At 40.4% G+C, this 60,948-nt stretch overlaps 1 protein-coding gene and 3 long non-coding RNA genes across 4 annotated transcripts; all 4 read left to right on the top strand.

The window, feature by feature from the left end:
* Positions 1 to 215: 215 nt before the first annotated feature.
* LOC109204051 (sialic acid-binding Ig-like lectin 14) lies at positions 216 to 23,025 on the top strand. The gene is made up of 5 exons (XM_025911132.1): positions 216 to 289; positions 566 to 668; positions 1,083 to 1,496; positions 22,333 to 22,653; positions 22,745 to 23,025. Exons 2-5 carry the CDS (start codon positions 608 to 610, stop codon positions 23,023 to 23,025), a joined length of 1,077 nt encoding a protein of 358 aa, XP_025766917.1. The 5' UTR covers positions 216 to 289; positions 566 to 607.
* Positions 20,579 to 21,820, top strand: LOC109204049 (uncharacterized). Its single transcript, XR_002063634.2, has 3 exons — positions 20,579 to 20,654; positions 21,117 to 21,219; positions 21,637 to 21,820. It is a non-coding gene; the product is annotated as an uncharacterized LOC109204049 (long non-coding RNA).
* Positions 23,026 to 30,598: 7,573 nt separating the features above from the next.
* Positions 30,599 to 33,323, top strand: LOC102079905 (uncharacterized). The gene is made up of 4 exons (XR_001223022.1): positions 30,599 to 30,670; positions 30,784 to 30,889; positions 30,980 to 31,059; positions 33,264 to 33,323. It is a non-coding gene; the product is annotated as an uncharacterized LOC102079905 (long non-coding RNA).
* A 9,097-nt stretch (positions 33,324 to 42,420) lies between these two features.
* LOC112848136 (uncharacterized) lies at positions 42,421 to 43,579 on the top strand. Its single transcript, XR_003222081.1, has 3 exons — positions 42,421 to 42,488; positions 42,951 to 43,053; positions 43,413 to 43,579. It is a non-coding gene; the product is annotated as an uncharacterized LOC112848136 (long non-coding RNA).
* Positions 43,580 to 60,948: the final 17,369 nt, after the last annotated feature.

The raw sequence follows: 60,948 nt of genomic DNA, 5'->3' as shown, positions 1-60,948 counted from the left end.
ATAGAATTTGTTGGAACATCATTACTGCAATCTTAAAATCTCAAGATAGCATTATGTTTTAAAAAGGTAAATTATTTAATAAACAATAAACAATTTTACAATTATATATAGCATACAGAGGAACTTGAATGTCAGTCTGTAAAGTAGAGTGGTTTACTGAGAAACTTCCTGAAATCATTTTGTTGCAAGGAGGAAGAAAAAGAAAAGAGAGATGTGGATGAAAAACTTCAGTTTAGAGAGTCAGCAGTCATCAGTGAGAAGAGAAGTTTCGAAGAACAAAGCAAAACAGGTAAAAATAAATTTTAATCAGTTTCAAAAAGTCTTTTTAAAAGAATAAATGTAAAGACTTTTTCACATCCGTAGCAGTGATGGTGAATAAGACCATTATTTATTAATAAAATATTATGAGTGACCTAATGCTGTCCTCTTATTTGTCAGTTAATATACATTTAAATTCTATTATATATATTATACATCTTTTATTGAGCTGTGTGATGTGAACTGTTGACTTTTTCTTTATTTTATTTTTGGTTTTGATTTCTTTTTGCTTCATCTGCTGGATAAGTTATTCTGTGGAGGGAGAGACTGAACATCTCGAGCATCGAACATGTTTGTTCTCATCTGGTCGGCTCTGTTTGTCTCTGTAAAAGGCAGCATTGCTGACACAGGTTTGTATCTTCCTTTACTGTAATTCTGCTATATTTGTATTTGATTTTTTTTTTTATATTTGTATGTAACACTCTTTTTCTGAAATTTGTCCAGATAATAAGAATTTATTATTGCCCGCAGTTCATCATAAATTTGTGCCTTTGCTATCATCTGTTGGCTTGTGTGCCATTTTAATTTAATCTTTTGTTAAACATGTCCTGAGATATTGTTAATCAACATCAAGGAATATATTATTGCCTGGATATAATAGACTATGAAATGTGAAAACCATAGTAGCTGTGTAGGCTACAGCACAAACAAGAAGATTGTGAAAACATAAAAGTTACTGTAGTATCTTTAGTTAGATATTATGTGTATTGTTGTAAACTAAAAATTCTTTATCACTATATTCATCTTTCCCTTTGCATTAACAGGTGCTTCAGCCTGGGGACAACAACACTGTGATAGAAGATACTGTGTTACTCTGAGTGAGCGAGAACTAACAGCAGAGGCTGGACTCTGTGTTGTGATCCCGTGTTCTTTCACTACTGCTGATGAGTTTAAAACCAACCATATAGTTTGGTACAAATGTGAAGCATCTCAAACAAAATGTGGTGATGCTGACATAATATTTCACAGCAACAAAAACACAGACAAAAAAGCTCAGTCTGGGTTTGAAGGACGAGTGTCACGTTTGGAGCCTGATGTGAGTCAGAAAAACTGCAGCATCATCATTAATGATCTGAAAGAGTCTGATTCTGGATCATATCAGCTCAGAGTTACTGGTGTACGGAATGGAAAACAAGATGGATTCACATTCATTCCAAGAGTAACTGTCTCTGTTAAAGGTGAAAAAAGCTTTTTCAAGGACAATCATGTTGAAAAACAAGATATTTGTTCATGTACAATAACATATTTAGTATTTTTAAGGCCTTAATTAAGGATTCATTTTTTTGTGGGAATTATTGACCTCTATGGTAGCTGGTAGGAACTGCAGCATTTCCTGTTAAAACTTGTGATTGCCATTAACCATTTTCATGAAATGTCTTATTTGAAAAAACAGATTGATGTACTAGATGAACTTCAGATAGTTGATGTGTTTCTATAAATAAAATTTATTTCCATTAGGCATTAAGCTGAAGCCCAGACTAATGATTCCCACACTGACAGAGGGACAGCAGGCCACACTGACCTGTGTTGCTCCTGGTCTCTGCTCTGGATCTGTTCGTGAAATCACCTGGACATGGAGAGGAGCAGGAGGGACTGAATCTTACATTACAGGAAACAGCACTGCTTTCAAGACTGAGAATCTGACTGATGTAACATGGAGACACATCTCAACTTTGACCTTTAACGCTTCACCTGAACACCACAAAACCAGTATCACTTGCAAGATCAACTTCACATGTGGAAAAACTACAGAGGAGACTTTGACTGTAAATGTGAAATGTGAGTACTTCGTAACTTATTGTTATTGTTTATATCTATTTTTTTTTTTAAATCTATTGAATGATCAGTAGAGTCTGAAAAGGAAACAACATGATTGTAAAATGTATATTTTTATCTTACAGACATGAAAGAAATTATAATCATTGGGAATTCAACTGTTAGGGAGGGAGATGTTCTGAATCTGACCTGCAGTGTTGAAAGTTTCCCTCCATCTGTGATTGTGTGGTCTAATCTTGGTTCTAACACGAAGCTGCACAAAGACACTGGGTCAGCTACACTTGTCGTCCATAATGTGACATCAGAACATTCAGGGCAGTACATCTGTACAGTAAAACATCTGGACACAACTCCAACTTCATATGTTGATGTAACTGTGACTTGTAAGTCGATGGCATTTTAACCCGAAATTCATATTAACATTATAGCTTGCAGCGTCCCCTGTTTTATGATTCTGGTTACATGTTTATAGGGCATACAAAGATACAGAATGGTTCAGGATGTGTGCTTCAGTCTGATGGTTTGACATGTGTGTGCATCAGTGAAGGGTTTCCTTTACCTACCATCAAATGGCCTCTGTTGAATCACCACACTGAGTACTCTGTCATTACCACTGTATTAAATCACACAGTCAACAGTACTATAAGTGTAACTGTAAAAAACCATGACAACAGCACTGTTAAATGTATTAGCAACAATGCAAATGGAGAAGAAAGAGAAAACCTGCTAGTCCATAAAAACCTGTCTAAAAAACATGGTTTGTTCTTTTCATCTAAACACTTTCCACTTTAACATTTTCAGATTTTTAGTACTGTATTTTTTAACACAACCTCTGTTTTTGCATGTACTACTTATAATTCAGAAACCACGGATATTAACTTTTTTATTTTTCCTTTCCATTTTATTTCCCTCAAGTGCAGAGCAACCATCTAGTTTTAGGCTGAAATTCCTGAAAGTCATCACAGTCATCATTGGTCAGAAATTGCTATTGGTGCAGCATTAACTTTAGTAATTATAATCAGGTTTTCTCCATAGATAAAATTTAATATATATTTGTAAACATGTTCTGTAAAAATTACCTTTTCTCCAGAAAAAAAAAAGAGCTCCAGAAATTTGAATTAAGTCTGGAAATTGATTTTTTGTTTGTTTGCATTTCTTGTTGACTTGGGTGAATAATAACCACAATCTTTTTTTTCAATAGACCTTATAGTTTTTAATATTGATTTTTACCAAATGGTTTAAATATAACTTAATGGTTTACTTATATTATAAGTAAACCATTGTTATGGAAATAGAACTACAGTAGATAATACAGCTGCAATTAAAAAACACATCCTGATTTTTATTCCAGCAAAGGAAAATATTGTATCAAACAACAAAAAAAGTGCATTTCAGATTTTTCTTTTTTATCTTGACTGAATCTGCACTTTAACTGCAGCAGCAGAAAAGTCTCACATTCAGGACAATGGTGATTGTATTGAGCGCTGCAAAATCATTTTTTACTTTCAAAAACAAAAAACAAAAAATAGCCAAAACAAAGGAAATATTTCCAATAAACATTTCTGAATCAGCATTTCTCAACAACTTTCTATAGGCTATGTATCAGTCAATGTGACGAAATATGTGCAGTATGTTCACAACTGTATAGATGTAGAGCAGAGGTTGGCAACCAGCAGCTCACGGGACACATGTGAATGTTTAGCCTCTCAGCTGTGGCTCCTGGAAACGCTAAAATTACAAAAAAAAAAAGCTAAAGTTACATCAGTCATCTGTCTGTGCCCCCAAAGCATTTTAGCCCCCACGTGTGTGTGTGTGTGTGTGTGTGTGTGTGTGTGTGTGTACATATATAAGATACATAAAATATGTGTGTGCGTGTGCTCTCTTCTGTCTTACTGCAGCTCGTGTGAAACATTGTGGTTCTTACAGTACAGTTCTTCCCTGGATTGTTGCGGGTGTATCGCTCACCTTGAATGCTTTCTGCATAACCTACATATGGTTCCTTTGGTATGTTTCTCCACATGTATTTTTATCTATTTTTGACTCTTTGAATGCAGTCAAGACTTTTAGACAATAATGGGCTTCTGTTTCTTCTTATTAAAGGAATTCAAGAAAAAAGGTGAACCTACATCAGGAGGAGAGAACCTACATGTCACTGCAAAAAGCAGATGTATCATCAGATTATGATGTTATTGCACAACATATAAACTGAAAAGTCAGGTTTCAGATAGCTGTGTGATTGTAATGGCAGCCTGTTGTCAATACTTTGGTGATGTACTTAATTTAGTTTCATTGTCTTTATTAAAGCAGATACTCTGGTATTACAAATTTTAATTTAAATTATCTATTAAATTAAAGCTTAATATTTGTTAATTTTTTACATTGCATTGTAAATAAATGAGATTGTTTTACATGTAACAAATTACACTTTCTATTTCAATTTATCAATCGAGTTTAATAAAATTGTTCACCTGTCTACAGCTGCAAATTGAGCTTTTTTTGTTCTTTTCTTTTATCTTTGTAAGTTCAGGAGGTTGTAGCTAACAAGCCTACAATTATTCTACCTTTTTATCGATCAGATCAATTCACTAGCTCTCTGGGGTCAGTCAGATACAGCACAGTTTTTCTACTATTCCTCTTTGCTATTGTTGTAAAATGTGGCATGGTGGAATAATTGACAGAATCTCCCATGAAACACTGGGTTAGGAATATTTTCCTGTTCAATTATTGCATGCATGTGTTTTTGTTTGTCAAAGATATAAGCCACACACATGTTGGAGTGGAGATTTCAGTCTAGTCCAGCTGTGACGTATTTGGAGTTGAGTACTGGGATTAGTTGACTGGTGTCGATTTTGGCTCGTCTCTGTAAAAGGTAGAGAAAGGAGGAAGGAGAGAGGTTGCACGGCACAGTTGCAGCTGGTTGCAGCAGCAGACTCCAGTGAAAAAAACTTTGTATTTTGTATCATGTAATGTATGATTGTATTGGTACTATTGCTGCACTGTGAGAATTATTTTTATACATTAATTAGTATTTAAGAAACAGATGTCACAAAGGTCTTTACCATAACAACTGTTAGAATATTGGTGTATTTGTGTCACAGCTGGTTAAGTACACATCACTATAACTCAAAGCTAAGCATGCAACATCTTTTATTGAGCTGTGTGATGTGAACTGTTGACTTTTTGTTTTAATTTTTTGTTTTGATTAATATACAATTATTGATTATTATAAATGCTTATTATTGCAATGTATTCTTGTATTGGTGCTATTGCTGCACTGTAAGGATATTTTTTATTCATTAAATAATAATTTAGAAACAGATGTCACAAAGGCCTTTACTAGAAAAAGAACAGTTAGAGTATTGTTATATTGGTTTTATTAGCTTTTATTGAGCTGTGTGATGTGAACTGTTGACTTTTTTTGTTTTGATTTCTGCATGTTTGCTTCATCTGCTGGATAAGTTATTCTGTGGAGGGAGAGACTGAACATCCAGTGGCGTGTCTAGAAAATTTTTGTTGGGGGGGCCAGGTAGGGGCACAGATTTGGAGAAGGGTGGCAGATGTAATTGGCAGATAATGTTAAAAAAATTCTACCAACAGTTAACCATCATTCAATAACCCTGTAAACCTAATAACTGAATTTGCTTTTGTCTCTTATTAGAACGAGGTTTTAACCACTATGGTGCAGCAATATTTGCATAGTATTTTTACTGACATATAGTGCACGTATGTTTTGGGCAAAAACATTTTTAAATATCAAAATACGAACATTTTTAACATACAATTGGCAAATTAGCCAATGCAAAACTTTATCTGCCTATTAAAAAAAGAAGATAATCTTCTCACAAACTGGTGTTTGATTTTGAAACAGGAAAAAAGTGGGGAAACAAATGAAAAGACTAACATTTGAATAAAACCTGAAAGCAAGTAAATACTTTCTATGCTGCCTTATGATAAACTTTGGTAATATTGATGTATAAAGAACAACACTGGCTGATGATAAAATACAGTCAGCTGGCATGGTGACACTGCCAGTATTAACCTGCAGGCTGGACTGGAACGAAAAATCGGGCATTTTGACTAGAGACCGGCCCGCCAGGTATTAAAGCCATAAAGCCTTTGAATGAAAACAAACGCTGTTGTGACAGTGATGTACACTGTCTTGTTGGTATATGTATGATTTCTATCAATTTTACATCAGATAAAAACTTTGTTCGCAAGATTCAGATATTTATTTAATAAAAGCTAAATATTTTAAATGAGAATAAGAAAGAAAAGTATTTCTTTGTGCCCCCCTTTCCCTGTTGGCCCCCTGGCATAACTTTGCTAGATCCGCCCCTGCACAGTTACCAGCTGTCAGCTACATAGAAAAGGATCCTGGTGTTATTTGTCTCTCAGAAACAGTTCATAACTTCAACTCATTCATGTCACCTACAAGGTAAACCTGTTTCTCCATCACCTGTTCAGCTCTGATGATTCAGTAAGGACATCTCCTGGTTTCATCTTCATGTTTCCCTCTCACCACATATCCAAACCGACATCATGACCAGCAGCTTTACAGCTGTGGCTCCAGCAAACATCAGCTGATACTAGAAATTAATATTAAATAAATTCTAACAACAGCTGATCAAGCTTAAACGTGCTGCTGTTGTTTAGCGCGACATCCGCTAGTTTCCTCTTTCTGGTGCAAAGTGGGTGATAAACAAACGAGAGAAAAGCCGATCAGCTGATCATTGATCAGTTTCATGATTGAAGTAGCAACAGGAGAGGGAGGGGGAGAGAATGAGAGAAGAAGAGGCAGCTGTGCAGCAAAGACACAGAATAACCCCAGCTTTGTGTCTTTTTTCCATTCTAGCTGAAGTCCGGGACAAACTGCGTCTCTTCTCAGCTCAATACCATACCTGTAATATTTTCTCTGAATGAGGGACCATTCCATTTTTTAAGGAGCGGTTGGAAACTCTACTAACTAAACTTATGAATAAAATAAAGTTCACTATCAGTAACATCACAGCACCCACCCAGCTGTATAGAAACTCCGTCATGCTAGCTAGCACGCAGTATGAGTTATTGTAACTGACTGTAAAAAGTCAGCATAACAAAAATAAACTCCACCTAAACTTGGTTTATATCTGACCCAGATAGACTGCAGGTCATAACTTCTTACCTGAAGTTCAGTTCACCTGACACTGGGACCGGAGGCCGCCTCGGGTCTCTCCTCCTGCCTCCCCTTCACGCATCCACCTGCTAGCCGCTGTGGAAGCTCCGCCATGCTCGATGGCCAGTCCAGCTAAACTGTTAATCTTTCGCCGAAAAACTTTTTTCTGCGGTGCCTCTTTCTTGCTTGGCTCTCCTACCTTTGCTAACACGATGCTCATAGCTCAGAAGCCGATGCTGCATTCACTTACACTCGGATATCTGAGCTTCACTGTGAAAACATAATCGTACATTTGATTTTTCATTGGATTTTATTGTTCTGGCTTCGGGGTGGCACCTGGGGTGGCCAGTCTGGTTGGGGGGGTGGCCTGTGCCCCCCCAGGCCACCCCGCTGGACACGCCACAGTGAACATCTCGAGCATCGAACATGTTTGTTCTCATCTGGTCGGCTCTGTTTGTCTCTGTAAAAGGCAGCATTCCTGACACAGGTTTGTATCTTCTCCTTTCCTGTAATTCTGCTATATTTGTATTTTACTTTTTAAAATATTTGAACGTGACACTCTTTTTCTGAAATGTATCCAGATGATAAGAATTTATTATTACCCACAGTTCATCATAAATTTGTGCCTTTACTATCATCTATTTGCTTGTGTGCCATTTTAATATAATCTTTTGTTAAACGTGTTCCGAGATATTGTTAATGCACATCCAGGCAGATTCCATAGCCTGGATATAATAAGCTGTGAAATGTGAACATGATAGTAGTTGTGTAGACTACAGCACAAACAAGCAGCCTGTGTAAAAGATAAAAGTTATTGTAATAACTTTAATTAGACATCATGTTTATTGTTGTAAAGTAAATATTCTTTATCACTATATTTATATTTCCCTTTGCATTAACAGGTGCCTCAGCCTGGGCACAAAGACACTGTTACGACAAAGGATACTGTGTTACTCTGACTAAGTGAGAACTAACATCAGAGGCTGGACTCTGTGTTGTTATCCCGTGTTCTTTCACTACTGCTTGTGAGTTTACACCCAAACATGTAGTTTGGTACAAATGTGAAACATCTCAAACAAGATGTTGTCATGATGATTCTAACATAATATTTCATAGCAACAAAAACACAGACAAAAACGCTCAGTCTGGGTTTGAAGGACAAGTGTCACGTTTGGAGCCTGATAAGGAGCTTTCTTGTCTTTATGTCAGTGGCTTCTATCTCCTCCTTTGGCCAACTTATTATACCAGCTGGGTACCTGATCACGGGCAGAGCGTAGGTGTTGATAGCCCGGCTCTTGTTCTTACCGTTTAGCTGACTCCTCAGGACTTGCCTGACCCTCTGCAGGTACTTGGTGGTTGCAGATTTCCTAGCAGCCTCTTCATGGTTCCCATTCACCTGCGGGATCCCCAGGTACTTGTGACTGTCCTCTATGTCTGCAATGTTGCCTTCTGGTAGTTCAATCCCCTCAGTTCTGACTACCTTCCCTCTCTTTGTTATCATCTGACTACACTTCTCCAGTCCGAATGACATCCCGATGTCATTGCTGTATATCCTGGTAGTGTGGATCAGTGAATCGATGTCTCGTTCACTCTTGGCGTACAGCTTGATGTCATCCATGTACAGGAGCTGACAACCAATGTTCCCTCTAAGCTGCGCACATGCGCAATTGCACACTGCTGGCACGGTCTCTGCGCAGAAAAAATCTGTGTTGTGCACAGAAAAAATCTAACCTGAATTGAAATTAAAGTAAATACGTTAACAATTCTGTTTTGCAGTTTTAGTCAGTAAGTGACTGGCTGCTCCAGTATGGGATTAGAAGTATGCCACCTTATCCCATAGTCCAGCCAATCACGCGATTCACATTCGTATATACGCAGCTAATCAACGTCGTTGACAGGCTATGACAGCGTCCTTATGTGCCGACACTGGTGTTTTAGCTGGCAAAGCGGCGTGGCTGATGTGGAGTGAAGCCACGTTAAAGACAACGTGTACAACCATTGGAGATGTGAGCAGGACAGACAGAACAATTGACGGGAAAAGTGTGGACTTTATACCAGTTTTTAAATTGTGTTGATAGGCCACGTAAAACCAGAGTTGTGATAAAAAAATATGCATTGTTTGTTTTTCTTCCTGAATACTGTCGTTGTTTATATTTACTGCAGGAAGAAACGGTAAAAACGGCGTTTTATAAGGAAAAGCACTCTCCGCCTGTGAGCAAAAGACTAAACCAAAACACCCCCCACCCTTTCCCATTGGTTGAAAAATGTACCACGTCGACCAATCAAAACATGGCATATAGTTGTTAAGAAACGGGAGGAAGTTTTAGGAGTGAAGGCGGTGTTTTGAGATGTGAGAGATTTGCGACATTTAGCGCAAATCTTGTGTAGTTAGTGTGTAGTGTAGTCAATATGGCCTGGTAAATGGTAAATGGCCTGTATTTATATAGCGCTTTACTAGTCCCTAAGGAGCCCAAAGCGCTTTACACATCCAGTCATCGACCCATTCACACACACATTCACACACTGGTGATGGCAAGCTACATTGTAGCCACAGCTGCCCTGGGGCGCACTGACAGAGGCACAACAATAGTTTTGTTGTGTGTGTCAGAACAATGAGGCGACTACTGAATGTTACAGGTGTTACAGGAGTGATACATCCTATTGTCAGGCCTGCAGGTATCAGGATATTTTGAAATGTTTGTTTAAAAAAAACGCCTTGGCTGCATTTTTAGGTAAACAGCTGCAAAAAACTTTGTTGTTTGCAAAACTCAGTTACTTTTTTGAAGAAGTAACTATATAATTAATTGCCCAGCATTGGTCTTTATATACTGTATTTTGCAGACAGAGAGTTACAGGACTCTCTCCCAGACCACAGACTCATAATACAAGTCAGAGCTTTATTTAACAAAAGAAAAAAGAAAATTGTGTTTTCAAAATTCAAGTTCAAGTTATTTTTATTTCCAATAGTGTTAACATACTACACAGGTCATGAACAAGATTTTTTTTTAATTTTCATTGTAAGTGGGCTAAAGCAGTTAATTAAAAGTAGTCTAACATAAATGGTAAATGCTGTAATTTGATTATTTTAATAAACCACGTAACTTGGATGGATTCGATGCTGGCGGGACCACAGTGCACACGTCTGCTGTTGCTCACAGTGGTCCAAGGGATCACTCAGGGAGTTTGTGTGTTCGCTCAGTCATGTGAAAAATTAGAGGGAACATTGCTGACAAATGCTCTGTTCCGTAGTTGGTATCTGTAGCCAGTCTTGTTAATGATCTCACTGAGGGGGTTCAGGCCAATGCAGAAAAGCAGTGGAGATAGAGCATCTCCTTGGTAGATCCCGCACGTGATGGTGACTTGTCCCTTCTGGGCGTCCTTGAGGATGAGGACCGTCCGGCCTTCGGTTAGCCATTCCGGGTGTCTCTCCCTCTCTCTCTTGCCGGGTTCTGTGGAGAACAGCCGGTTTATTCTCCTGCCTTCTATCTCTCTGGTGTACCTCCACAAGCGGCAGGCCAAGGCTGTGAGTCTTTGCTTGGCAGTTTCCAAGGCCTCAGGTACGGACAGCTTGCTGTATTTGTTATGCACCTTCTTTGTCGCACCTTTCTGCAACTCCGATAGTTAGCTAACCTCCCTCCGTGCTACTTTGATCTTAGCCCCTAGCCTCCTTCTCCATGGAGGGTACTGCCCCTCGTGCTGTTCAACTTGTAGCCAAGCATCTCACTGATCACTGCTGCCGTAGTGTAGATCAGCTTCGGTAATCGTGGCTGTAGGTATCATCTGTAGTGCTGCATTAGCATCATCTAGCAGACCTTCTGAGGGTGTTGGAACACTGAGCTACTAGTTGTTTTGCTGTCATTGTCATGTCATATATATATATTAAAAAAACAAAAACAAAAAATTCCCCATTCGCCTCTGTGGGCAGTCAATCCTTCAAGCTCGGGTCCTCTACCAGAGTCTCTGGCAAGCAAAGTTGACCCAGACAACAAAGTAAAGCTAGTTTTCGGCTACCAGCCCGACACGGAATCCACCATATTAGCCAGAGGTCCCTTTACTACGGTTCGGAGCCGCGGACCTTCAGTATCAGTAATAAATCACAGCAAGCAATAGTACATTCACATAGTTGTAAACAGCACGATAATATATTAAGTAATCCAAAGTATTCAGAATACGTTACTCTCATTGAGTAACGTAACGGAATACGTTACAGAATACATTTTGGGGCATGTATTCAGTATTCTGTAATGGAATACAATACAAGTAACCTTCCCAACACTGTATGTTACCAAACGAAGACGTCAGGCTTCGATAGCAGCGGTGAGACGAGCTGATATCGAGTTCTCTGTCATCATTTTTTGTTGGTGTGCTCCCGACATTTACATTTGGCTAAGTTCTAAAGAAATTCATATTGTTCATTATAGGCTTTTAGTTTTATTTTCAATGCGCTGATGTCATAGAAAATTCGAACAAACATCCTAATGTGTGATGCAGAACTATGTTGTGTTTATGGAGTAGCTTACGGTGACAACTCCTCCAGAGTAGCAAGTGGAATTTTCCTTTTTTGCGGACGGCTCCTTTTGCCTTTCACTGCAGACGGTGTGTTTATGTTTTCATCTAGAGCAGGGGTCGGCAACCTGCGGCTCCGGAGCTGCATGCGGCTCTTTAGTCCTTATACTGCGGCTCCGCGTGATTTGAGAAAATAAATTAGAAGTATTTAGCTGAAGTGTATTTTATTTATGTTAGTTCTTTTTCTTAACTTGTACTTCTAAATTGGAAGATTATTGATTGATTGATTGATTGATCATACTTTATTCATCCCGAGGGAAATTGGATTAAGGCTGCCAGCCGTGCCAGCGCCGTCTTACCCTTCCGACCCATACATACATTACACAAACATCACATGGGGAAGACAGGTCAGAGGGGTATAACATGGAAAAGCACAACATGAGGAAAGATAAGGAGAAAAAAATAACTCCCCCCAGACTGAGCTCCAACAGGGAGATCAGTTTGAGAACAGAAAAAAACACCTCTGCACATAGCACATGAAAAAAACTCTAATACACCAAAGAAACACATGACAAGCAACAGGGATGGGTAAAGGGTGAGAGACAGCCAATGTAGACAGTACATCCGGGCCTGCAGCCTATGCGCTGGTCTCCATGATCCACCGTCAGCATCGGAAGGGAATAAGCGTCGAAGGCGTTTGGAGGGGGGATGAGTGTACATCTGCATGTGTATATATGTCTCTGTGTGTGTGTGTGTGTGTGTGTGTGTATGTCCAGAGTTCAGCTGAGACAGTGTCCTTCGCCCTGCCAGGCTAAGTAAATGGTAAATGCTGGTAAGTAAACAGTCTTCCAGCCAACCCAGGTGGCCTTGCATAGAATGGGAAGAACAGTCTCAACACAGTCCGTAATCAGGGTGTTTTGTTCAGCTCCAGCCTTGAGACCGCAGCTGGGGCCGAAGGGGTATCCGCATGAAGTGATGGTGGTTTTAACTTTACTGCGAACAACTCATATGAATTTCAAAGCTGTTCTAACAGTCCAACACTGGTCACTCAATCTCCCGTTGGAGAGCCGTGAGCTTCTCCATGATGTTATCAGACTTACGCTCCGTGATGTTGTCATTCTTGTGTTCAAAGAGCCGATTCTGAGAACTCACGACCGCAGTGAGCTTCTCCAAGATGTGATCCAATTTGAGCTCAGAGGTGTTATTCCGAGCGAGCCCCTCCAGATGTAATCCAGTTTGCACTCAGAGGTCTTGTTCTGAGTATTCACGGCAGCTGTGCGGTTCTCCAAGATCTTATCCGTGATGCACTCAATGAGCCCATTTTGAGAAACTCACGCCTCGTCCCATCGTTTGAATCCCAGCGGGCAGCCTTGTGGGGGTTTGAACAGCCAGTTCCGCTTCCTTAATTCTTCGATAAGCCAGGGCCAAGCCAGCTCCGATCAGCAAGAACCCTGTTCCGAATAGGTAGATATCTTTAGCAGTCAGGCTCACCCGAGCCCAGACTTCTCGTTGAGAAAGGGGTGTCAATTGCATTCAGGGACCAGTTGATCAAATCCATAATTCCTCTTTTAGGTTTTAGAGAACAGACTGTGAGAGAGTGTTCCAGGGAAAAGTAATACAAAAAACACGAGACTAGACAAGGACACAAGAGGCTAAGCAGGGAAGCTAAGGGAGAGGAGAGGAGGAGGAAAAAAAGTGCGACCGCCTTCGTCAAGAGCAAGAGCAAGTGATTATGATATTGAAATATAAAATTTTATTTTATTATTTTTTCATCGCTCAAAATAAGCGTCACACTCGCGGAAGCCGCTATACCCGCCGAAACGCTGTGCATTTATCGAGACTTTCAACCCCAGGTAGGCCAATTATGGACCTTCGGATCCACATTATGTCAGCAGCTATTCTCCACCGTGAACTACGTTAAAAACAAACACCACTCACGCCTCACAGATGACAGCTTACAGTCCTGCGTAAAGATGAAAGTGACTTCGTACAGCCCCGATTTGCAGACGCTGTGCGCAGAGATTCAGGAGCAGAAGTCCCATTGTAAACATATCATGGCAGACCCGACGATGTTTGCATGAACATGCTTTTCAGCATCTCTTTATTGACCACACGGTTGCTGTACGCATACAGCCGGCTGTAGCTTTTCAGCTCACAGCCCGACACACACCAACACAACAGCACAGATACCACAGACGTTAAGGCGGCGAGGCGTGACTGCGCGTGCATATTTAGGCAGAATTTTGCAAATATCTATTTTTCCTTTTTAGCAGCATAGTGCTTTTTTTCCAATTATTTTTTTAAAAGTCAGGTCAAGGCTCCAAAAGCCGAAAGGCGATATAAGGGAGGCGGCTCACAACAGTTTTTGTTTGCTACATGGATCATTTTAGTTCAGCTGGGTGTCTTTCCTTTTGTTATATTTCTTTTAGAGTTCAAAATGTGTTAATTACATAAATAAAATGTAACTTTCTCTGTAGCACTTCATGGATTTCATAAGCAACACACCTTAGTTGTTCACACAAAGCATAAAGGTAAAAAACAATATATACAGTGTTATCTTAATTTTAGATGTCAAAAAGTATTTGAGGCTGCCAGTGTTTTCTTCTGCGTAGAAACCGGCTCCAAATGGCTCTTTGGGTCTTACAGGTTGCCGACCCCTGATCTAGAGCAATTTTTGGGGCATCTGCTGAGGAGAAGTCAATGTTATGTGCAACCTTTGGCTGTATCTTGCTCATATGGTCAACGTACTCACAACGTGGAGGGTTAAAAATTGCCAAATCTTGTACCCAACCGTTTGTGTATTAGATGTGCGCCTCCAGGGATTTATAATTCCGAAAATGATTCGCTGTGTATGCGCTGACTCCACAGGCAAGGTACGAGAAGGTATCTTCTCGGTCTTCAGGGTTTCTACTCCACTGCCGTATTTCATACGGGTCCACATTACCAATGCATGCTATTTCCAACACTGTGTGTTTGTTTTGATTTGTGGCCTTCTAATGTGGCGCCGCGATCCCACAATGCACTGTGGTGTGACGCCAACTCCAAAGCCCTAGCCTTCTGATTAGCGTCACCGATGTCTCAGTGGAGTTTAATAAACTCGGCCGTCTGCTCCTTGCTATCTAAAATATAACAGGACACTGGCGTAAATTCTCAACCATCTCACACTTCTCTTTAATCAGTTTCCTGTTTGACGTTTATTCAGCTGCGTGAAAACCAAGGAGGAACCCACCTGGGGGATTAATAAAGTTTTATTTTATCTAATCTAATCTAATAACTTTAATCTCAGCCAAACCGATTTACTCACGAACAAATATAACACTGAAAAAAGCCAAACAATAAAATTTTTAGGTTGTCTAAGTGACTTATATATTATGTTTAACCAGAGTAGTAAGTCCGCAGTGATCTGAAAATGATGTGCCGGGAGCTGTGCCATTCTCGGCGGCTTCAGTAACCCCCGAGCTCTCAGCAAGCTATCGAGTTGGTGGGACGTCTCCGAAAACGTCGAAGCACTTTTGCAAATATGCGATATCTTGATAAACCGAGCAGATATTACACACCCACATTCTCGCCTGAAAATATGTTAAAAGTTTATTTTGTGACCCAGAAAGATTAATAAAAGTAATTTTAAAACTTAGTAGCGGCTGCCATTGCCGGAAACTGGAGTTTGGCTGGGCCGCGCTATGAATTCTGGGATATGGTGCGCTACGAAGGATACACCCGACCCATCCTTCAAATTCGGGGAAAAGGAGGACGCATTTGTCGGCTGCATTCGGAGGAGTCTACGAATTTAGACAGCGTTTGGCGCGTCGCTGTGACGTAATCGGCCTACAAATGCAGCCTCAGGAGGATGCAGCCCATGAATTTGGACATGACCTTAGACCGCGAAGGCCGGGTCCTCGGCCTCTTTCCGGCTGGACAATAATAACGGTGACATTTATCTTATTTTATCCTATAAATATACGATAAGATTCAAGTATATGTATACCACTCCTCCCCCCAACAGCCCTTTTAAATGTCTCACTAATTCTGAGATCTCAATGTTGGCAAGTATGTGCTAGGCTTTGGCCCACATCGGTTTAAAATTGTATGTTACCATGAATAACATGTTGCCATCTCCACCAGGAGAGACTGGACAGTATGGATGTAAAACAAATATGCCAGCAGTTTATCTCAGTTAATGAGAGGAGAGGGCATGTGTTTGGCTCCTTCACATAGTGGACATTGAGTTGCTGTGTGGGGCACCAGTAGTCCATGTCTGTTGCTGTAACAGTAGTTCATGTTTAGAATAAAAAAATCCCAGCTCACTGAGTTGATCGGGGCAATAGTGCCTAAAATGTTGCATAATTTTGCTGAGAGATCTTTTACTTTGTGGTCATCTTAGATTAGTAGTTTTGTGGACAAAAACCACCAGGTCATTCAGTGTTCCATTAGTGCTAATGTATAAGAGATGTTGGTGTACTATAACTGAAGCAATGTTGTTAAGTCCTTAAAGTCATATTCTTTTATTGTCATGACTGTATTTAAAGCTATTTTTATTTTTGTATGATACCTGATTCATATGGAATATGGTTGAAGTAAACTAAAGTCTAAAATACTTAGTCATTTGTTTAATAGTAATTTAACATTATATAATTCATAACAGATAATCTATGCCCAAAGTTCCTCAGCTCACTCCCATTCAAATTAGTGACTACATCTTTTACCTATCTTGGTCTTAAGATCTCTAAAGATCCCAAACTCCTTTATAAATTGAATTTCTTGGAAATGCTGGATAAGCTCAAAGATGATATTAGAAAATGGAAACTGCTTCCCCTGTCTTTGATTGGTCGAATAAATGCAGTTAGAATGGTGTCTTTGCCACGATTTTTATATCTTTTTCAAAACCTTCCTATTTATTTGCCACTTAATTTTTTTAAGCAGCTTGATTCATTGATTCTTTCATTCATTTGGGCAGGAAAACCCCCTCGGATATCCAAGGCTCATCTTCAAAAAAGTACTTCCAGCGGGGGGGTTGGGTCTCCCTGTGTTTAGACATTATTACTGGGCAGCAAATTCAAGAGCTCTATTGCACTGGCAGTGGGGTTCGCCTACTGATTATTGTTATGATAAGCTTCCGATCTGGCTCCAGGTAGAGGCAGCAACAGTATCTGAAGCCTCATTACCGGTCTTATTGTTTTCTAACACGGGTTCTTTTAATAATTCGCTCAGTCGTAATTTTGTTGTTAAACACTCCTTAAAGATATTAAGTCAAATTAGGAAATCTCTTAAGCTACCTGACTTTTCAGTAAGAATGCCAATAATACATAACTACTTGTTTAAACCAGGTAAAATGGATAGGGTGTTTTTAGAATGGGGGGGAAAGGGATTGAAATGCATTGAGGACTTATATATAGATGACAAATTTATGTCTTTCCTTCAACTTCAAGAAAAGTTTCAGTTACCTCAATCACATTTTTTTCGTTATCTTCAAATAAGGAATTTTGTTCAATGAAACTTTTCAGACTTTCCACTGAAGCCACGAAGTCATACCTACTTTGATATAATTCGGAAAGCAGATTTTAAACATCTGATATCTCAGTTTGTCAAGTGCTTTACAATCCCAGTTGATTCCGATCGAATTAAGAAAACATGGGCTGAAGACCTCGGTGTCCCTCTGTCTGAGGACCAATGGTCAAATTGTTTGTCCAATATTCAGAAAGGCTCAATAAACGCCAGATATAAACTAATCCAGTTTAAAGTCATTCACAGATTACACTTTTCTAAACTTGAACTTAACCGGATCTATAATTCTGTATCCCCCTTATGTGATAGATGTAATATCGGTGAAGGTTCCCTTGCACATCTATTTTGGCATTGCCCTGTCTTGAAAGCTTTTTGGAGCCAGATTTTTACGTGGTTTTCAAACCAATTTAGGAAAAAAGTACCACTTGATGGTACACTGGCTATACTTGGATCATTTGCATCAGTCGAATCCTTTTCCTTTTCACAAAAACAGATAATTACAATGGGTCTGCTGGCTGCAAAGAAACTTATTCTTTTACAGTGGCGGTCTTCTTCGGCCCCATATTTTAATAGGTGGCTTAATGAGATGGTGTCTGTGGCCAGTGTGGAACAGATAAGATTTGATAGAAAGGGGAAACTGGCAAGTTTTTGTATGATTTGGCAGCCATTTCTAGAATTCTTCAAAATTAACTGATCATAATTCATGCCTCACACTCCGCGTGAATTTTCTTATTTTATTTTACTCTTTATTTAGTTAATATTATTATAATTTTTTCTTCTTTTTTTTCTCCTTCTTTTTCTCTTCTCATGCTTATAAGTTCACAAATGCTAAATGTAGTAATTGTCCTCAGTTGATTCTGTATAAGCATGCTGTGTTTAATTTAAAAGCAAAAAATAAAATAATTATAAAAAAAAGATTATATAATTCACATATAAAAATATGAATTGTGATTTTTAAATGGTTTAAAACCATGTAGAATAGCATATGTAGGCAAGTATATTTCTCCAGGTATATATTTTTTTTTATCAAGAAGCAAAGTCAAAAAGGGGGGAAAAAAGAAACAGGGCAGGGTTCGTGGTTGAATCATCCGTCCCCACCAATGTCAAAACCAAATCTACACCCTTAGTTACAACACAAACCACATTATTTTTAAGAGATAATTCTTAAGACTGAATCCTAATTTGTCTGCTATGATAAAGGCTTTCTTTCTCCATTAATGATTTTTCCTTTTATTAACAGAGATGTGTAACTCTGTACATAATGAAAAAGAGCATCTTGTTCCATTTATAGATATCAAGATCAGATTTTAATTTTTTTCATAGTTTTACAGGATTTTACAATCCTCTGCCTTAACCCCTCTCTGGGTCGTCAGCTCTGCTGGAAATGGTCCCTGCTTCTTACTGGTCCTCTTGAACCCTTCTCTCCTGGTCTCAGTCTGCACCTTATGGACGATCTCCTTCTGCCACTTCACCTGTAATTTAAAAAATTAAAACTTCCCTGGAAAACCCTCTTTTGCCACATGGTCCTTCCCATGTATCAGTTCAACACAATCAGAGATGCACAAGAAAGATGTTCATCGTCTCTTAAAAATTCCAAGGCTTCTCCCCTGGAGTAGCTCCGCCTCAGGCCTGTAAACCTGTATTTAAAAAAAAAGAAAGAAAAAAAAAAACAAAACATTAGCCAGTGGTGTGTCCTGCTGTAAATCATGTGATTAAATCACATGATTAACCATCTACTGTGGATAAAGTGATGTAGATGTTAGCACAGTCCATCTGTATGCACACTTTCTCATAGTGACCTTTGCATTGTAAGCAATACATGGTCACGAATAACACGCTGCTGGTAAATATACACAGAAAGTGGCAACTAAAAGGTTAAGTCTGCATGGCCCACAAGCTTATGCAAACTCAGGATGTTGCTGTCATCTTTCTGCTCCTTTTGTCACGTCTGGGTGCAATCTTGCGTATTGGTGTCAAGTCAGTCAAGCTTTTGTCAGTCCAGTCAGTCCCCCATGTTTATTGCTGATAGCAGAACCTCTCGTGTTGCACTAAGTTTCTACCGCCAGCAATATGACGTCATTTAAAAAAAAGAAAAGGTCCCAAAATAAGTGCCTTTCTCCAGAGCCTTGTAATGTGGAGAAGCTCACTTTGCGATCGTTTCTGGCAAAAATGTTGTGTAGCGCTTCCAGTTCATCGTGCAGGCCTGCTTAAATGAGAGAGACAAACAAAACTCTCAGTGCACTGTGAAAGTAAAAAATAAGAAGGCCTAGTTAAGTCATGTCTAAGCATGCTCTTCATCTTAGGAGGGTAAATCAAACCAAAACTAAATGGCAGGTTCAACTTTGTAACAAAAGAAAATGCATCAGCCAGATAAATCCCCAAAACATCCATCCATCAGCTACACACACCACACAACACTAATGTTCTATTAGATACTGAGTTTCTTTCCATGTAACCAGGTGTGTGCCTTGGTAAAACCTTCCCCACACATCAGAAACAGGAAACTCAATAATCTATTAGTTTCACTTATTCAAAACCTCTCTTCAGCATTCTGTTTACCGCTGCTATAATTCAGTCATCTTTCCTAATATAACACTAGTCCACTAGTTTATATATCACTTCTCATCCCACTAAGTGGATGATATAACAGCTGGACCATCATCTGCAAAACCAATAAACTGTACGCTTAAGATTTCTTCAAAGACGTTCATAGCAAGGTGTTCTAACTGCAGAATGCAAGACATGCAAAATTTATGTACTCAGCCGTCACTCCTGCCTGCCACACCGTGACAATATCAGTCGCGGTGTGGCAGGCAGGATGTGGACTGTTTTGGAAGTTTGCATTTAATAAAGCCTGCAGAAAAAAGTCACACTTCTGCTCTTGCACTTTAAAGCATTCAATCTGTCACAAGGAACTTTTTTTTTTTTTTTACACATAAAAAGTACATAAAAAAACACTTACAACATCATTATTTTGCTATATATCAGTTTTATGATGTTGAACTGATGTAAAGATAAGCTAAATGTCATATACAAGTTATGTTTTCACTTTAATATTGTGGGGTCTTTACCTCACAGTGTAAAGGGCCTTAAAGCAAATGATGATGATTTGACACTATACGAATATATAAAAGTTATTGCAGCACCATTACTGGAATCTTAAAATCTCAAGATAACATTATTATTACTTATTCAACAATGGACATTTTATAATTATACATAGCATACAGAGGAACTTGAATGTCAGTCTGTAAAGTTGAGTGGTTTACTGAGAAACTTCCTGAAATCTTGTTGCAAGAAGGAGGAAGACAAAGAGAAGAGGGGCGAGGATGAAAAACCTCAGTTTAGAGAGTCAGCAGACATCAGTGAGAAGAGAATCTTGAAGAATAAAGTAAAACAGGTAAAAATAAAGTTTGATGTGTTTCAAAATATCTTTTTAAAATAGGAAATATAAAGACTTTTTCACATCTGTAGCAGTGCTGGAGAATAAGACCATTATTTATAAATCAAATAATATTAATGACCTAATGCTGTCCTCTTATTTGGCAGTTTATATACATTTATTTATTAGTAAAAATGATTATTATTGTATTGAATTAGTGTATCGGTGCTAATGCTGCACTGTGAAGATATTTTTTATTCATTAAATAATATCTAAGAAATAGATGTCACAAAGGTCTTTACCATAACAAATGCTGGAGTATTGGTATATTAGTGTCACAGTTGGTAAAGTACACATAACTATGACTCAAAGCTAAGCATGCAATATCTTTTATTGAGCTGTGTGATGTGAGCTGTTGACTTTTTCTTTGTTTTAATTTGTGTTTTGATTCCTGCATGTTTGCTTCATCTGCTGGATAAGTTATTCTGTGGAGGGAGAGACTGAACATCTCGAGCATCGAACATGTTTGTTCTCATCTGGTCGGCTCTGTTTGTCTCTGTAAAAGGCAGCATTGCTGACACAGGTTTGTATCTTCTCCTTTACTGTAATTCTGCTATATCTCTATTTGTATTTTTAAAATGTTTGTATTTGAAACTTTTTTTTTCTGAAATTCATCGAAATGATAAGGATTTATTATCACTCACATTTCATGGAAAATTTGTGCCTTTACTATCATCTGTTGGCTTGTGTGCCATTTTAATTTAATCTTTTGTTAAACGTCCTGAGATATTGTTAATCAATATCCAGGCAGAGTTCATAACCTGGATATAATAGTGAACATCATAGTTGTTGTGTAGACTACAGCACAGACAAGCAGCCTGTGTAAAAAAAAAAAAAAAAAAAAAAAAAGTTACTGTAATATCTTTAATTAGGTATAATTGTTATTGCTGCAAACTAAATATTCCTTTCACTAATTTTATCTTTCCCTTTGCATTAACAGGTGCCTCAGCCTGGGGACAACAACACTGTGTTGGCAGATACTGTGTTACTCTGAGTGAGCAAGAACTAACAGCAGAGGCTGGACTCTGTGTTGTGATCCCGTGTTCTTTCACAACTGCTGATGAGTTTACACCCAAACATATAGTTTGGTACAAATGTGAAGCATCTAAAAAAAGATGCAGTGATGGTGACATAATATTTTACAGCAACAAAAACACAGACAAAAAAGCTCAGTCTGGGTTTGAAGGACGAGTGTCACGTTTGGAGCCTGATGTGAGTCAGAAAAACTGCAGCATCATCATTAATGATCTGAAAGAGTCTGATTCTGGATCATATCAGCTCAGAGTTACTGGTGTACGGAATGGACAACAAGATGGATTCACATTCAATCAGAGAGTAAATGTCTCTGTTAAAGGTATGAAAAGGTATTCCAAGAACAATCATGTAGAAAAAAAGATATTCAGTCACGTACAATAACATATTTAGTATTTTGATGTTATTAATGAAGTATTCGTTCTTTTAGGAAATCGCTGACCTCTATGGTAGCTGGTAGGAACTGCAGCAGTTACTGATAAAACTTGTGCTTCTCATTAACCATTTTCATTAAATATCTTATTATTTGAACCCAGATTAATGATGTGCTAGATTAACTTTGGGTAGTTAATTTGGTTTCATTAATGCAATTTATTTCCATTAGGTCTTAATCAGAAGCCCACAGTAATGATTCCCACACTGACAGAGGGACAGCAGGCCACACTGACCTGCACTGCTCCTGGTCTCTGCTCTGGATCTGTTCCTGAAATCACCTGGACATGGAGAGGAGCAGGAGGGACTGAATCTTACATTACAGGAAACAGCACAGATTTCAAGACCGAGAATCTGACTGCTTTCACACAGAGACACATCTCAACTTTAACCTTTAAATCTTCGGCTGAGCAACACAACACCACTGTTACCTGTAAAATCCGCTTCACATGTAAAACAACTACAGAAGAGGCTTCATCTTTGAAAGTAAACTGTGAGTTCTTTTACAGTCTCAATGTTTTTGTTTTTAAATCTACTGATGTTTACAGCAAGAAATTGTGAAATTTATATTTTTTGTCTCACAGATGTGAAGGAAGTTAAAATCACTGGGGTGACAAGTATGAGGGAGGGAAATGTTCTGAATCTGACCTGCAGTGTTGAAAGTTTCCCTCCAGCTCATATTGTGTGGAGAAAGGTTCCTTCCAACACAAACCTTCAGACCAGAAACACTGACCTGCACAATGATACTGGATCTGCTACACTTGTCACCCTGAATGTGACAGCAGAAAATTCTGGGCAGTACATCTGTATGGCAAAACATCTGGACAAAACACTGACTTCATATGTCAATGTGACTGACATGTAAGTGGATGATATGAATCTGAGTTCATATTTGCGTTAAAATCCTACCTTACCTTGTTTTATGATTCTGATTACATGTTTACAGGGCATACAAAGATACAGGATGGCTCTGGATGTGTGCTTCAGTCAGAGGTTTTGACCTGTGTGTGTATCAGTGAAGGATTTCCTTTACCTACCATCAAATGGCCGCTCCTAGAAAACCACACTCAGTACACTCTCATTACTACTGTGTCAAACCACACAGTCAACAGCACTGTCAGTCTCACTGTAAAAAACCATGGCAACAGCACTGTTGAATGTGTCAGCAACAATGGAAATGGAGAAGAAAGAGAAAACCTGCTGGTCTATAAAGAACATGGTATGTGATTTTCATCTAAACACTTTCCACTTTAAAATTTTCAGGTTTTTAGTACTGTATTTTTAATACAACCTCTGTTGTATAATTGTAATACATATAATCAGAAAACATTTTTCCTTACCATTTTATTTCTCTCGAGTTCAGAGCAACCATCTAGTTTTAGGCTGGGATTCCTGAAAGTCATCATTGCCTTTTTGACTGGGGTACTTTTTTCAATAATCGTGTGCTGTTTGGTCAAAAATTGCTACAGGTACAACATTTACTTTAGTAATTATGATTAGGTTTTCTCTGTACATACATTTTAATATATATTTGTAAACATGTTCTATAAAATTAACAGTTTTTCCAGAAAAAAAACAGAAGAGCTCCAGAAATTCTGATGAGACTTTGGAGATGGAGACACGTCAAAATGATAAACTGGTATTTATGTTCTTTTGGCTTCTTTGACATGCTCCTGGCTTTGGCTCCTATTGAAACATGATTTTCTGCACAAATGGTCATGATGCAATTAATTTTAAAAATGAAAGAAAATCTGCAATTCAGGGTTTCTGGTTTCAATGTGTAGGACTGAATTAAGACTGGCCAGCAGCACTGCAAGTCACTGAAAGTATTATTTTTATCTCTTCCTTGAATAACTGCAACATTTTATATAGCTCAGTCAATTTCAATTTATGCTATACTCAAGAATATTTTGGATGTTGCACTGTTGTAGATATGATAATGATGTTTTTTTTATTGTTTACCAATTCAGTTAGTAGCTGGAAACTAACTGCGATATCAAAAAACTAATATATTTGCTCACACAAAAGTTCTGCTCTCATGAGAGACTTTTCCTTGACTCTGAGAAGCAATAACAATAACAATAACAAATACTCACTAAACACGCCCAATAATATGAAAAGAAGAAGACAGAATTTGATGAACAGGTCATTGATGTTGAATGTAGCAGCTAAGTCGGTCAAATCATGGCAGTGCAAATTCATGCAACATTAATTTCATGTATGCAAAGAGTTAAAGCTTAGATCATGTAGCATCTTGTTTCTGTCACACTCTGCACCATCTTTTCAAGTGCATTGTAAATGATAAAAGTAATTCAGGGTTAATTTTTTTTCTTCAAGCTGATGCAAAAATGAGAAGAAACTAAAGAACTTTGTGTATGAAGCAGAATATAAATATACAAGAGGGGCATGAATAAGACATATTATTTACTTTGAACTCAACAGGTCCAGCACTTCAAGACAATCAGATGCTAAACTCAAACAGCGGGAGAAAAGAAGTGCAATATGCTACAATTAATTTTTCCCTGTTGAAAAGAAATGGAAGAAAGCAGGAAAGCACGAAGACAGAGTATGGTGAAATTAAGAAAGTAGTCAAAGAACAACATGAAGATGCTGAAGAGGAAGATGAATTGTTAGAGGCCAAAGAGGTTGAGATGGTGGTGGAGTTGGAGATGAAATACCGTGAACCAGAAAATGAGGAAGGGGGGAACGAAGCAGTGTACTCCATTGTGAATGACATAATCAGTGAAATTTGAGGAACATTTTACTGTGGAGTTAACTGGGATAAAAGTACCTTGATCTCATCAGATGTATGAATAATGAGCTTTTGAACTATTTCCACAATGCTGTGAACCTCTACATGCTACAGCAGGGACCATGAAAATTCATTAAGTCAGCAAAGTGAGCAAATGAAGTTAGACAGAATTGAATTGTTCCACTCTTATTTTGTGCCAATATAGTAGCGCAACATGCAACCACGTCTGTTATCTTTGCTATGCTTTAATTCAAGTTTTCATTCAAGTAATATATATATTAGTCTTTGCTTATTTTACCTATGCTGTTCTGTTGTAACCTTTGGCCATTAATTACACTCGCCTGTAGGAGGCAGAGTAAGCCATTTGTGCCACAAGTCAAATGTTTAAAATGGTCTGTTGTGGCACTGTGAGTCTGCTGCTTCCTTGCAGATGGCTTTTTGCATTTTGTCTGATTATGCATGATGAATTAATAAAAATGAACATTTTATAAACATCTAATTCTGTTAGTCTGAATCATGTAACACAAGCAGGTTTCCTCAGATATTAAACTGTTCCACACCTATTAAACTAGGAGGAGGTTTCTCTCTCTGGGGGTGAGGGTACCTGGACCTGGGGGATAGAGTATGTTTGGGGAGTGTGATTGTGTGTACAGTGTCCATTTGTGTTTGTCTCCACGTTCCATATTTTATGAACCTATTTCAAGTCGAACGAAGCATCTTTTTTTTTTGGGTGAATTCAATTAAATTAAATTTTATTCATATAGTGCCAAATCACAACAACAGTCGCCTCAACGTGCTTTATATTTAAAGGCCATCTCCTGCGACCGGTTGGGGTGATAGAAGGAAGACTGGATGAAACACATGCTGTGGACGAAAGCCGGAGATTAATAACAAGTGTGATTCAGCAGAGAGGTTTATTAACACATGTTGATTGAGAAAGGTGACTGAAAAGGAAATACTTATCATAGATAATTGGGAAACTTACTGGCGGAAACCTGGTCTTGTTAGGAGAACAACTTTGGATGGAGCACCTCTCATTTCTAGAAATATGGACAAATTTAGTAAACCCCTCAAAATATGACCCCACATAGCAGAGAGGTCTGGCCCGGATCTGGTGTCAAGCCGGCACTGCTGGCTGACTTCTGGCATGGTAAGTCGTATGTCATCCAGATATGGGCCAGGCCTGGCGTAGATGGCACTGTTTATGTGATAGCATGCCACATCTGTCCCGATTGTGGTTTGGTTTATGGGGCCCAGGCTCAACAAAAACAGGTCTGGCCCGGATCCGGCATCAAGCTGGCACTTCTAACTGACTGTAGCTCAGGAGGTAGAGCAGGTCACCTACTTATTAGAAGGTTAGTGGTTCGATCCCTGGCTCCTCCAGTCTGCATGTCAAGAGTATGAATGTAGTTAGGAAGCACTCAGTTTAGAGAAAGTGTGTGATTGGGTGAATATGACATGTTGTATAGAGCACTTTAAGTAATCTGTGAGAGTAGAAAAGTGTTATATAAGAATCAGTCCATTCACTGTCTGAACAGAGTTTCGTCATGTCACTTTTGCACTATTATGGTCCGGTGCATGTTGTTATTACATGGCTTGATTAAGGTACACATTAGGCTGACTTCTGGGGCTAGAGCTGAAACTGTTCTGGGCCAGCACAGGTCCAGCAGTGTGTCTTCAACTGGCCTTGTGCTGGCCCATGTGTAGGCCACTTCTGGCAAACTGATCTGGGCCACCAAAGGGCCATCAGTCTTTGCAGTATGTGGGCCATGTGTAAGCACATTGTGTGGGCCAGATCCGGACCATACCAATTTTGCTATGTGGGACTATCCAGAGTTGGGACCAGGAAGCAGAATTGCAGTCTTACACTCATCTCTGCAGCTTCTCTCCTCCTGTTATGTTAGATAAAATGAATCAACACCCCTGAGTCATTCTAACTACCAGAAATCTCGAAGCACAGGCCGAGGGGGCAGTGTGGCAGCAATTGTTCACACCAGCGTATTAATCAACCAAAGACCAAGACAGACTTTTAATTCATTTGAAAGCCTGATGCTTAGCCTCGTCCACCCCAGCTGTAAAACTCAAAAACCAGTCTTATTTGTTAGCATCTATCATCCACCTGGGCCTTACACAGAGTTTCTGATTTCTCAGACTTTTTATCTGATTTAGTGCTCAGCTCAGATAAAATAATTATTGTGGGTGATTTTAACATCCATGTAGATGCTAAAAATGACAGCCTCAACATGGCATTTAATCTGTTATTAGACTCAATTGGCTTCTTTCAAAATGTAAAAGAACCCACCCACCACTTTAATCACACTCTAGATCTTGTTTTAACATATGGCATAGAAACTGAGCATTTAACAGTGTTTCCTGAAAACCCTCTGCTGTCTGATTATTTCCTGATAACATTTACATTGACAATAATTGATTACACAGCAGTGGGGAGTAGACATAATCACAGTAGATGTCTTTCTGAAAGTGCTGTTATCATCTTCAATCCTCCAGCAGTCTACACCTATTGCAGCATAACTAAGGGAGGATTCAGGGTCACCTGGTCCAGCCCTAACTATATGCTTTACCAAAAAGGAAAGTTTTAAGCCTAATCTTAAAAGTAGAGATAGTGTCTGTCTCCTGAATCCAAACTGGAAGCTGGTTCCACAGAAGAGGGGCCTGAAAACTGAAGGCTCTCCCTCCCATTCTACTTTTAAATACTCTAGGAACAACAAGTAGGCCTGCAGTGCGAGAGCAAAATGCTCTAATAGGGTGATATGGTACTACAAGATCATTAAGATAAGATGGGACCTGATTATTTAAGACCTTGTATGTGAGGAGCAGGACTTTGAATTTAATTCTGGATTTAACAGGAAGCCAATGAAGGGAAGCCAATATAGGAGAAATATGTTCTCTCTTTCTGGTCCCTGTCAGTACTCTTGCTGCAGCATTTTGGATTAACTGAAGGCTTTTCAGGGAGTTTTTAGGACTTCCTGATAATAATGAATCACAGTAGTCCAGCCTAGAAGTAATAAATGCACAGGATATTTCTAATTTTAGAGATATTGCGCAAATGGAAAAAAGCAGTCCTACTAGGGCTGGGCGATATGGCCAAAAATCCATATCGCGGTATAATTTGAAGCATGCGGTAACGATATATATCGCGATATATTATTTTCTTCTGTACAGTATACAGTATGTTCTGCATTATAAGGCAAACTTAAAATCCTTTAATTTTTTTTAAAAAATTAATTTTTTTCAAAATTATAATCCGGTGCACCCTGTGTATGAATTCCGGTTGTGCTTACTGACCTCGAACCGATTTTATGTGGTAAACAGCACTCAAAAATCTGTCCAAAAGTGTTTTACTACGACTTTGGCAAGCTACGAAGCCGCACCGCTTGATGGATTGTTGGAGCATTACAGCTACCGTAGTCAAGAGACTTGTGGGGTCATATGGGTCCGAAACTCCGTCCGCTGCAGGTCCCGAACAGTGTTGCCAACTTAGCGACTTTGTCGCTATATTTAGCGAGTTTTCAGATCTCCTTAGCGACTTTTTTTTCTAAAAAAGCGACTAGCGACAAATCTGGCAACTTTTTCTGGTATTATTGGACACTTATTTATGACGACTTTTTGACGTGAAAACGCGTATCGCTCTTACTCGCAAAAAGCAGCGGTGCTGCCGTCTTATTGGAGTGTTCATTCTTTTGGGGGAATTGTTGACTTCTATGGTAGCTGGTAGGAACTGCAGCAGTTCCTGATAAAACTTGTGCTTCCCATTAACGATTTTCATTACCGGTAAATAATTTAGTATTTGAGCCCAGATTAATGATGTGCTAGATCAGGGGTGTCCAAACTTTTTTCACTGAGGGCCACATACATAAAAATAAAGGAGGGGCTGGGCCACTTACTAGAAATTAGGTATATAGCCTTAACTTTAGTGTATTAAAGTTAGAAAAATCATTTAAAAGTGGTCAAATGTGTTATATTGTTGAACGTAATTAAAGACAAAACTGCCTTCATCACAGCTTTCCATAAATGGATCTTTCTTCATTTATTCAGAAAAAGCTTTGGTAGCTCAATCTCAGAACAGCAGCCTCAAATTTCTTCTTAGGCAGAAGAGTTACAGCACAGAGAAAAAACAATAAAGGGGAAAATGGGACGGGTAAATTTCAAGCTTGTTATTTAAGTTATTAGGCTTAGCAACACACCTATTAACGTTCGTTTGAAATGGTTATCAACATTAACAGACTGAACTGGACTTAATAACAGGAGTGCATATAATTTTAGTAAATTATTCTGGTGAGTATCAGCTGCGCTGGGTATGTAAATCAGGCCATCCAGCTGCGGCGCTGATCCGACGGCACAAAAATCTGGACAAATGTCACTTGATCAAGGAGCAAATCTGCATGCTATTGTAGCCTTTTCCTGGACTTTTTGAGCACGAAAAAAATACTGTTGCTGACCCTGCAGGGGAGCTACCCTTTGCGTTACTTTCTGCTCTCACTCAGCACAAATGTAGGATGCATAGGCCTGATGTTTGGTTTCATAATGACGTCGTACATTATACTCTTTCATAACTGCCACAGTTTCAGTGCAGATCAAACAGACACACTTCCCCTTTAATTCTTTGAAGAAATATTCACTCTCCCACCGTGTCTGAAATTTTCTGCATTCACTTTCTACCTTTCGCTTCTTTGGTTCTGCCATGTTTAGTAACTTGGGGTAAATTTCTTCTGTGATTGTCCTTTTTGGTTGAGCAACTGCCTTGATCCACAGTAGCACCCACTGGTGTTAAAGCTAAGAAGTGCAATACACTCAAGCAAAAGTTGAAGTGCGGGCCATATTCTATTGTATTTATAAAATTTCTTGTGGGCCAATTAAAAATGGACCGCGGGCCGCAGTTGGCCCGTGGGCCGTAGTTTGGACACCCCTGTGCTAGATGAACCTCAGGTAGTTAATCTGGTTTCATTAATGTAATTTATTTCCATTAGGTCTTAAGCTGAAGCCCACAGTAATGGTTCCCACACTGACAGAGGGACAGCAGGCCACACTGACCTGCACTGCTCCTGGTCTCTGCTCTGGATCTGTTCCTGAAATCACCTGGACATGGAGAGGAGCAGGAGGGACTGAATCTTACATTACAGGAAACAGCACTGATTTCAAGACTGAGAATCTGACTGCTTTCACACAGAGACACATCTCAACTTTAACCTTTAAATCTTCAGCTGAACAGCACAACACCACTGTTACCTGTAAAATCCACTTCACAGGTGAAACAACTACAGAAGAGGCTGTGAGTTCTTTTACACTCTCATTGTTTTTGTTTTTAAATCTACTGACGTTAAGAAAGTCAGAAAGTTAAGGAAACTACTGTAATTTATATTTTTTGTCTCATAGATCATCACTGGGGTGACAAGTATGAGGGAGGGAAATGTTCTGAATCTGACCTGCAGTGTTGAAAGTTTCCCTCCAGCTCATATTGTGTGGAAAAAAGTTCCTTCCAACACAAACCTTCAGACCAGAAACACTGACCTGTGTGTGTATCAGTGAAGGATTTCCTTTACCTACCATCAAATGGCCGCTCCTAGAAAACCACACTCAGTACACTCTCATTACTACTGTGTCAAACCACACAGTCAACAGCACTGTCAGTCTAACTGTAAAAAACCATGGCAACAGCACTGTTGAATGCGTTAGCAACAATGGAAATGGAGAAGAAAGAGGGAACCTGCTGGTCTATAAAAACTTGTCTAAAAACATGGTATGTGCTTTTCATCTAAACACTTTCAGATTTTCGTTGTATGTACTACATATAATTCAAAACAACATAAACATTAACTTTTTTCCTTTTCATTTTATTTCTCTCGAGTTCAGAGCAACCATCTAGTTTTAAGCTGGAACTGCTGAAAGTCATCATTGCCTTTTTGACTGGTGTACTTTTTTCAGTAATCGTGTGCTGTTTGGTCAAAAATTGCTACAGGTACAACATTTACTTTAGTAATTATGATTAGGTTTTCTCTGTACATACATTTTAATATATATTTGTAAACATGTTCTATAAAATTAACAGTTTTTCCAGAAAAAAAACAGAAGAGCTCCAGAAATTCTGATGAGACTTTGGAGATGGAGACACGTCAAAATGATAAACTGGTATTTATGTTCTTTTGGCTTCTTTGACATGCTCCTGGCTTTGGCTCCTATTGAAACATGATTTTCTGCACAAATGGTCATGATGCAATTAATTTTAAAAATGAAAGAAAATCTGCAATTCAGGGTTTCTGGTTTCAATGTGTAGGACTGAATTAAGACTGGCCAGCAGCACTGCAAGTCACTGAAAGTATTATTTTTATCTCTTCCTTGAATAACTGCAACATTTTATATAGCTCAGTCAACCTGTAGCAATTTGGTCAAAAATTGCTACAGGTACAACATTTACTTTAGTAATTATATCAGGTGTTCTCCTTAGATAATTTTAATATGTATTTGTAAAAATGACCTTTTCTCCAGAAAAAAAGAGCTCCAGAAATTCTGAAGATAGACTTTGGAGATGGATTTTTTTTGTTGTTGAATTTTTTAATGACTTGAGTGAATAATAACTACAATCTTCTTTGTTTTTTTCAGTAGACCCTATAGTTTTTAAATATTGATCTCTACCAAATGGTTGAGTTATCACTTAATGGTTTACTTATATGTTATGTAAATACAAGTACAGTAGATAATACAATTGCAATAAATTAAATAATATACCAAATTAAAACATAATTAATAACAAAAACAACAACATTCCAGCAAAGGAAAATATTGTATCAAAAACAAAAAAGTGCATTTCAGAATTTTTTAATCTTGACTGCATCTGCCCTAAACTGCAGTAGCAGAAAAGTTTCACATTCAGGACAATGGTGATTGAATCGGGCACTGCAAAATCATTTTTACTTTCAAAAACAAAAAGAAAAAAAAAGAAAAAATATCCATAACAAAGGAAATATTTGCATTAAACATTTCCTAATCAACTTTTCTCAACAACATTCTACACACTTTGTATCAGTCAATGTGACAGAAATATGTGCAGTATATACACAACTGTATAAATGTAGAGCAGAGGTTGGCAACCAGCAGCTCACTGGACACATGTGGCTGTTTAGCCTCTCAGCTGTGGCTCCTGGAAACGCTAAAATAAAAAAAAAAGAAACTATTTGAAATTATATGGGAGAAAAATACAAATCTAGGCTTGTATCTGTCATCTGTCTGTGCCCTAACAGCATTTTAGTCCCCCCATGTGTGTGTGTGTGTGTATACCAGAGATGGGCAGTAACGCGTTACTTGTAACGCGTTACTGTAATCTGATTACTTTTTTCAAGTAACGAGTAATGTAAGGGATTACTATTGCAAAAACGGTAATTAGATTACCGTTACTTTCACGTAGGAACGCTGCGTTACTGCGTTACTAAAACCGTGATTTTTTGCGAGAACGTCTCATGACAGTGACGTAAGCGAGTGCGACGTTCGTGACAACAGCTGTGTGCAGATCATAATATATCGAGTGCGGGACAGAGTGTAGCATGCAGCGTTTAAAGCGTGGAAGTACTGACCTTATTTTGAGTTTGATTCCATAAAAAGTGACAAAAACATTAGTGTCCGTTGTGCGTGGGAAGAAAACTTCTTTTTACAGCGAAAAAACCCCCTAAACGTCCAAGCAAGCACCGAGTGTACTACGACGTAATGTGAAATTCACAGAGAAACTCGCGGATTCTTCCACTGACCGCTGCAGCACACCTGCACCAGGGTAAACCTCCTCCGCCTACCCCAGTCCTGCTTTACAGGTGAAAATAGAGCAACAGGACCGCTAGTCTTTGATTTTATTTATTTTCTGCTGTGTTTTACTTGCATCTATTTGAAAGAGTGAGTGTAAACACAAAAAAATATTTTATTTTATGTGCTGGAATGTGCAGAAAATAGGTTTAAATGTTAAACAAATTTCTTCCAGTCAGAGAATGTTGCATATAATTTAATTTTTGCTTGATGCATAAAGTTAAAAGATTAAAACTAATAAAACAAGTTTTAAAAAGAGACTTTTCCATTTGATTACATTTTGTATGATGGATTATGCAGAAAAAGTAGAATTGGGCTGAAAGATCTATCGCTTTATCACCTATTCAGGTTGTAAATCGTGTTTTTAAAAAGTAACTAAGTAATTGATTACTTTTGAAAATAAGTAATCAGTAAAGTAACGGGATTACTTTTGGGGGGAAGTAATCAGTAATTAGTAACTGATTACTTTTTTCAAGTAACTTGACCAACACTGGTGTATACATATATAAAATATGTGTGTGCATGTGCTCTCTTCTCTCTTACAGCAATTCATGTGAAACACTGCAGTTCTTACAGTACAGTTCTTCCCTGGATTGTTGCTGGTGTATCTCTCATTTTGAATACCTTCTGCATAACCTACATATGGTTCCTTTGGTATGTTTCTCCACTTGTATTTTTATCTATTTTTGACTCTTTGAATGCAGTCACATAATGGGCTTCTGTTTCTTCCTATTAAAGGAATTCAAGAAAAAAGATGAACCTACATCAGGAGGAGAGAACCTACATGTAACTGCAAAAAGTGGATGTGTCACCAGATTATGATGTTATTGCACAACATATAAACTGAAAAGTCAGGTTTCAGATAGCTGTGTGATTGTAATGGCAGCCTGTTGTCAATACTTTGGTGATGTAATTAATTTGTTTCATTGTCTTTATTAAAGCGTATCTGCTTTAATAAAGACGTATATTTGTCCCCCTCCATGTATCTGAGTTCCCATGCCTTATTTCTCCTCCTTGTGTTTTATTCCATGTTTTCCCAGCCCGTTATGTCTGTGCTCTCCCCGTGTTCTCTCTCTCCCTCCTGTCATGCGTCTCTGTGTACTTCCTGTTTTACTTTGATAGTCTCCCATCAGTGTATGTCACGTTGTGTTGCTCCTGCCCTGTCTTGTTGTAATTATTAGTATCAGCTGTGTTCCCTGTGTGCTCCCACGTCCCTCGTTATTCTTCTGTGTATTTATGTCCGCGTCTCCCTCTTAGCTGTGTGACCTTCCCCGTGAGTTTAGCTTTTCCAGTTTAGCTTCATACTAATGTTTGTATTGCCTTTTTCCCCGTTCTGTTAATAAACCTATATTTTGAGTTAAGTCCCGGTTCTGATGAGTTTGCGTTTGGGTCCCTCTCCTGCCTGCACACAGAAGAAGAGGCAGCTGCACAGCGTAAAGACACAGAATAACTCCGGCTTTGTCTTTTTTTTTTCCATTCTTGCTAAACAATAGAGCTCAACACTAAATATGTTTTATTTTATTTAAGCAAATGCTCGCTACGCAGGGGGAACAAATTTTGTCGGTGATACCTACCTTGGCACAACACTGATCCTGCCACAATTTGCTCCCCCGGTTTAAATCACAGACAAACAGTATCCCACAGGAACTTGTCCGTGATCTGGAGTGGGGACTCCATCCTTTTCCGTCTGATGACCATGGCCTCCGATTTAAAGGTGCTGATTCTCATTCCCACCCCTTCACACTTGGCTGTGAACCATTCCAGAGTGAGCTGGAGGCCATCACCCGATGAAGCCAACAGAACCACATCATCTGCAAAAAGCAGAGATGAGATTCTGAGACCACCCAAGTGAAAGTCTTTCATCACTTGGCTATGCCTAGAAATCAGATACATAAAAATTATGAACAGAATCGGTGACAAAGGGCAGCCCTGGCAGAGCCCATCACCCAACAGCTGTGTGGAGTCTCTTCTGCTGGGTCCAGGTGCAGTGTGTGTGAACCATGTGTCTGGGTGAGTGGCAATGTGTCCTTCACAGTGCTATGTGTCTCCTTCTCTGGGTGGAATCTGACCTTGTTTCTCCTCTGGAGAAACTACTCTTCACAAAACTACTCTTCACCTGATTGTCAGCTAACCAGTGTTAGTTTTTACCTATTACCATCTCAGCTACAGCTCCTTCATGGACTCCGCTCTGCACACTCACCTGCCTGTCTCCCCGCCACTCCACCCTGGATCTGTTTGTTCACTAACTCACCCAGACATCCACAGTCTAGCTCCCTCCTGTCACGTACCTCCGCCTGCAAACAAGTAAGATGTTAAATATCACCTGTTTGGATCAGTCACATCAATCCCCTCTCAACGCTTTCACTTTGCTCTCCCTCTGTGGGTTTGTTCTCCGGCTCACTTACCCCTGTTCCCTCGTCAGGTCCGATACCATCTCTGGCTCCAAGCTTTAGGTTTGGAGACCCCTTTACATCATGTTCATGGTTATCTGTCAATATGTTATGTTCATAGTCATTGTGTATTGTATATAGCGCTTAGCTCACATTCACAGAATCTAGTATGTATGTATTTGAGCTGCAAATTTGCATTGCTTTGGGTAGAATGTTGATTAATAATGAAATGAAGTAGCTCCCTCTCTTTGTTTATAAATTTATAAACAATAAATTTGCCCTGTTTAGATTTGGCGCAGTCTGTGAGCAAACAGGTATTTGATCCACACTTCAGATAAGGTTTGCCAGTTGTTAGTATGTCCCTAGCTCTGTACAGCACTACAAATCTGATCGAGACAGCATTAGATTTGAGATTTCTCACAGGTAATGGCAGTATGTTTTTAAATATTAGATTGGATTTAAGTGACAATTTTACACCATTCAACTGAAAACTTGTAGCAGACTGCCTTTGACTTCAAATATCAAAATATCTAAAATGAAACTAAATCTTATAGTAAGTCTGTCACATACACAGTGATAGTTTGGCACCTTAAGTGAGAACAGGAAATTGTCAGAGACGCTGTCTTGAGCGATGCCACATGTGAGTATGTTTGAGTAACTTCACTGATCTAGAAGCAAGTATTTAAAGGTATAATCTTAAGAGGAAAACATTTTTCTGCTTGCAACAAAATGATCACTGTTTTAAACACACATCGTCCTTTTATTTTAACTTTAGCTCAATGCTAATTTTTTTTTATTGCCTTTTATTATAGTTGGCATTTGCAGAGAGGCTGCAAACACTTCTGCATATGTGGACATGAAATATGCAGAAGTGAATATTCTTAAGCTCTTTAATGCATTCAATCTTTTAATTCAATTATTTATTTTTTAAACTGAGTAAATTACAGTCAAGACTTTTAGACCATAATGGGCTTCTGTTTCTTCTAATTAAAGGAATGCACGAAAAAAGATGAACCTACATCAGGAGAACCTACATGTCACTGCAAAAAGTGGATGCATCATCAGATTATGATGTTATTGCACAACATATAAACTGAAAAGTCAGGTTTCAGATAGCTGTGTGATTGTAATGGCAGCCTGTTGTCAATAGTGTGGTGATGTAATTAATTTAGTTTCATTGTCTTTATTAAAGCAGATACTCTGGTATTAGAAATTTTAATTTAAATTGTCTATTAAATTAAAGCTTAATATTTGTTAATTATTTTTTACATTGCATTGTAAAGAATGAGATTGTTTTAAATGTAATATATCACACTTTTTATTTCAATTTATACATAGGTGAATAATTTTATTAAACTCTGTCTACAGTTGCAAATAGAGCTCTGTCCATACTCTTGTTTGTTCTTTTGTTTTATCTTTGTAAGTTTAGCAGGTTGTAGCTAACAAGCCTACAATTTTTCTACCTTTTTATCGATCGGATCAATTCACTAGCTCTCTGGGGTCAGTCAGTTACAGCACAGTTTTTCTACTGTTCCTCTTTGACATTGTTGTAAAATGTGGCATGGTGGGATAATTGAAGGAATTTCCCATGAAACACTGGGTTAGGAATATTTTCCTGTTCAATTATTGGATGATTTGTTTGTGTTTGTTTTTGTGTTTGTGTTTGTGTAAGATATAAGCCACACGAATGTGGGAGTGGAGATTTCAGTCTAGTCCAGCTGCCAGCTATTTGGTGTTGAGTACTGGGAATAGTTGACTGGTCTCGATTGTGGCCCTTCTCTATAAAAGAGAGCGAAAGGAGGAATTAGGAAGAGAAAGCAGGAAGGAGAGAGGTGGTACGACACCGTTGCAGCTGGTTGCAGCAGGAGACTCCAGTGAGAGGAAATGATATTTTAAAGGAAAATAGATTTAACATGGCCCGAATGGTTTTGCTTTCAAAATAATTACATTTTGCCAGAAGGAGGATTCATTAAATTAGGATTTATGTGGATTTGTTTTTCATAGAACTGGATAGGAACCTGTTAGTTTGCTGGACCTGTGTATTATGGAAGTGTGGCACACCCAAAATGCGTTGCCACTTTTGTGTTAATCATTTAATTTAATTTGTTTAATTTGTTTATTTGTTATTTTCTGTGACTATGAATATTCAAAATGACTTCGGAAACATGACCAATTTATGCAGTATATTATTTTGTCACATGGACTGTACATAAGGACAGAAAAATGGAGCAACACCTCAGGTGGAACTATTATTTCAATGCAGGTGCACCCCAGTTGCTTTAGGGGGATGGACTTCCGCCCACTATTCAGATCTGAGAGGCAAACCGAGTGCACTGTGTCTACATTGCTCCTGACCTTTAACTGTATTTGCAGGGATTTCTTCTTTGTTATTGTGGCACCATTCCTGGGGCCCGTAACAGAAGTTTCAGGAGGAAACGCTTACTCTGTAATTAGGAATTGACCAACCAGATGACACTGTTCAAGACCTAGACAGGAAGAGCTTGAGAGTTGAATTTCCAGGATCTGGTGTGGAAACACACTCCCTACTAATGCAAGGCTTATTAAGGTGGGTGAAAATGTCATGTGAAGGCTGTGTGCAGGAAGGAGTGGTGGTAAGGAGGACCCAAAGTGCAGACACTCAGAGGCAAAATGTGAAATCAAAACCAGCTTTAATGCTGAACTAAAAAGTAACAAAACTGAAAATTACAAAATAAACTCACGCAGGCAGACAGAATACACAGTATAAGATGAGGGTAGATAGAAACACAGACAAAGGAAAACACGGGGCTTAAATACATAGAGGAGCAATCAGGGAATGGGAGACAGGAGGGAAGCCGGGGCAAATCAGGGCTGACGAGACAAAGGAAGCAAAGCCAGACATGCTATCATGAGACACGGACTTTCAAAGTAAAACAGGAAACACAGACTGAACTTACAGACAGACTCACAAACAGACACTGCAACAGAGGAAAGGGAGACGTGGGACCAGGACAGACACAGACACTGACTGGACAGAACAGAGGGACTATGGAAACCCAAACTTTAGAACTACAAAATCACAAACCAAGAAGAACCGGGGAAAATTGAAATGCAAAACAGAAACCAAAACCTTCACAGTAATAAACCAAGATGAGAACATAAATAAAGGTACAAAACTGAAAACACTGGGTCAACGACCTAGGTACCCTAACAGAAAAGTCTTTCTCTGGAAGATGCAAGACTGATAAGTAAATGACTGCTTGTTCTTATGAGTGACCACCTGTTCCTGTTTACAACCAGGCTGATAATTCTGACCCTGGTGGCCTTGGGCCTTGAATTGCAGGCCAGAACTACACCTTCGGGCACTCGTCTGCTTTGAAAGAAAAATAAACCTTGTGTGCCCTATTAAGTGCGAGCGTGGTGGTTTTCTATTGGTCACTGTTAGAACTTCTTCCTTTCTTGTACCATGGCTGTTTTGTTCTGAGGCCCACTCATTTTTTTGCACCAAGTATCCAAACTTAAGTAGCTGATGGACACAGATAAAAAGATCAATTGGTGTTTCAACTGATCCACACTTCAGACGTCTGCCAGCATTATTCTCTGTACTGCAGGTCTGATCCAGACAGCAACAGATTTGAGATTTCTCACAGGTAATAACAGTATTATTGCTTTTTATTATGATTAGATTGCATTTAAGTGCCAATTTGACACCATTCAAGAGAAGCAGACTGGCTCTAACTTTAAATGGTAAATGGTCTGTATTTATATAGCGCTTTTCTAGTCCCTAAGGACCCCAAAGCGCTTTTACATACCCAGTCATTCACCCATTCACACACTGGTGATGGCAAGCTACGTTGTAGCCACAGCCACCCTGGGGCGCACTGACAGAGGCGAGGCTGCCGGACACTGCCGCCACCGGGCCCTCTGACCACCACCAGTAGTAGGCAACGGGTGAAGTGTCTTGCCCAAGGACACAACGACCGGGACTGTCCGAGCCGGGGCTCGAACCTGCAACCTTCCGATTACAAGGCGAACTCCCAACTCTTGAGCCACGATCGCCCTTAAATATCAAAATATCTAACACCAAGCTAAAGCTTACAGTAAGTCTGTTACTTACAAAGTGAGAACAGGAAGTTATCAAAAAAGATGGGACCTAAGGCAGGAGAGATGGCAGGACACACCCACACAAGGGCAATTTCAGGAAGAGGCCCTGCTAAGGCCATAACAAAAACAATAGAGGTCAACACTAATTGTTTTATCTTAGACTTAGATCTTAGAATTCTTTGAAGGCAGGCATCAAATTCAGAAGAAAGTCAGTAAGCCAATCTTAATGTGAAAAAGACTGAAGAGATTTTTTTACGAGATATATAATGTTGGTGATCACAATCCTCTGGGTCCAGCTATGTAGACGCACACATACAACAAACTGCTGCACTGATCTTTTTTTAAATGGTTAAAAATAATTTTCACAAATACACGTGCAGAGCAGTGCATTGTTATAACAATGTTAAAATGAGGTTCCAGAGCAATACTAAGAGCAGCAGAGATGGTGCAGAATATAAATGGATACAAAGAAGGTTAAATATGCCGAAGTGTTTGCAGAGAGGCGGCAAACACTTCTGCATATTTGGGCATGAAATATGACTAAATATGGAGAAATGGGGGAAATGAGAGAGGAGGAGTTTATTTGAAATTCTTAAGCTCTTTAAAGCATTCAATCTGTCTCAAAGAATTTTATCTTTTTTACACTGAGTACATAAGAAAGCACTTATATATATATAGCAATATAATGATGTTGTATCGCTTGTATGATGTTGAAGTAATGCAAAGATAATGCAAAGATGTTCTGGTGGCACCCCAGAACATGGGGTGCCACCAGCATCCCCTGCCCAGGCGGTACGGTGAGAGTCTGTCCTGGTGCAACACCACCATGCGCCCCGGGCCCGGCATGCAGATCCGGTACACCACTTCTGTTAGCTGCTCCACGACCTCTGCCGGCCCTTGCCAGTGACTACACAGCCTGGAGGATACTCCTCTCTTGCGAGCCGGGCAGTACACCCAAACATTGTCGCCAGGCACGAAAGCTCCCCCTCGGCACCTGGTGTCGCAGGCTCTTTTCTGTCGTACTCCGGCGCTAGCGAGGGCCTGGTGGGTGTAGTCATGAACCGCCCGCGGCCGCAGTCATGTAGCAGTCCATGGCCACCAACACACGCCGGTTCCCTGACTCGGTGACGGGGGGAGGCCCTAGGACATCCACTCCCACTCTCTCCATCGGAGCCCCTACCAGATACTGCTGCAGGGGGGCAGTGGAGCGTTGAGTGGGGCCCTTCCGTGCTGTGCAGGTGTCACAGCAATGCACATGAAGTTCCACATCCCGTCGACAACCAGGCCAGTAGAACCGTCCCCTGAGACGGCGGAGAGTTTTGGCATTCCCATAGTGGCCGGCCCCCACCGAGCCGTGGACAAGCTCAAGCATCTGTGACCGCAGCGACCAAGGCACCAACAGCTGCAGGAGACCCTTGCCCTAACCGAGGGCCCGCCATCTCCGGTATAGAAGGCCGTCGTGGGTCTCCAGATTGTTGTACTGGGAGTAGTAGGCCTTCACTTCGGGCCCCTGTCCTGACACCCCCATCCAGTCTGGGCGTCGCGCCGCCTCCAGTCAGGCCCCCACCTGAACCAATGTCGCGTCAGCCTCCTGCTCCCGCTTCAGCTGCTGCGTGGTCAATGGGAGCCATCCCCCTCCACTGGCTGTGGCCTGAGCAGTAGCCACGCCCAGTGCCTCTCTGGTCCCCTCCGTTCCCTGCTTTTGACTGCACTGGAAGGCCAGAGTCTCTGTACCAAGAGTGATAGCCAGCTTCGCGGTGTCAACGCAGGCCCCCCAGCGGGTCAGGAGATCAAGGCCGATGATGCACTGGTCTTGGATGTCAGCAAGCCAGAAGTCGTGCACCAGCTCCAGATCCTTCACTCGGATCTGCAATGGTTTCTTCCCCCGCATATCAATTCTCTCCCCTGTCACCGTCAGGGTGTCGGTGGGCGACCAACCCATCACAAGCGGCCCAGACGTTCCAGGGAGCACACCAGGTCGTATTAGGGAAATGGTAGACCCCGTGTCCACCAGGGCCTGGCAGGGCTGGTCCTCAACACAGCAGCTCAGGTAGAGTCCCTTGAGGTGCCCGACTAGGCCCACCACCGTGCATCGTTCTTGGAGGGGGGCAGGAAGCTGGAGCGGTGGTCCCCTCGCTACACCACTCCCCCTCTCATTTCCCTGAGGCCACATAGTTCTGGTCTTTGGGGTGGGCGCCAGGCAGTCGCGCACCACGTGGCCAGGCTCATCGCACCGGTAGCAGCGGTTGGTCGGTCAACGGGGACGCCTCCAGGGCACCGAGGGTTGCAGCTGACATATCTCCGCGACCTCCCCCTCCCCGTCGCAGTATGCAGCTCTGATTTGGGGGTAGTTTGGGGGGGGGCACCTGCTGGTTAGGTTGCGAGGCAAGCACCAGCTCGGCCCTTTCAGCCTCAAGGAGCATCAAGGTGCATCTCCTTCCAATGCTAGTGCTAGGTGTGTAGCAGCCTCTTCGTCGCTCCAGCCACTATGTCTCGCTGCTAGCCAGACTTGTGAGAGGTAGGGCTCTAGCGGGGTTAGCCCGTTGTATTTCGGCACCTTAGCTGGCGTTGTAGGCATCAGTGCTCGCTGTTGGGGGCTCGGCCTGTCGGTCGACAGAGGCAGCCCATGAAGCATTGTCCTAGCGTCTGTCGCGATGGGCCGCTGCCGCGGTGCACTTGTGCCGTCGGGACCCGTCGGAGGACTTACGTGGCCGGTCGCTTCCTCTCTCTTCAATCGCCCACTTTCCAAGCAGCGAATACTCTGTTCGACGGCTTGCTCCAGCCTCTGAGTGTCTCTCTCCATTCCGGCGAGGGTGAGCTATCCCACTTCTGACACCAATGTGGCGAGCTCAGACAAGGAGGAGACAGAGGTTTCGTTTGGTCTTGCTTCCCACAGAGTTAGCCAGGGAGCACAGCCGTTTATTCTGCTTTTACTGGAGAACACTGCCGCTAGCCAACTGCTCAGCGCGGCAGCAGCACAATAACAACACAAAAATGGCGCTCTCTCACCCGGAAACACACAGTCGCAGAGAGAGCGTCACCTGTAACCATGGCAACCTGACAACAGAACATAAATGTCAATAACAAAACCCCGAACAGCCCTGGCCCACTACAATGCAGATGAACTTGAATGTCAGTCTCTAAATTTAAGTGGTTTATTGAGAAACTTCCTGAAATCTTGTTGCAAGTAGGAGGAGGAAGACAAAGAAAAGAGAGGCGAGGTGCGAATGAAATACTCTAGTTTAGAGAGTCAGCAGACATCAAGAGAAGAGAAGCTTGAAAAATAAAGTAACACAGGTAAAAATAAGGTTTAATGTGTTTCAAAATATCTTCTTAAAATAACAAATGTAAAGACTTTTTCACATCTGTAGCAGTGCTGGTGAATAAGACCATTATTTATAAATTAAATAATATGAATGACCTAATGCTGTCCTCTTATTTGGCAGTTAATATAGATTTATTTATTATTACAAGTGATTATTATTGTAATGTATGATTGTATTGCTGCTATTGCTGCACTGTGAGGATATTTTTTATTCATTAAATAATATTTTAGAAACAGATGTCACAAAGGTCTTTACCAGAACAACTGTTAGAGTATTGGTATATTTGTGTCACAGTTGGTAAAGAACACATCACTATGACCCAAAGCTAAGCATGCAACATATTTCATTGAGCTGTGTGATGTGAGCTGTTGACTTTTTCTTTGTTTTCATTTTTGTTTTGATTTCTGCATGTTTGCTTCATCTCCTGAATAAGTTATTCTGTGGAGGGAGAGACTGAACGTCTCGAGCATCGAACATGTTTGTTCTCATCTGGTCGGCTCTGTTTGTCTCTGTAAAAGGCAGCATTGCTGACACAGGTTTGTATCTTCTCCTTTCCTGTAATTCTGCTAATCTCTATTTGTATTTTTAAAAATGTTTGTATTTGAAACTTTTTTTTCTGAAATTCATTCAGATGATAAGGATTTATTATCACTCAAATGTGTGCATTTACTATCATCTGTTGACTTGTGTGCCATTTTAATGTAATCTTTTGTGAAACACATCCCGAGATATTGTGAACCAAAATCCATGCATATTTCATAGCCTGGATACAATAGGCTATGAAATGTGAACATTATAGTTGTTGTGTAGGTTACAGCACAAACAAGCAGCCTGTGTAAATAATAAAATTTACTGTAATATATCACTATATTTATCTTTCCCTTTGCATTAACAGGTGCCTCAGCCTTGGTGCAAAAACACTGTGACAGAGGATACTGTCTTAATCTCACTGAGCAAGAACTAACAGCAGAGGCTGGACTCTGTGTTGTGATCCCGTGTTCTTTCACTACTGCTGATGAGTTTACACCCAAACATATAATTTGGTACAAATGTGAAGCATCTCCAACAAAATGTAGTGATAGTAAAATAATATTTCACAGCAACAAAAACACAGACAAAAAAGCTCAGTCTGGGTTTGAAGGACGAGTGTCACGTTTGGAGCCTGATGTGAGTCAGAAAAACTGCAGCATCATCATTAATGATCTCAAAGAGTCTGATTCTGGATCATATCAGCTCAGAGTTACTGGTGTACGGAATGGGAAAGAAGATGGATTCACATTCATTCCAAGAGTAACTGTCTCCATTAAAGGTATGAAAACCTATTCCATGAACAATCATGTAGAAAAAAAAAGATATTAAGTCATGTACAATAACATATTTAGTATTTTATGGTCTTAATAAAGTATTCATTCTTTTGGGAAATTGTTGACCTCTATGGTAGCTGGTACTGCAGCAGTTCCTGATAAAACTTGTGCTTCTCATTAACCATTTTTATTAAATATCTTATTATTTGAACCCAGATTAATGATGTGCTGAACTTTGGGTAGTTAATTTGGTTTCATTAATGCAATTTATTTCCATTAGGTCTTAATGAGAAGCCCACAATAATGATTCCCACACTGACAGAGGGACAGCAGGCCACACTGACCTGCACTGCTCCTGGTCTCTGCTCTGGATCTGTTCCTGAAATCACCTGGACATGGAGAGGAGCAGGAGGGACTGAATCTTACATTACAGGAAACAGCACTGCTTTCAAGACTGAGAGTCTGACTGATGTAACACAGAGACATGTCTCAACTTTAACCTTTAAATCTTCAGCTGAACAGCACAACACCACTGTTACCTGTAAAATCCGCTTCACAGGTAAAACAACTACAGAAGAGGCTTCATCTTTGAAAGTAAACTGTGAGTTCTTTTACAGTCTCATTGTTTTTTTAATCTACTGAAGTTTACAGCTCCATGAAAGCTCTGCAAGAAAGTCAGAAAGTTAAGGAAACTACATGATTGTGTACTTTATATTTTTTGTCTCACAGATGTGAAGGAAGTTAAAATCACTGGGGTGACAAGTGTGAGGGAGGGAAATGTTCTGAATCTGACCTGCAGTGTTGAAAGTTTCCCTCCAGCTCATATTGTGTGGAGAAAGGTTCCTTCCAACACAAACCTTCAGACCAGAAACACTGACCTGCACAATGATACTGGATCTGCTACACTTGTCACCCCGAATGTGACAGCAGAAAATTCTGGGCAGTACATCTGTATGGCAAAACATCTGGACAAAATTCTGACTTCATATGTCAATGTGACTGTGACATGTAAGTGGATGATATGAATATTGAATCTGAGTTCATATTTGCATTAAAATCATACCTGACCTTGTTTTATGATTCTGGTTACATGTTTACAGGGCATACAAAGATACAGGATGGCTCTGGATGTGTGCTTCAGTCAGAGGTTTTGACCTGTGTGTGTATCAGTGAAGGATTTCCTTTACCTACCATCAAATGGCCGCTCCTAGAAAACCACACTCAGTACACTCTCATTACTACTGTGTCAAACTACACAGTCAACAGCACTGTCAGTCTCACTGTAAAAAGCCATGGCAACAGCACTGTTGAATGTGTGAGTAAGAATGGAAATGGAGAGGAAAGAGAGAACCTGCTTGTCTATAAAGAACATGGTATGTGCTTTTCATCTAAACACTTTGCACTTTAACATTTCCAAATTTTTACTACTACTACTACTACTATTTTTAATAAAACCTCTGTTGTATAATTGTACTACATATAATCAGAAACCACGAACATTAACTTTTGTCCTTTTCTTGCAAAAAAACCATCTAGTTTTGGGCTGGGATTCCTAAAAGTCATCATTGCCTTTTTGACTGGGGTACTTCTTTCAGTAATCGTGTGCTGCTTGGTCAAAAATTGCTACAAGTACTACAGGTACTGTAGCAATTTTACGTTACTTTACTCATTTACTTTAGTAATTATGATTAGGTTTTCTCTGTACATAAATTTTAATATATATTTTTAAACATGTTCTATAAAATTAACGTTTTCTCCAGAAAAGAAAAGAAGAGCTCTGGAAATTCTGAGGAGACTTTGAAGATGGAGACACGTCGAAATGATAAACTGGTATTTATGTTCTTTTGGCTTCTTTGATTGGCTCCTGTTAAAACTGGATTTTCTGCACAAATGTTTAGACTACTGAAGTATCCACATTTTACTTTTTCGACTTTTACTATATGTTCACACATAAATGAGCATATCCTGATCCAAGGTTCTGCAATGTTAAGAAAATGGGGACAGATTTATATCACAATTAATTTGATCCTTTATTATGCCCATACCTCATCTTTCCAGTGACTTTAATGTAGTTCAACATAATGCATAATGTTGCTACAAACATACAAACTAATTGCAAACTGATGTGTTAGAAGAGGAATAAGTGGTTATGATGCAATTAATTTTAAAAATGAAAGAAAATCTTCAATTCTGGTTTAAATGTGTATGACTGAAATAAGACTGGCCAGCAACACTCCGAGTCATTGAAAGTATTCTAGTATCTATTCAGTTAGTAGCTGGAAACTCACTGTGATATCAAAAAACGAATATATTTGCTCACACAAAAGTTCTGCTCTCATGATTGACTTTTCCTTGACTCTGAGAAGCAATAACAATAATAATAACAAATATTCACAAAACACGCCCAATAATATGAAAAGAAGAACTATCAGTTTGTTGCCAGAATTTGATGAACAGGTCATTGATGTTGAATGTAGCAGCTAAGTTGGTCAAATCATGGAAGTGCAAATTCATGCAACATTAATTTCATGTATGCAAAGAGTTAAAGCTTAGATCATGCAGCATCTTGTTTCTGTCACACTCTGCACCATCTTTTCAAGTGCATTGTAAATGATAAAAGTAATTCAGGGTTCATTTTTTTTTCTTCAAGCTGATGCAAAAATAAGCAGAAACTAAAGAACTTTGTGTATGAAGCAGAATATAAATATACAAGAGAGGCATGAATAAGTCATATTATTTACTTTGTACTCAACAGATATATGACGGTCCAGCATTTCAAGACAATCAGATGCTAAACTCAAACAGCGGGAGAAAAGAAGTTCAATATGCTACAATTAATTTTTCCCTGTTGAAAAGAAATGGAAGAAAGCAGGAGAGCACGAAGACAGAGTATGCTGAAATTAAGAAAGCAGTCAAAGAACAACATGAAGATGCTGAAGAGGTAAATGAATTGTTAGAGGCCAAAGAGGTTGAGATGGTGGTGGAGTTGGAGATGAAATACCGTGAACCAGAAAATGAGGAAGGGGGGAACGAAGCAGTGTACTCCATTGTGAATGACATAATCAGTGAAATTTGAGAATTGTTTTATTGTGGAGTTAACTGGGATAAAAGTTCCTTGATCTCATCAGATGTATGAATAATGATCTTTTGAACAATTTCCACAATGCTGTGAACCTCTACATGCTACAGCAGGGAACATGAAAATTCATTAAGTCAGCAAAGTGAGCAAATGAAGTTGGACAGAATTGAATTGTTCCACTGTTATTTTGTGCCAATATAGTAGCCCAACATGCATGCATGCATGTGTATATATATTAGAAAACCCAAAACAAAACATGGTACAGGAATGAGCTAGCCTAATTAACTACAAACATCACTTATATTAGGTTAATAGCTAGTTTTACTCATGACTGGTGTTACCAAAAGACATAAATTAAAGGTAGACATTCATACATATTCATCATTTACCATTTATATTAAGGATGCAAAGAATTAGCTATCTCTGCAAGTAGTGGCTCTGAAGATGTGTTAGCCTACTTTCCAACATTTGTTCCAGTATGATTTAATATATATCTCATGTGTGAGCCATGCACAGTAGTTAGCATTGCCAGAGTCATTGTTTCAATGTAGTTACTTCTCACTGTGTGAATACATGTCTATATATCTAGTTAATCAGAATGTTCTTCAATTCAAATGCAACCAACAGGAATGAATAATTTCATGAACATAAAAACAATGCATTTATATTAAGCAAGCATTTTTATAGTGAGCAAATCCAATGTGACAAAAATTTTTAAGTCTTGATACACTGAGCAATTGTATACAACAAATCATAAACCAGTCTTTTTCTTCACATAGGAGTTCAAACCAAATCAAAGACAGAACATACATGTCCCTGCAGAAAACAGCTGATTGAATAAATATCACTCTTTAACACGTTGACTCCCATCTCATCCAACACCTTCACACTTGAGTTATTACTACTCACAAGTAGCTCAAACTCATTTTCATGCCAGTTTAATTAGAATAGGAGAAAGAAATGAGTAAAGTAAACATTTTTATAAGGACGCTTTTCATTTGCAAATGAGAAAATATGCAAAGTGTTAAGGTCAATGTCTGACCCACTCCCACTGTAAATACATGTGTAAATGTGTGTAAATACATTTACATAAATGTTGTGGAAATATTCTGTATGCAAGCTAGGTGTTGTTGCTCAAAGTGGGATATGAAATTATGTGTAGGCTGGTGGAAACAGGGAGGGCATGAGACAGATTGTTAAAATTAAGGTCAAAACGGGAAAGAGAAAGAGACAAGTGTTGTGGATTTTATTATGACATATATACCTCTATAGACTAGATACGTAATCATAATTACTCACATAAATGCTGTGTAATCATATGTGATCATCTATACTATGCACACTTACAATGAAGTGTCTTATATAGTGGAGTTGCTGTGTTAAGCCTTTAACCTGCATGTTCAAATAACACAACCCATATATTTAGATCAAATATATCTACCATTATAGTAATGAAAAAGTTTGTGCCACTTGTTGTATGAACACATGCTGATCAATAGTGTTTGAAAATGTAAAGAGCCCCAGGTTGCCGACCCCTGGCCCTATACGGTAAACAAACCTGGCCCCGCTGGGCATGCACCTGAGATTCTGGTTCTTGCATCAGTCGCCTGAAGGCGAGAAAAACCCTTTCTGTTTGGATGCCTGGGTCGTTGACCCAGAGGTTTGAGTTTATTATATTATTTATCATTTCTAGTCTTTGGTTTCTTGGTCTGTGTTCTGTCTTATGGTTTACGTCTCGGTTCCCTCTGTTGCAGTGCCTGCGTGTGAGTCTGTGTCTTTAGTTCAGTCTGTGTTGTTTCCTGTTTTATTTTGAAGGTCCATATCTGATGTTAATGTATCCGGTTTTGCTTCCCCTGTTTCGTTAGGCCTGATTTGCCCCAGCTGTGTTTCCCTCCTGTTACCCATTCCCTGATTGCTCCCTCTATGTATTTAAGCCCTGTGTTTCAGGTTGTCTGTGTCGTGATCTACCCTTATCTTGCTGTGTGTTCTGTTAGTCTTCCGGTGTAAGTTTATTTTGATATATCCAGTTATGTTACATTTGAGTTTAGCATTAAAGCTGTTTTGAGTTCAAGTTTTGCCTCCGAGTGTCTGCACCTTGGGTCCTCCTACTACCACTCTTGCCTGCACACAGCCTTCACATAACACTTTCTTAGCATAGATAGCAGTTTACATCTGGCATGCGCACCCGACAAAATTGTCAAACTGATTAAAAGTAGTTCTATTGAGAGGAAATGTTTCAGATCATACTTTGAATCATACTCTGTGCAGCTGAGAGTTTGATGAGTGTGATCTCCATATGCATATGCTTTGCTGAATAAAGAGTTAAAGTTGGACTTCACGTCTCCGAGTGACTTCTTGCTATCAAAGAATCTGGTGAATCTGGCGTGCTTCGATAATGTGTAATTGTAAGTATTTTCAAACTGAATTTCCACCTGCAGTACCTGATCTAGCTGATTACACACAATCAATATATATTATTAATATAATATATATGAAAATGTGCTATTCTTGACAGGGGCAATAATGACTAGCAGTATTTAGAGTAATTTACAAGACAATGTTCATAAAGACAAAGGAAGCAAATAAGAAGGAGGAAATGACATAAATGACATTTCAGTTTAAAGCAGAGACACTGGGATTGATCACTCATAATCATCTGACTCACTGAATAGTAGTGAAAGTTAAATGTATTAAAAGCTACAGAACAGCTAGATACATACTGAAGACACCAATAATATGAAGCAAGATATGTGGAATTATGTAGCAAAGAAGAAATTGATAAATAATGGTAAATATGTTTTATTTTTTAGATTCTTCAAAGTAGTCACCCTTTGCTTTGTTGAAAGCGCTGCAATCCCTTGACCTTCTCTCAGTGGCTATGTCCAAATTCAGGGGTAGCATGCTTCGAAGCCACATTTGTAGGCAATTTTGTCTCTAATGAAATTTTGTCAGAATGGATTAGCCTGTTGCATAATTTTTCACTTTGATTTCAGGTGTCTATGAAATTAACCCTCCATAAATTGAAAATTTTCATTTCCATCAAATGATGTGACATCTTTTCATTCCTAGATTGAGGGAGCCTTGTTGCATTCTTTTAAGACAGTTCTCACTTTCTAGAGGGCGTCATTTTCTATCCCCCCTTATCAAAGACATCAGATTATTTGTTACTCTGACAGACTGCCTAGTCTTAAGGAATCTGTCTCAATTTGCTGAACTGACCATAACCAGGAATCAGTAAATCCAGGTCTGAGGTTATTTGAATCATGCTTATAACACAGATATGTTGAAGAATGTTTCGGTGCCAGAATGTTTTAGGTGTTAATGTCACCTTCAGACATGAGCATCTCTGTCTGATCTGTGGTAAATCAGTCAACCTTGTATAAATTTGTTTTTTGATAGTTCCATTCAGTTATTATTGTATCTGGTTTACTTCCCTGTTACCCTCCTGCAATTCTTCCCACACTGCCTTAGAAACCTGTGATCCCTTCTGGAATCTAAGGTCCACAGTTGTACTAGCACATCAACAGCATTCAGGTTTTGGGATTCTCTTTGGAAAACTTCACCTCCCTGCCCATGTTTTTTATTCATTTTTACCATGGTAATGCAGGACTATGCTAGATGTTTCATACACTACAAGGCCTCCTGATTTTTTTCTCCTGTAGCCAAGAAAAAAAATCAGTTTTCTTAATCTATAACATTATTCTACATTATTTTCTTATATCGTTCTACTTATTGGACTCTATGTAGACCATTACAAATCTAAAAGTAGCTGAGTATTTAGTCAATTGAGATCAGACATGAGCATCGTATGGCCTCCAGGCCATCCTTTGGTTGTCCCTGACTGGCTGCATGAGGTTAATGGGAAATCACTGTCTTTTGCAATTTTTATGGAAAGTCAGAATACAGCATTGTTTTACAAACCTACATGTGTACGTGCATGTAGCTTACACACTGGCAGTGTTGTAAAGGTTACTTTTAAAATGTATTCCACTACAGATTACAGAATACATGCCCCAAAATGTATTTTGTAACGTATTCCTTTATGTTACTCAATGAGAGTAACGTATTCTGAATACTTTGGATTACTTAATATATTATCAAGCTTTTTACCACTACATGAATGTACTATTGTTGTGTGATTTATTACTATTACTGAAAGATACTCGCCATACCAATACCAACTAGATTTTAAAATCTTAATATAAAATGAGTAACAGTCCGGTGGACATTAGGTAAGGCTGCACTTCTTGCAGCAATCTCATATAGAAAACTATTCCAAACCGTAGTAAAGGGACCTCTGGCTAATACGTCGGGTTCGTGTCGGGCTCGTAACCGAAACTAGCTTTACTTTGTTGTCTGGGTCAGCTTTGGTAGCGAGAGACAGAGAGAGGCGTTGAAAGGCTGCTCCAACGGAACTTATTGTTTTGGAGGAAAACACAAACACATTAGGCTATACAGTCGAGTCTTAATAGCTTACTTACAACTAGGCTACACTGCCCATGAGGCTACATTCTTTAGGGCTATGCCTGTAACACTCTGGCTATAGACTTCATATTAAATAATTTTTTGAACAATAATTTAAAAAAATATTTTGTCACATCATTATGTGGGCTGCAAGTAGGGGTGACATGGGCCGCGAGATTGAGACACAGGCAATAGGCAGAGTGTTACAGGCATAGCCCTAAAGAATGTAGCCTCAGCCTTTCAACGCCTCTCTCTGTATCTCGCTAGCAAAGTTGACCCAGACAACAAAGTAAAGCTAGTTTTCGGCAATGAGCCCGATACGGAACCAACTTATTAGCCAGAGGTCCCTTTACTGCGGTTTGGAGCCGCGGACCCGTTTTATATACGCACGGAATAGTTTTCTATACGAGATCACTGCAAGCTCACTTCCACCCTACTGTTGCTCATTTTATATTAAGATTGAAAAATGTAGTTGGTATTGGTATGGCGAGTATCCTTCAGTAATAGTAATAATACTACATTCATGTAGTTGTAAAAAGCATGGTAATATATTGAGTAATCCAAAGTATTCAGAATACGTTATTCTCATTGAGTAATGTAACAGAATACGTTACAAAATACATTCGGGGGCATGTATTCTGTAATCTGTAGTGGAATACATTTTAAAAGTAACCTTCCCAACACTGGAGCCTCTTATTGCGTGTTTTGTTTGGGTTTCACCAGTGTGGAATTACCAAAAATAGAGAGGGGACAGCCTAACATATGAAACAGGAAAAGACCACCGTGTAATCCCTTTATTTCAACAAAGTAACTCTATTCTGAATACCACCTTTTTAAACGGTAACTGTAAGGGAATACAGTTACTCATATTTTGTATTTTAAATATGTAATGCCGGTACATGTATTCTGTTACTCCCCAACACTGCACACTGGTTGGAACCAATGTTTGAGACATTTGAGACATGAGCATTTAAGTATTTATTCACTGAAGTAAGAGGTAAAGGACTACACACCCCAGACAATGTTGCATCTCAAGTAGACTGCAAACAAGAAGTTTCCATAGAAACAGAAGGTGTAACAGTGCCTTAGTAAGAATAGTACAGATACCACAGAATATAAATAGATAAAGAAAAAAATCTAAATATGCAGAAGTGTTGCAGAGAGGCTGCATGTGGCTGAAAAACGGAAATGCTGTAAAAGTGTATTTTGAATCCTTTAAGTTGTTTAATGTCTTTAATGTGCCTCAAGAATCCTTTCTAATGTGACTCTTTAATTTTAATACATGCAGCCATTAACAAAGCTTGTTTATTGCTGTACGTGTTGTACTATGTTGAAGTGACGTAAAAAGGAGTGAAATGGCTCATAAAACACTGAGTTAAGTACTTCTGCTGGTGTGTCAAATTCTCAAGTTAAGATACAGGTTTTTAACAAAAATAAATGAATAATAATAATGAATATAAAATATTTATGAATATAAGATATTTAATGTAACAGAAGATACTATATTTATGAAAGCCAGTTTGTAAAAATCTGTACTGTCTGAGAAGAATTTAGTTGCAAAATGAGGAAGAAATAGAGATGAGGAAGTGAAACCTGAGATTAAAAATTCAGCAGAGATCATTGTGCAGAGAAGACTGATAAACAGCAAATATACTGAGGTAAAAAAAATGTATAAAATATATTCAAAATATCTTTTAAAATTCTTAATTCTTTTAAAATTCTTAAAATTTTCATGTCTTTCATTGCTGATAAAAGTAGGAACCGATTCAGTGCTGGGAAATGAAAAAAAAAAGCCTGGATTTGATATGATGATCAAAGATCATTATGCATTCAAATGTCCACATTTCTGGACATTTACTTCATATACTGCATGTTTGTCTGTGGAGGGAGAAAATGAATGTGCCAAGGATCAAATCAAGATGTCGGTTCTGATATGGGCAGCTGTCCCTTTCTCTGTGAGGGGCAGTGATGCTGACACAGGTTTATATCTTCTTTACAGTTTTATAATTCTGCAAATATTTAATAATCTTCTAACATTTGTATGTAACACTGTTTTTTGGACATGCATCCAGATTATAAATATTGCTTCTCATCTGCTGACTCGTGGTGTCATTTAAAAAAAATTGTGAACACACAGTAAAGGGTAAAAAAAAATGTACAAAAAAAAAAGAAGCTCAAATTGTCAATTCGATTACAAACAAAACATAAAACAGCAAGGGCCAATGCAGACTCAAGAAACAAACTCATTTTTTCTTGCCTGAAACTGAAGTCTGCTCAGGTGATTCAGAAATGAGAAATCCATACTTTGACAGAGAATACTGCGTCACTCCTAATGTGAGAAAACTGACAGCAGAGGCTGGACTCTGTGTTGTGATCCTGTGTTCTTTCAAGACACCTGAACGCTTTAAAACCCAACATATAGTGTGGTATAAATGTGAAGCATCAGAAGCAAGATGTGAGCGTCCTGTCATATTTCACACCAACAAAAGCACTGATGTTCAACCTGGGTTTGAAGGACGAGTCACTTATCGAGCATGTTATTCAGAACAACTGCAGCATCATCATCAATGATCTCAAAGACTCTGATATCTGGACCATATCAGCTCAGAGTTTTTGGTGAACTGAATAGGAAGACAGATGGATTTACATTTAATCCTAAGGTTAATGTCTCTGTTGAAGGTATGAGAAGCTAGATCAAATACAATCACATAGGAAATAAATCTGTATTTCAGAAAGCTTTTGTTTTATTGTCTTAGTGAACCATTTTTGCACATTTGTTGACCCTTGTATGCAGCTTATAGGAAGTACTACAGTTCCTGATAAATATCTACTTGAATCCCTGAAGTTTTTTCTTCTTTTAATTCAAGTTCATTCAAGTTCAATTCCACTAATGTACTGTTCCCATCAGGTCTTAAACAAAAACCCACAGTAATGATTCCCACACTGACAGAGGGACAGCAGGCCACACTGACCTGCACTGCTCCTGGTCTCTGCTCTGGATCTGTTCCTGAAATCACCTGGACATGGAGAGGAGCAGGAGGGACTGAATCTTACATTACAGGAAACAGGACTGATTTCAAGACTGAGAATCTGACTGATGTAACATGGAGTCATGTCTTAACTTTGACCTTTAATGCTTTGGCTAAACACCACAACTCTAATATCACGTGCAAGATCAGCTTTACAGATAAAACAACTACAGAGGGGAGTTCAACTTTGACTGTGAACTATGAGTATTTCTAAATCTAAATATTTCTATCTTCTATCTATGTTACGGCCCTACCAGGGCCTTCTCCTGAAGTTGCCTGTGTGCCACCTTTTTCTTTTGTACAGCTGACTCCCATCACCAATTATAGGTATTTAAGGCCAGAGAAAGGTGAGTGCTGGTGCTGGAGAGCTATGTTGGCGTTTGCAGCTAGTGAGCTGTGTTCGGTGATTGTTTACTTCTGCTCAGCAGAGAGGAGTGTTTGGTGATAAAACTGTTTTTTTTTTTACTTCCCTTTCAGTGTACTGACCGATGCCTGAGTTTTTGTTTGTTTCTTTAAATGGTGATACTGGCCTGTCCGTCTTTTTAGTTGGGTCATTAATAGGAACTTTAATAAAACTCTTTAATTTAACCCTTTTGCCTCCCTGTCTCCTTTTTCCGACCCGGACACTTTTTGTTACTTTCCCTCATCTCCTGGGCCCTTTTTAGGGGAACGTAACAATCTAAAATATTCAGAATGCTATTGAATGTTACAGTGCTATTGAAGTCAGGAAGTTTGTCCTTTGTCACATAGATGTGAAGAAAATAAAAATCACTAAGGATACAAGTGTGAAGGAGGGTGAAGCTCTGAATCTGACCTGCAGTGTAGAAAGTTTTCCTCCATCTCTGATTATCTGGTCTAAACGTAGTTCCAACACCAGCCTGCACAATGACACTGGATCAGCAACTCTCTCCATGCTGAATATGACAACGAAAGATGCTGGACAGTACATCTGTACAGCTAAATATATGAACAATATAGTCAACAATACAGACAACAAAGTCAATGTAACAGTCATATGTAAGTACAAACCTTTTTTTTTAAATTGATGTATTTACTGTTATTATTATTATTAACTGTATTATTATTAATGACAACTGAAAGATGAGTTTAGCATTAAAGCCTGCGTCTGTGTCTCTGTCTGTCGTGTGCTTCCTGTTTTATTCTGAAGGTCCCCGTCTCATGTGAGTGTGTTCAGTTTACGTTTCCCCTGTCCCGTCAGTTCTGATTTCTCCCAGGTGTGTTCCCCTCCTGTCTCTCATCCCTTGATTACTGCCATGTGTATATAAGCCCTGTGTTTCCTTTGTTCTCTGTCGCGTCGTTAATGTCTCTTCAACCCTCATGTTAACTGTGTGTTCTGTCTGCCAGCCTGCTTAGTTTATTTTCTATTTTCTCAGTTTAGGTTAGTTCTGTTCTGTTGCTATCCAGCAATAAAGCTGTGTGTTTTTGAGTCCACGTCTGCCCCCGAGTCCTGCATTTTGGGTCCTTTCTCCGTGCCTGCCTGCACACAGCCATGACAGAACGACGCGACCACAACCAGGACCCAGCGGACTCGTCCCGGGAGTATGATCTCACCCGCATCCAAGGTTTGATGAAGCGGATTTCCTTAACTAAAGACACCAAGGCTATGGCGGTTGGGATTAACGCTATCAAAGCGATCCTGGAGGGAAATCCTCACCTGCGCCAGCTAAGAGGATTTATGTGCTATATGGACCAGCTGCACGAAGCCCAGGAGGTGCTACAAGCTCGGGAGCTCGCAGCTTTTGCCCGCTCCCAGTTTGCTAACCCGAAGCCACCGCAGCAGCAGCCGCGGGGCACGGAGCTTCCCGCTAGGCAGCAGCGACCGTCACGGGGGAGAGGCGTTTCCACCCCTCTGCCGCGGGATCCCTCCGCGTGCTGTTCCAAGCCCAATTCACCGGCCTCCTTCTTGGCGGCGATGTGGTCCGAGGATGGGGAGCAAGTTTTCCTCCCTCCGCCATCACCAGTTTCCTCCGTCGCTTCTGTTCCCTTATCTGGGAGGAAACGCCGCTCACGCCGCCAGTCCCCCTTAACTCAGCTGGATTCTGGAACTCCTGAGCGGCCAGCTGGGGTGAGTGAGAAAAACACTTTTCCTGTTCCGTCTGAGGGGGGCTGTTCCATCTCAGGAAATTTAAAGGACTTTGTTCATGCTCCTTTGGAGCCTAGAACCATAACAAATAAACTGAAGGCCAACTGTGAGACTGAAAATTCCAGGAAAGTGCTTGTTGCTGCTAAACTCGCATTTCCTGAGACTTTTGAGCTAGTGCAGCCTCCTCTTCTCTCCACTGACAGCTCAGCTGAGCCATCTCTGCCTCCTGTTTCTTCCTTGAGTCCAGACTGTTTTTCACCCGTTCACTTAGAGCAGAAGAATCTAAGGAAAACTGTTTCCTCTGAGCTCATCCAGCAGGGTAAACTGTGCTCTGGAGGCTCAGGAGAACGTATGCCACCACCCACTTCTCTTTCATTGCAACCAACTCTCCAGCCAGAAGCTCGCTTAGCTGCCCAGCCAGAAGCTCGCTTAGCTGCCCAGCCAGAAGCTCGCTTAGCTGCCCAGCCAGAAGCTCGCTTAGCTGCCCAGCCAGAAGCTCGCTTAGCTGCCCAGCCAGAAGCTCGCTTAGCTGCCCAGCCAGAAGCTCGCTTAGCTGCCCAGCCAGAAGCTCGCTTAGCTGCCCAGCCAGAAGCTCGCTTAGCTGCCCAGCCAGAAGCTCGCTTAGCTGCCCAGCAGTCCCCAGTTCAGTCCCCTGCTGCTCAGTCAGTCACTCAATCACTAGTTCCACCTTTACCACAACTACCACAACCACCACTACAACCTGTTCTCCAGTCAGTTCAGTCTCCTCCTGTTCAGTCGAGTTCGGTGCACTCTCTTGTATTGCCAGCTCCTCAGCCACCATCTCCACCTACTCGTTTTCAGGAGGAGAATAGCCCCACACCGACTGTTGTTGCTCCTCCAGACCTGGCTAACTCTGAGACTTTTACTCTTTCCGGGGCCTCCCCAGAGGTTAAATATCAGCATTCAGTTAACTCTGGCCCCCTGGATATAAAGAAGTCAGCTGAGGACTGCACCCGGCTGTCGCTGCCTGAGCTGAGTCAATGCTCTGTGCAGCTGCAGTCTATGTGTCTGCCAGAGGCCAGTGTGCCTGCTGGTTCTGTTCCGTCCCTGCCAGAGGCCAGTGTGCCTGCTGGTTCTGTTCCGTCCCTGCCAGAGGCCAGTGTGCCTGCTGGTTCTGTTCCGTCCCTGCCAGAGGCCCACGTGCCTGCTGGTTCAGCCCTGTGTGTGCCAGGGGCCCCGGTGCCCACTGGTTCTGAGACTGTTTTCGCTGGGGGGCCCGAGGAGCCCGTCCAGCCTTCTGCCTCATCAGCTGGGGGCCCGAGGAGCCCGTCCAGCCTTCTGCCTCGTCAGCTGGAGGGCCCGAGGAGCCCGTCCAGCCTTCTGCCTCGTCAGCTCGAGGTTCTGGAGAACCTAGCCAGCTTCCTGCTTCATCATCCTCGCCAGCTGCAACAGCCTCCTCATCAGCTACATCCACGCCACCTGCAGCAGCAGCAGCAGCTTCATTCACGCCGCCTGCAGCGGCCTCCTCATCAGCTGCTTCAGCGCCGCCTGCAGCGGCCTCCTCATCAGCTGCTTCAGCGCCGCCTGCAGCGGCCTCCTCATCAGCTGCTTCAGCGCCGCCTGCAGCGGCCTCCTCATCAGCTGCTTCAGCGCCGCCTGCAGCGGCCTCCTCATCAGCTGCTTCAGCGCCGCCTGCAGCGGCCTCCTCATCAGCTACATCCACACCGCCTGCAGCAGCAGCAGCTTCATTCACGCCGCCTGCAGCGGCCTCCTCCTCATCAGCTGCTTCAGCGCCGCCTGCAGCGGCCTCTGCCTCAGCTTCATCAGCGTCGCCTGGTCCAGCCTCCTCATCCGCTTCAGCGTCGCCTGCAGCAGCCTCGTCTGGTCCAGCCTCTGCCTCATCTGGTCCAGCCTCTGCCTCGGCCTCGTCTGGTGCTGCAGGGATCAGGCCACCTTCAGGTCCCAAACTGCCGCCTCGACATCATCGGTCATTTGTCAGGCTGTTTGTTGGGCATCATCACCACCGTGGCCGGCCTCCGGACTTCCGTGGCCGCCCCCGCCTTCCGCGTGGACGACCACCTGAACGCCGCCACTGCCTTCCGCGTGGCCGGCCTCCGGACTTGTTCTGCCGCCGTCGCCGCCATGCGCGCGGTCGGCCCCCGGAACTGTTTGTCCGTCGCCGCCGTTGCCGTCCATGCGGCCGGCCTCCGGACCTGCCCCGCTGCCGCTACCTTTCGCACGGTCGGCCTCCGGAACTGAACTGTTTTGGCCTGCTGCACTGTCGGCCTCCGGGTCGGCCCCCCGAACTGTTTGTTAGGTCTGTGTTTCTTGACCGTCTGGGTTTTTGGTTTGTGTTTGGACTCTGTCCCTCCGTCCTGGACCCCCGCCGCCCGCCCTGGTTGGGTTGTTTTCTGTGTTTTGGCCAGTTTTTGTGTTTCTGTTGGGCTGTCTGGAGCCAGCCCTTGGAGGGGGGGTACTGTCACGGTCCTGGGTCGGTTCGACCCAGCATTTTGGGTTTCTTATGCTTTGGTTTGTTTTTCCTTTATGGATCATTTCTTATCCTCTGGTGATGCTGTTTTGATTGTAATTGTGTTCTGTTCCTTTGCCGATGATGAGTATTTCTGGTTTGGGTTTTGTTAGCTTGCCCTCATGTTTAGTTTAGGTGGCCTGTGTTTGGTCTTCTGTTTGTCCGTGATGTTATTGTGCTTGCTTATGAGTCTGCGTCTGTCTCTGTCTGTCGTGTGCTTCCTGTTTTATTCTGAAGGTCCCCGTCTCATGTGAGTGTGTTCAGTTTACGTTTCCCCTGTCCCGTCAGTTCTGATTTCTCTCGGGTGTGTTCCCCTCCTGTCTCTAATCCCTTGATTACTGCCATGTGTATATAAGCCCTGTGTTTCCTTTGTTCTCTGTCGCGTTGTTAACGTCTCTTCAACCCTCATGTTAACTGTGTGTTCTGTCTGCCAGCCTGCTTAGTTTATTTTCTATTTTCTCAGTTTAGGTTAGTTCTGTTCTGTTGCTATCCAGCAATAAAGCTGTGTGTTTTTGAGTCCACGTCTGCCCCCGAGTCCTGCATTTTGGGTCCTTTCTCCGTGCCTGCCTGCACACAGCCATGACACATAGTCCCACTTGGTAAATCATTTGAGTCCCATGCACCCAATCCTCACTCTAAATATGAGTGAAAGTGAAACATTTCCTTGAAATTTTTATTCAAAAAAACTTAAACAAAACATGCTATTGGCTATGAATTGCTAATGCTATCCAGCAAAGTGTTAAGTGTCACCCACCTGCCACTGAACTGTTTAGTATTTGCTGGGACTGCTGAGTCAGAGACTAGAATTCAAAACTAAAAATTAGGTGTAGATACATAAAAATCTGAGCTTTCCAATGACTGAACAATGGATCTAGCCAGCCCACTTATAAAGCAGTAAAGTTTTTGGTAGGGCTTCCTCACCCACCCTGTTGGGCCATGGCTTATACAGCAGCAGCAAAGGCACATCCAGGTAACCTTATTCATTTCCATTTTCATGTGCAATCTAGCATAGCTAATATGGAGGCACATTTAGCAGCACTTAGCTGGGAACTGGCAGGATCGGCCCAAGGCTAGCCGGGGTTCTTGCTTCTCCAGCACTTCTGCGTAGCTGTCAACCATGACCCGCATCCATCGGTCCCTAGAGCAGTCTTCTGGTGACCTCATGTTGTTGGATGATGATTTGTAGTCCTGTGTCCTAAAACCATTCCATATCTGCAGACCCCTGGCCCAAACGTCAACACAAGTGACCACTTAAACCAGGTTGTCAGCAACATTTGCATGCTTTCTTTCCCAACACATGATACCTTGAAATTGAACGTTCATCTCTTCCAGTCAGATGACCTCAGGGGACACAAGCACTCACATCTTGAAACAGCCCTTAAAAATCTGTTTTCTTCACCTGAATGTTGCTGTCCCTTCTCTTTGAAAAGACTAGAAAATACAATAGAAAAATACAAGTGGCTGTATTAAGTTAGAAAATATGTAGAGAATAGATATAACAAAATCTGTAACATTTTTGTGGTTACTAATAATTGAGGTTATTGCACACTTCGTGGATGCTGAAGCATATTTCAGAGCAACATGATGACATCCTTCTGCTTTAGTGACAAATAAATTTGGCAGTCATTGGCATAACAATGAAAAGTGATCGCATGCCTTCTAAGGATGGTTTCTGACTTGTAGCGTCTACCTGAGGCCAGCAGGTCAAACAGGTGGGCTGCAGGATGGGTGGAGTCTCTTGTGATCTCCTCAGCTCTGAGGCAGTGGAATGCATAGATGTGAAAGAGGGGAGGGGGCAGTTGATCTTCTACGCTGTGTTAACCACTATAGAGTCTCTTCTGCTGAGTCTGGGTACAGTGTGTGTGTGAACCATGCCTACGTAAATTAATTAATTTTAATTATGTACTTTATCAGCTGCTTTTTATCTCAGGGGATGCTGCAGCAGATTGATCAGTATATTTGG

Source organism: Oreochromis niloticus, linkage group LG11 (assembly GCF_001858045.2).
Source record: "Oreochromis niloticus isolate F11D_XX linkage group LG11, O_niloticus_UMD_NMBU, whole genome shotgun sequence".
Classification (NCBI taxonomy): domain Eukaryota; kingdom Metazoa; phylum Chordata; class Actinopteri; order Cichliformes; family Cichlidae; genus Oreochromis; species Oreochromis niloticus.
Note: the sequence above shows the minus strand (reverse complement) of the source record. Positions and strands in the feature narration are given on the sequence as shown.

Coding starts and splice junctions, on each gene's coding strand:
- LOC109204051 (XM_025911132.1), top strand. CDS start 608: ATGTTTGTTCTCATCTGGTCGGCTCTGTTTGTCTCTGTAAAAGGCAGC. Junction 669..1,082: donor AGGCAGCATTGCTGACACAG/GTTTGTATCTTC, acceptor TTGCATTAACAG/GTGCTTCAGCCTGGGGACAA. Junction 22,654..22,744: donor TTCATCTTTGAAAGTAAACT/GTGAGTTCTTTT, acceptor TTTGTCTCACAG/ATGTGAAGGAAGTTAAAATC.